We start from the raw sequence: 68,479 nt of genomic DNA, 5'->3' as shown, positions 1-68,479 counted from the left end.
AAAACGGTTGAAGCTATAGAGATGTTGAGCAAGATTCATGAGAAAGGCGTGGTTACGGATACTATGATGTACAACACTGTGTTCTCTGCGCTTGGGAAGCAAAAGCAAGTATCTCATATACATGATCTCTTTGAGAAAATGAAGAAGGATGGTAGTCCATCTCCAGACATATTCACGTACAATATACTCATCTCGAGTTTCGGTCGTGTAGGAGAAGTTGACGAGGCTATCAAAATCTTCGAGGAGCTAGAGAGTAGTGACTGTAAACCGGACATTGTTTCTTACAACTCTTTGATTAATTGTTTGGGGAAGAACGGTGATGTGGATGAAGCTCACGTGAGGTTCAAGGAGATGCAGGAAAAGGGATTAAACCCTGATGTGGTCACATACAGCACTCTGATGGAATGTTTTGGGAAGACGGAGAGAGTCGAAATGGCGTATAGATTGTTCGAAGAGATGCTTGTTAAAGGGTGTCAACCTAACATTGTGACCTACAATATATTACTTGATTGTCTAGAGAAGAGTGGAAGAACCGCGGAAGCAGTTGATATGTACACAAGGATGAAACAGCAAGGACTCACACCTGATTCCATTACTTACAGTGTTCTTGAACGGTTGCAATCTGGCTCTCATGGAAAGTCACGGATTCGTAGGAAGAATCCCATAACTGGTTGGGTGGTCAGTCCTTTGTAGCCACGTGAAGGGGTCTTGAGGCTTTTTTTTCCAGTGAACTCTGTACAAACACCGTCTTCTCCGTATTGTGATGACCAGGTTAGAGCAAAAACCTGAAGCTCAAAGATTATCGCGTCACATGGTTCTTTAATGTAGTGGCACCTCATTGTTTGTGTCTTGTTGAATTAGTAAAGCTGGAAGTTCAGAATAAGTTTAGGTACCTTGATTGATCAAGAATGTGTTGCATAGTCTTATAATATTATAACCCTTGTAGTATCCAAAACTCGACTACGAATTCTGTATTATTAAGTATCTCAATTTTATTTATCCATTTGCAGTTTTGCATTGTTCTATTAATCTTCAAGATTTACGCAAAAAGGGTACAGTGAAAATATATTTTGTGATTTAAAAACAAATTTTGAAAATTATAACCCTAAATTTGCATCAGGCAACATTTGAAAAGTCATTACTAAATTCTTGAAGAAAAAAAAAAGGTTTTACAGAATCATGTAGCTGGAACAAGAATAGCGTTGTTGCAGCAAACTCTCCCCTCCGCTACCGCGATTCTTGGAAGGTATAGTAACCTCATCTAGCGACAACCGGTTCCTCTCAGAAAGCCGATGAGGTGCGCTATGCGAACGCTGCTTCGCCTTAAACGACTGTGTGTTCTCCATGTAGCCAGGACTAGGGGTGTTCATTTCATAGCCAGACTGAGCATTTCCATAAACACTTTTACCAGGAGACTCCATCACATAGTAGCGATTATTATTAGCCGTGTGGTGGTGAGATGAAGATGTTAATCTCGGTGTCGTCGCAAACTTCGATGAAGATGACAATCTTGGCGTGTTTTGCGCAGTCCCGAACTTCCACTTCGCCTTTGGTAAGTTCAACTCCAAATGACTCCCTCGGTAAACAAAACAGTCTTCATATTCAGACATTGCGACAGCATTGTGCTTTTGCTTAGGTTTAGGTCTCCTCTTAAACATGTCATCAGTCTCCACATTCCTTTGATGTCTCTCTTCATGCTCCACTCCATCGAACTTATCCTATCAATATCAGAATCAGACAAAACACTTTTAAAGTCTTGGTTTTTGGCTTAACGAACAAGAAGGCAGTAGAAAGTGCTGAGTTGGTTCTTTACAAAGGAGTGTCGTGGTTGAAACATGTTGTTAGACTCTTTCTTGAGGCAGCGATTGCGTTTAGAACGCACAGCGGTTTGGACTCTAATCAAAGCTTGTATGCTATGCAGCATCGCAGCCGCGCGTTTCCTTACCAAGTATCCTCTCACTAGAGCTTGTAGCTTTACTATACCCTTCAACGCTCGTAACGCTTTCCTCGCCTAACCATAAAAACAAGAAATCGACAATTATTTACAATCAAATGTTAGAACGTTTATAATCTTTTGAAAAAAAAAAAAAAACGTTATCAAGATGTGAAAATTTACCAATGAGCCCCTGAAAACTTTTTGAATTTTCACAGCGGCCCAACGTTCTTCCCTCGTGATGATATCTCCCGCTCTTCCTTCACCGGTCAGTCTAACCATTTCCGCAGCCGCTGCCTCTGCGGCTAAAGCTGTGGCGGTTGCAACAGCAGTCGCGTTCTTGTTCTGTTCCTTCTCTTTATCCGTCAAGAAAGGTCTCAAACGAACTGTGTCCGTCGGGACATTACAGGAACCGCCTTTGTCGGAACCATCACCGGAAGCCAGTCTCTTCTTAGTGCCAAACAACCCTTTAAACCATCTCACTGCTCCGCCCATCTCGATATGGTGGAGATATGGTAGAACCAAAAACAACTTTATTTCTTGTAACCTGTGATGTGACTTTTCAGAAAGATTTTTAAGAATGAGATAACTTCACGAAAACCCAAAAAGAACGTTTTGTATGGAGAGAAGAAAACAAAATTTCATCGCATCGATTAAAAAAATACTTATAAAGATTTTATTTTAATGAGACTCTATTTTAATCTTGTTGGAATTCTTGTATGCCTCTGATAGTAGTTATTTATTTCCTCACAAATATACAAAGCATCCCACTATAGAACATTGACACGAACTTAGCTAAAAGAAGAGCATTACCACGAATAAGATCTTTATATAAAAATTGATTATAAACTGTAAAGTAATAATTTGGCTCACTCATGTAAACCTGTAATTTGAAATATAATCATATAAATTATAATGAAATTTATATTATAAGACTTTTAAGAGACAAAATATTTCTTTTATGTAAGACACAAATTATTTATGCTCATTTTTCTCAGGCTGTAGAATCTGGAGAATCTGAGTAGTAGATAAGTAAATAACGGATGGCCCAAAACTATTATTGTGTTGCAGAAAAGGAAGGTTAAAGAGAAGGATCTGACACAGCCTCGTGAAAATATAAAAGTGAATTACAAGACAAAAGAAAATGATGTCAAGGAGAGACAAAACAAATTCTTTGTAATCATTTTCATATTCGAGAAACAAGCAAGTTCACTTTTGTCTTGCGTTATGAAAATCAATATACAGATCGAGGAACGCATTATGAAATCAAACGCAATGGAACAATGATATGCAAGCAAAGAATAAATTAGAAAATATTAAATTCTATTAACGATTAAAGTATAAAGTAGAACTTCACCTTCAAAGGACGGAAGTAGTTTCTTTACCTCCAACAAAATTGCTCAAACGATAAGAAATTGTACCTTTATGTAATGGATCAACGTGCTAGAGTCATCACATTTATTCTAATTCCAGTAATTAAGCATTTCCTTCTTTGACTCCATTTTACAAAATGAATTAAAAGTGCTAATTAAGATAATATATTTTCCTTCTTTATGGTTAAACATAGTTAATGCCACTGATTGGTCGGTTTAAACGGTAACGGACCGTTTTAAATTTTTGAATAGCATTCAGTTTTTTTTATTAAAGTAAATTCAATAATTAATTAAATTGATATCAAGAGTGTATATAAATAGTCAACATTTCAGATAAATATATTAAAAATAAAATGTATTGAAACAAATTTATTATTTTTCACCTAAGCACCTAATTATACCCTATCACTGGACCATGTTGCACTAAGAGTAAGCCTTTCACCTCATTTCCTCAGAATTTTGACGTCTTCTTGACGATTGGTCATTGGACATTTGGAGAATTTGAAGTATTTCTTTAGAATAAAACTTATTTCAGATTAAAAAACATGCATGGTGCTAACACTAAAGTCTTCTTTTCTTATCCTTAACATGCAAATGAATGCGTTAACATTGCTTTGATCTAATTAGAACACTAATCTTTTGTTCCTAAAATGTTGAGGATAACAGAATCAGCCATCATATCAATGTAGTAGACTAGACCAGACATTAGAATGAACATATTTTGGGGCAAAAAGAAAAAGTAGGTAGTGAGTCGCATATTGCTGCTTTGAATAGTTTTGCAAGTCTCTCAGCGAAAAAGACTCTTTACTGCATTCAATCTGTCTATTTAAGTTTCTTTATGCAGTTCCATAGCCACCAGATTTTTCTTTTCTTCTTCAAATGAATTGATCATATGTATACATAAAAATTGCCCTTTATTTTGCTTCTCTCCACTCCAAGAAAAGATAGAAATACAAAAGTAATAGTATTTGAGATCAACATGCATGCATGCACGCATGCAATAGACCAATCTTTAAATCTTTATTAGTCTGATCAAAAATTCTTGTTGGCCAAAACAAATATGTTAAAATGTGACAAGAAACTGGTTTAAAGAAATGATTCCTTAGAGCATCTCCAAAGGTTCACTTTATTTTTTACTCTAAAATAGAATCACTCTATAATAGAGATGGAGTTTGCTCCAATAATACTATATATTTAGAGTAAAAAATAGAGTGATGAACAAATAAAAAACAACTTACTCTATATTTAGAGTAAACTTATTTTTCACTCTATTATAGAGTGAAAAATAGAGTACCATTGGAACATTTCTTACTCTAAACTCTATTTTAGAGTAGAAAATAGAATGGGGTTGAAGATGCTCTTAGAGCATCTCCAATGTAAAACTCCATTTTTTCCTCTAAAATGGAGTAAAAGTGAATATGGAGTAAAATTGCTCCAACCCTACTCCATTTTTCACTTCATAATGGAGTCATGAACAAACAAAAAATAGATTACTCCATTTATAGAGTAAACTTCAAAATGGAGTGAGATATGAAGTTGAATTGGAGTATATGTTACTCCATATTCACTTTTACTCCATTTTTGAGTAAAAAATGGAGTTGGGTTAGAGATGCCCTTACAACTCATTTTAGGAAAAGTTGTTATAAATTTAAAAACCTCATTTTAGGAAAAGTTGTTATAAATTTAAAAACCTTTCCCTCACATAGTACATTACAACAGCAGGTAGAGTTAATGAAAGCTAAAGAGCTTTTGCCTTTTGCAGAGAAGAAATATTGTTTTTTTTCTTTACAAAAAAGATGCTATGCAGAAATAGAGAGGTACAATATTTAAATAAAATTGTAGTTTTAAAAGAGTTCATTAATAAGTGTGACTAATTATACGATGCAAAGCTTTAACAGAGGAGACTAAAATGACTAAAAGGATCTGTAATATTACTAAAGAACCTAAATCATCTTTTTCATGTCTGAACTTGATTGAGTTCTAACACAACTCATTTAGTATGAAATTCTCAAAATTCAAAAGATGTACATCAGGCTTGAATTATAGACTTTCCAAAGACCAAAACTCACCAGAGTTGAAAAAGAAAAAGCAAAACATAGTAACGTCTCTACTTTAAGCTGTAAAGGTTGTTTTCTTCAGCTCCTCATCTTCTCTTGCTTACCATTCCCATCTGCAAAATTCAAATAATATTCTTATAATCTCACATAAAGAGTCATAAGCCAAGAAAAATGTTTTCAAGTAGGAATATTACACGTACATATTAACGCTGAAGAGATCTCAGTGGTTTTAATCACACGAAGCCTCTTCACCGAAGATACAAACATACTGACAATAAAAAAGAAAAAGAAAATCAATTTCTGTGATACCAAAAATCACAAAGAAACAAATTTAAAAAGATTCTTACTGCCATGGGACATCTCCAACGAGTATCTTGTCTCCTTCATTGTCCTCATAAGTAAGAGTATATTCTCCATTCCCATCCAATAATCCAGTGATAGGTTTCTCTTCTTCTCCAAACGATGATGATTCTCTTTGAGCTAATAACATTAGAAGAAGACAATAATCACAAAGAGTTTTGATTTGAGCAAAAGCAGAAACCTCTTCTTCTTTTTTTTAGAAAAAAGAACATCTTCTTGTAAGGGGAAACTGTACCTGCAAGAAGACCTCTAAAGAGCTTGTCGACGGTGAATGATAACTGCTCGTAGCTATTATGAGAACTGAGATCGACTTTACGACCAATGGGAACACCATACATGTTGATCTTCACGAACAAACCTCCTTGCCTCTTAGGTTCCATTGTCTTTGCTCTGCCATTATCATCACCACACCTCTGGTTCTTGACGTCAACACCATTTGAAGAGCTTCCATTTGCTAAATTCTTCCTGAATGATCTAACCGGAGGCCAACCAACCACTCGACCAGGAGCAGTTCTTTAAAACAAGACATCAAATAAATAAAAAAGGAAACTTGTTAATAAAATATTGAAAATAATGTAAAAAATGTGAAACAGAGCAACATGAAGGATTTTAGACCTTTTCTGAGATGTGGTTTTGTCTTTTGGTTCTTTCTTGATGTGTTCATCATCTTCACCAGGTGGTCCAAGCTTTAGCTCAAGATTCTTCTCTTCCTTGTTGTAAACAGAAGCTTGGTCATTGTGAAACCAGTTTCTTCTTCTCCCTTGTGGAATCAAATGGAGCAGCTTTGGAGATATTTCACCGTTTCTTGAATAGTCATCCATAAGGTGTTAGAGAAAGTTGCGTTCTTTTGACCGAAAGAAGGATATTTAGACAAGGAAAGACTTGAAAAAAGTACTTGGAAAGGTTTGTTCACGCAAGAGAACTAATTTTTGTCTTTTGTTTTTTTCTCTGACAAGAGCAAACACGAAGTCTCTGCAACTCTGAAAGGGAGAAGAGGGAGAGAGGAGATTAATAAATGGTGTGAGAAGCTACAGAGGTGGAACCAAAAAGCTTCGCTATTAAAAAAAAAATGTAAGCTTTTTTTTTGGTAGGTTCGTCTCCTCTTCTCCCCACCACATAGATATGCACTTCCTTTATTCCAACTTTATTAACTCTCTCGATTCTCCAAAGGTACGAGATTTTTGGGAATACAGCGAATATATATCAAGTCAGACTGATACGGAAGGTGAGACAGTGATTAGACCAGATGAAAACAAAAGGGATCTAACCAGAACGTTAATACATAAAAACAGTAAATAGAAAAATAAATTTATTGGTGTGAAACACACGCCATCTTCTCCTCTCTCTCTCTCTCTCTCTCTCTCTCTCTCTCTCTGAAAAGAACCGTAAGCAAAGCATAAGCCCTTTTTTTCTCACCCTCGTCTTTTCTACATTTTCTATTTATATTATCATATTCAATTTTATAATTACTCTTTACTATAAAACTGAAATAAATTAAAATATCATAAGTTTGCTTAACAGAAGAAAAGGAAGTTAAAATGGAAAATTATTTAATAAATTTACTAGTTAATTAAGTAGACCTATGCGGCTTGCCAATAGATCTATGGGTATTTTTTGTCAGCAGGTTCTATGCTAATAAGTACGAACGAAGTAGTACAAAAATGTAAAGAATTTTTTTTTTCTTTTTTTTTAAACTAATAGGTCTCTGTTCGGAATTAGGAGCACACTGCCATCGATCGACTGTAGTTAAGAATAGTTAAATGAATTTGGACAATAGGTCTCTATCCCCATTTTCTTGTTTTTAATTATTCTCTTTCCTTTGAACATCTCCAATCTACCCATAACACTATTTTGTATCAAAATCATATTATTTTAATATAATTTTAACACTAAAAAAAAGTTTTTCTCCAACCACAACACCAAACTTCACACTAAAAGTTATTTTATAATATTATATGTATTTATCTTTTTATTTCTCATTTATTTATTTATAAGTTTTATTAATAAAATAAATGAATAGTGTTTTAGTGTGGTGAATAGTGTTTTATTGTGGTGAATAGTGTCACACCAAATTTGGTGTGAAATTATAATATTGCACTAAAATAGTGTAATTTTTGCAGTCTCATTGTAAATAATTTTGGTGTAAAAACTACATTAAAATAATGTTTTACAGTTTCATTAGAGATGGTTTTAATGATAAATACTTTTTTATAAAGTTTGTTCCCCATTTTTCTTTTAATATCTACCTAATTTTAGAGATTTACTGATTACAATCATGGTCATTCTGAACTTAAATGATACGGTAAATATTTTTGTCATCTTACCGCTTAGATCGATATAATTTAATATCCTTATGATGTTTATAAAATTCTGAAAATACTAAATTACTAGTAAAATAGATGATTGTATATGGATATTCATTAATAGACGGACTTTTGGAACTGAAAAACTTGGCCGTCTTAATATGTAAAACCGCCAAGTTCAAGTCGTTACTTCCTCCATGATAACTTATCACAGCTAAGATCAGTGATGGGTTTCATACCAAAGAAGATGGTTTTCTTCCAGTTAGTAGAATTGAGTTTAGGTGTGGAGAGTTTTTGTTTCACAGACAAAATAGAGAATAACTCTGTGGGTCTCGTTCAGGGCCGGCTCTGGGCTAAAATCCGTGAAATCAGGGCTTTAGGCATCACAGTCTATATCTATTTTAAGAGCGCCAAAAGTACATAATATTATTTTATCTTAGTGGTTTGGATTCTTTAGCTCTTGTCACCAAGATCAACAGTTCGACCTTCCTTCCTTGTTTTATTTTATTTTTCTTATTTTATTTTCCCTTTTGATAGTAATAATAATATCAAATCAAGATTTGGTCTATTTAAAAGGATCTTGTTACCTTTTTAAAAGACTTAGTTTCTTTTATTATAAATTATATTAAATGATGTTATTAAGTAAACAATTTATTAAGTAAACTCTAATTATATTTAAAGGAAACATTCTTCTTTTTTGGCATCTCACGTTTCCAATATAACACTTTTTCTATTTCTTCTTTTCTTTTCTAAGTTTCTGTAATTTTTTAAAAAGAAAATTATGAATTGTGAACAAAAAAATATATTTTAAATTGGGTTCTAACATTTTACAGACATTTCACAATGTAAAATTGATGTTGATGTTACATGATTCTATTATACGTGTTGCTATCTTATAAATTTTAGATTATTTTTAATTTTTTTAATTTATAAAAAATGCTACCAACAAGATAACTACTAATCAAACAAATGAATTGTCAATAATATCAATACACACAAAGAAATACTTGATTATTCGAAGTTGATTAATAATTTTGATAAATAAAAAAATATATTTTACATAATATTTGTTGAAAACAAAGAAAAAATTAATAATAAATTATATTATTATGTTCAAATACTTAAAACAATATAAACTTAGTTATGATAAAGGACATAATTTTTTATTACGCTTTAGGCGCCACTTAATTCCGGACCGGCACTGGTCTCGTTAATAGTTTAAGATCTTGGATGCCATGGACTATAGTGAAACTGATGGATTTATTTCCCTTTTGTCCTCTACCATAGTGATATGTATTGTTCTTGTTCTGGCACAAAGCAGAAAAAGCACGTGCTTACGGCTGTATTTTACATAAAGATTTAGTTAACCACAAAATTCACGTAAATATTCATGGTTTAGAACTTTCATATTAGAGCTTGATGAATTTTCTTCGATCATTTTCTGTGTTTGGTTTTTAGCCTTAAATAAACAAGAACAGGCTCTGTTTGTCTGAGTGGTTTGCAAACACAAACACTATTTTCATCTTGGGTGAGCTTTTTGAAAAGTTATTATAATTCTAAGAGATGATGAACGAAAGTTTATTGGTAATTTGATGTGGATTCTCATGATTTTCTTTTCCATTATTTTTTAAGGGATTTCGTTGCAATTCTAGTGTTTGCTCCAATAGAAATATAAGAGAGACGGGAAGATAGGTCTAGAAGTTAATATTTTGTCTCTTTTAAGGGCCTTTCCAACAATAACTCCAAATATAATGTAATTTCGATATTAAATTTGGTCTTTTAGTATCAAGTTTTTTTGCTATTTTCAACAATAACACCAAATTTTACAGAAAAAATAATATTATATATTATTTGATGTTTTTAATTTTAATAAATAATTATATTTTTATTATTTGTGATTATTAAATAGTTATTTTATGACATTTAGGTATTATTTTTGTTAACTTTTTGTAGTTTTATGTTTTATAAAATTTATTTGCATTTATATTTTTGGTTTAACAATATTCTGTTTTATGTATTAATTATAAAAAATATTAATTATAATCAAAATTACAAACTATTAAATATCAAAAGCACACAAGAAAATAATATATTTATTTTAATAAAATTTGTATTATTTTGTAATACAAGTTTAACTATATTGTAAAATAAAATAATAATTCTCATTTAGTAATCTAATAACTAAAAAATATTTAAAAATAATAATACAGTATATTCGTGTTTAGTTACATATATGAAATAAGTAATAATAATAATAATTAAACTATATTTTTGAATGAAATAGAATAAAATATATGTTTTTAAAATTTGGTGTAATGTCAATAGTGTTACACAATTTGGTGTAACATGAATAGTGCTACATCAAATTTGGTGGAACACTATATACTACACCAAATCTAATGGAATAATATTAAATTTGATATCTTGTTAGAAATGAAATTACATCAAATTTAGGCAATGAATGTCAACTGCAGGATAGGAGAAACGCACTGCGGAAAGAAAATTGTGTCACCATTCATGTTACTTTATTGCTATTATTTTTGATAATTTAAATAATTATAAATTGTAAATAAAAATAGGTGCGGGAAGGGGCGGGATGAATTTTGTTCTAAACCACACTTCAATTTGGAAAGAAAGAAATACGGTGTGGTTAGTTGCTGTTGCTAACAATTTTATTTTATTAAAAATATATAAAACCCACATATATGTAATCACTACTATTTGTTCTTATATACACATATTGAAGTTTAAATGTGTACTATTTAATTAATAAATTAACTCTTCTCATATTTAACTAGTATAAATTTAAATAAATAATAAATATATAAAATAATAACAAATATAGCTTTGAATAATTGTAAATATAGTCTGGTATTTATAGTTTAGCATGATTACTTTTTATTTGTAAAATATAAATATATTATATGTATCTCATAACTATACGATTTATTATATCTGTTACCTTTCATATATTGCTAAAAAATATTTATAAAATAAGTTATAAATTTTATTTTTGAATTATAATAAATTTTATAATTTATTATTTTAAACGAAAATTAGTGTAACTATAATTTAAAAAGAATAAAATATTCCTATTTATGAAACAAGCTATAAAATATTTTGTAAATAAAATATATATTGTTCAAATTATACTAGTATCACTGATTTTTTTTTTGTTTTGTAAAATATAAATATATTATAAGCTTCCCGCAGTTGCACTATTCATACATGTCATCATTCATATTTTTTTGAACCGTTTATTTAGAAGAACCGCAGTTGTCCCGCAGTACGCGTTTCTCTTATACAAACCGCAGTCAAACCGCACCGCAGTATTCAATCCGCTTATTCCGCACCGCTTAAACCACGGTTACCATTCGGAGCCTTAGTGTTTTGATGTAGTTGTTGGAGATTGCCTTAGCAAAGTTTGACTTCTAATTTAATTTTTCTCATCTCTCATTTTCAATTTCTCCAATAAATAAACTATTTTTAGTGAGTAATACCAGTGATGTTTTAAACATACATATGTAACACACAAAAAAAATCATTTTATACATATAAATGAAATATTTTATATATATAATAATTATTCGCTGCATACTCTGTATATTTCTCGATTTTTAATAATTTTATGCAAGATATCTAAAATACTATATATTTAAAAAAATGTTTTAGAAATTTTCGATGTTTATTACGAATAAAACCAAGAACTATTGTGTTGCCTTATTTAAGAACATATTCAACGTTTGGCATTTGGCATTGAAACATTTGGACATGAAACTCCCACATGGAACAACATAATTACAGAAAAGCCTAAACAAAATTCGCTCATGAAAATTTCGGTCAACCAAGGAAGGATAATTTCGCTCATGAAAATTTCGGTCATTTCCTTGTCTCCTTATTACTCCTCACATTTTTCCTAATCTGCAGACAAAAACCTGGCATACCATCCTAAACAATTTCAGGCCTTGAGTGTGAGCAGCGGGGTGAGCAAACCACGTAGCAGGAAACAAAAGATGTCACCATTCACTAATACAGTACTTTTCTTGCTTTTATTTGCATTTTAAAAATAATAAATTAAAAAAAGACAATGTGCAAAACGGAACAGATTTGCCAAAACCGCACCTACAGCTGGAAAGAATGTAAGATAGTGTGGTTTGTGGTTTGAACAGATTCCCATAAATAATTCTTAATTAATTATAATGTAGAAAAACATAAATTCAGTTACTAATATTTTTTATCTATATGATATACATAAATTAAAGTTCAAGAGTATATTATTAAGTTCATAAATTAATTGTGCTAAAACAATTATATTTTTAAACTATAATAATATCTACTTTATTTTTTTTTAAAACAACAACTGCCACAATTTTGACAGTCTTTAGTCAATGAAAATATGATAGTTTAAAAATCACATAATAAATATCAATAGTAAAATTTTGGATATTGATATAACCATATTTTTATTTTTATTAATAAATTTAAATTATTTTTAAGACAATGAGCACAATTATCAAAAAACAAAAAGTCAATATCAAACCAGAACCAAATGGGATCAAAAATTAAGTGGATTTCGACTTTGCTAACTAATCCGAATTCAGTTTCAAAAAAACAAATCAAAAATTTTAAATACCCGAACGAGAACAATTACAAATTTTAAATAAAATATGACATTGGCCATAAAATCTCAATAATACCACTTATTTTAGTTTTTAAAATATAAATATATTGTATGTGTGCCGAAGTTATAGTATTCATTATATATGTCATCCTTCACATTTTGTTTCGAACCGTTTATTTTAGACAAATCACAGTTTTTCCGCTATGCGTTTTTCTTATACAAACCAGATTTAAATCGTATTAAAGTATGCATTCCACTTGAGTCGCATCGCTCAGCCTGTTGTCACCACTCGGAACCTTAAACTATTCCATTTTAAAACTTGAGATCTAACCGCTATCCATCATATAAATGTTATAGAAACAAATAGAAAAATAATTTCTAGGAAAAATCTCTAGGAATAACGAAGAATATTTTTATTATATTTAGTAAGGAAGAATATTGTTTATATTCCTCTATAATAAAAAGAGTGATAAGAAATGAAAAAAAATTATTACTTATAAATGCTAATTTTTTTGAACATTATAAAATGCATTATTACTTATTATTATTTTATCACCATTCATACCCTAAATTTTTTGGAAGATATACAACTTTTTCAGTTATTGATATAAAATCTATTAATTTTGATTTTATTTTTACTATTGTTTGAAAATATTTTGTGGACTTTTTGTCAAAGATTAAAAAGTTATGTATTTTTAATTTATGTAACTGATTCTAAAACGTAAAATGATAAAATAGAAAATATTTATTTAGTTTGCAACAGTTTATTTCATATTTTTGTTCATTTGGTAATGTTTTGTAAGAAAAGGTTTAACCATCTTTGGGCACTTCATCTATCTTATTAAAACAGGAACATTACAACTTTTTCTAGATGGATTTTTAAAGGTGGATTTCATATATTTAAATTAAATGTCTCATTCTTTATATATAATACGTAACATAGTCTAACTTTGCATTGATGTATTTCCTTAAATACAGTTCTTCTTTTTGTCTATATTCCATATATAATTTTTACATTTGTTACATGTCGATTTAGATAAGATATATACTAAAGATACTAAAAATATTAATCGTACTATAATTACCCTATACAATTCATTTTAAATTGATTAGTATACTTTCATTGGCCATATTAATTTTATTAGTACTAATAACATTAGGTAGATAAGTCATAGACATATACATAAAGATATGACTATTTTTATAATTACGTTGGGCCTAATCTACTTTCTAAAACAAATAACACATAGCTTCATATATTGTATAGAAAATAGTAATATTGTATAGTATTATACTTATATATAATACTAAAAACAAACCAAACTGAAATATAATATATATCGAAAATGCTTTGAACCATTACACACAAAATATATTAGACTTTAGAGATAAAATTCACTTTGAAATTACGTAATAATTATTTTAAAAAATTAAATTTCGTAATGTACAAAAAACATAAGTTTTATATAAAATTTTGTGTTACAATAAAAAAACACAATTTGCGCTTGCAAAGTGTTATTTTTACATACGAAAGACAGTTTTGATATTGTTCTTTAAACACAAAATTGAATTATACAAACTCGATACTACATAAAACTAAACAATATTGAATACATTTTAAAAATAAAACCCGTGTGGATGTGCATATGTTTATATAATATATAAATATATTATGTTACACATATTTTCATATAAATAATACCCCAATGTAAGTTTTGTATGATAAATGTTGAAAATACAAAATATATAGCACTATATATTTTAAATAATATAAAAATTCTACTTTACGTTATCATAAATTTTAAAAATCAGATTTAGTAATTAAACACATTGCTTATTTAAACACATTAGTACACATTGTTATTTATCAAAATTTTATATTAATACACATTGCGATCATATATAACATTTAGTAAAAACAAAGATAAAAAAGAAAATTGACTCCCGCTCGGTCGAGCGGGTCATGATCTAGTTGCTAATCTTAAAAGATAAACAATCAAACGTTATGTAACTAACTAGTTACTAGTTTTAAAAGACAAGCGCGAGCGTGGCATAATGCCAAGCAAGTTCTTTGGGGGTTTTGGATGCTTTAATTTGCGTTTAATATTATTTTTATTGGTAACTTTACGGAATGATAGAATGATCGTGTAAACACATTTTCTTAAATATTTTACTAAGACCATTTTAATATATTTTATTATTTTCACATCTGAAATAATTGAATTCTATTATGGAAATGAGATATACTCCAATGTATTTTTCTAAAATAATAATATCTAAATATATAGTAAAAATAGAGGAATGTTATTTCTTCTTCTATAAGTTGAAAAATAGAGGTGTATTAGAACAATATCACCTCTAAATATTATTACAGAGATATAAATAACAACGGGGTGAAAATACTCTAATTAATAAAATATTGTGAAATGAAAAAATGCAGAACATTTTACTGACAAAAAAATATTAAATGAAAAATTTAATTTTAGTAGATTATGATTGAAAAATTTATAAAATCAACAATTTCTTATTATTAAAATATATTTTGATAATATCTTAAAATTTAAAATATATAGCAATAACCTTTTAGTGATAAATAGTTATGTTGTAAATAAAGTTATATTATAATTTGTATATTGTTAAATGTTAATCTATCATCAAAACATATTGAAAGAAAAGTTAGATATTTATGATAAGAACTAAAATATTTTAATAAATTTTAGCTATTTTCATATTTTATAATAATTAGTTTAATTATTGATATTTGTTTTTATTATAACAAATTGAATATTATATAAAATAGTTTGATCATTTTACTATGTATTCTACCATTCTATAAATTCTAAAATTTTCGTGGCTTAGTTAAATTTTTTCTGCATCTTAGATATTATTTCGTGAGCATTCTATAAATTTTAAAATTTGTGTGGCCTAATTAATTTTTTTCTACTGCGATTTCACGATTAAATAATTGTTATTAATCGGAACGGTGTTTGCCTGTTTGGTAGATCGCCTTTTCATCATCTTTAATTTTCTTTATGGAGGCCGCGTGGGCAACATAGTTGTATAGACCGAGACTAGAGAGATAGTAAGAGAACGAATCTCTGACTTTGACAGTACTATCTTCTCTCTATCTGGACGGTAGACAAAACTTGTACAGTTTAGAGGTTTAAAGATCTCCTGATATGGTTTAACCACAACCGTAGAATTTCAAGCAAAGCCACAAGCAACGGCTACGATTATTAAAAAAAGATAGCCGACTCCAGAGAAAAATAAAAAGGAATAAAACAAATCATGAATTTATGTCAAATCGGAGAAAAAAGCAATGGTAGTGGTCAATGATATGCGTCGTTCGATCAGGCTCCACCCCCAAAAATGATTGATCTGATTTTTCTTCACTTAATGCATTTTATTGAAGTATTGTAATTTGTATTAGTTCGATTTGTCAAAATCATCGAGCTATTTAAACGCACGTACTAATATTTTGTAGGAACTTTCTTTTTCAGTCTTATCTTAAGACCATCTCCAATATATTTTGTTATTTTCACTTCTAAAATAGGGAAATTCTATAATAAAGGTGAGATATGATCCAATGTATTCCCCTAAAATAGCAATCTCTAAAATATAGAATAAAAAATAGAGGAATGCTATTTCTTCCTCTATAAATAGAGAAAAAATAAAGATCTCTATTATAGAGGAAGAAATAGAGGTGGGTTGGAGCAATTTCACCTCTAAATGCTATTATAGAGGTGAAAATAGTAATGGGTTGGAGATGCTCTAAGATGAAAACGATTTTGTGTAAATTGTTTCAATGCATTTTGTAGTGATAAGACTCGGTTTCAAAAAAGGTTGAAAGAGTTCGCCCTAGCTAAACCTTACTGACACAGTTATCGAGGCAGCGCCGTCAGCCATGTTTCTCGACGTCGGTGGTGTCTCTCGCCGCCGGCGTCGGGATCTCCACCTCTCCCTCTTCTCGGTACCTCTTTTCTTAGCCAACAGCTCCAACCTCTCTGTATTTTGTTGTCAATGTTTTGTCTTTGCCTACGCTCTTCTTCATTCTGGCGGCCTTCCACGACCGTTTCTTGTTGGGAGCAGAGGCATCGAGTCTTCTCTTTCCGGACTTGGACTCACTGGATCTGGTTTCTTATGGGGGGTTCCCTAAAAATCAGCTTCCTTCACCACTTACCAAAGCTGGGAGTCATTGTCGCTCAAGATATGTATCGCTGGACCTCAGGACGTTGATTATCCACCTCCATGTGAGGCTGACTCATCTCAACGCTCCAGATCTATAACTCTCCGACAAGTTTCCCGTGTCTCATCAGCGCTTCTAACCTGCTACGCCAACCTCCATACCGGCGAATATCAACCCTTGTTTTGGATAGACACCGCTTATCTTCTCGGATCTGGGCTTCACCAGCCGGATCTGAAGCTCTCTCTGTCGCCTCCTCGATTTGGTTTATCTATGAAGCTTATTACTTTTCATCGGAAAGGAATTAGTTTCAGACAAACTTCTCGGTCGAGCTCTACCGTCACCACCAGAACGGAGAAGCAAACCTACCATCCTCCTTACGCCGGTCTCTCCCCGGGCGCATTTTCGTCGCTGCTCCTTCATCGATGTGCTCTACCGTCGACAACATGTCACAAGTTTCATTGGGCTGGGCAACTACCTCACGTTTGTGAGCCTGGTGAGCTCAAAATTTATCAATTATCTAATTCTCAGCCCATCATTTTCATCAGTTTCAAAGCCTTCATGTATGTTGGGGGAGTTGACCACTTTGGTCAATTTTCAAAAAATTACCGAGGGATTCCTTGGGATTTTTACGGAAACTGGAATGCACACAATGTCTTATCTCTCTTATGGGAAGAGTTCACTTTGTTTTCTATTACCGATGGATTCACCGGGACTACATATTTCGTCATCATCACTTACATCTTTCTCGCAGAAGAAGAGAACCGTATTATCCCCAGCCTCATTCATGAGGATCGTTTCCCCTCCAAACGTTAAATAGAGATGTGTATCTTTATCTATAGCTGTTTTGTCATCTTGTGTAGCGGTTCGTTTGGGGCCTGAAGATGTAACGGGTGTCATTACGATTATATTCCGAGGTGCGGATTGGATATTAACGTCACAATTTAAGGTGACTAAATTTCAAGTTTCTGGCGGTGCCATGAACCTTGCTTTGACGCATTCAAGCTTTGCTGTGAATTCGCTGTCTTTCTATCGTGGAGGTCTCTCTACAATTATCTTGTATGTTTCAGTTGTATTGTCTTTTGTTGGTAGAGTTTGGCTAAACTCCATTTTCATTTGTAATCCGAATGTTTAAGAAGTAACGAAAGTTGTGTTCCAAAAAAAAAAAAGACTCGGTTTCAAATCAAACGTGATAATTGTTTGTGTGCTGAGTGTTTGTGAATAGATGCTCGCTCCCTTTTGTTAAAAATATCAAGTGCTTTGTTGTCTGATGAGTTAGCATTATCCTTTTTTAGATATATCCGGTTACTTATGTTTTGGTCGGTGTCATTGATTACTAGTTTTGTGTGGGTATAATTGTTGTCTCCTTGATCAATATATTTGTGTGGGTATAATTTATAAATTGTTCTTCGTGTTTCATGTCCAAAACATTTAAAGCAGAAGCATCTAATGAGTATTCTACATTTCTTGACCATCATTAAAAGTCTAATAGTGATGATGTCTTTTTTTATTCGCATGAGATATTGTGACATGAATTTCTCAACTATCTAAAAATATAATTAATTATTTGTATATTAATAAAATTTGTAATGTGAAAGTTCCCTAATACGAATTAATGAGATTTGTTTCTAATGATTTTGCTGTTAACGAGAAATTGGAGGTCACTTATCATATAAAAGTGGCTTGCTTAAACTTCATTGTTATTGTGATAAGAATCATAAGTATTAAGCAAATGAAAAGGTGACAGTCGCAAAGTCCTCAACCGCAACTCTTATAAAAGGTGAAAGCTTCTTTTGTTTTATCCAAAATCCATCGAGACGATATGATAAGAATATAGAGACTTCAGAAAACTAATCTTTTTCTTTTCGGTCGAAAAGAAAACGAATCTTGAAGAGCAACTACAAGTTAATAAATAATGTCGTCCAAAGAATAATTAAACTTTAGCTAAAGAGAGAAGAATAAGTAAACTATGTTTCAAAAAAAAGAAAGATGTAAACTACGTTTTGAACCTAAAATTACATTTTCAAGTTTCGGTTCATGCATATACTGATGGTCCATGTACTCATAAAAGAAAAGGTGGCCCAATTAGTAATCAAAGGCATCGAGAATGTAGTATTTTAAGATTTGGACCATTCCATTGAATATACTGGCAAGATTGATACAGAAAATTGACGTTGAACTTAGCCGTGGATTTTTTTTTGGTTGTGATGTTTTGAGCACAAAGAAAATGTATTATTTGATCTTGGTTGGAAAAGTTAAATCGATTTTGGCTTGTTTAATAGAAATTCGGCACATGCTCTAAGCATACGATGATGAGCTATTTGGAAACGCTTATTGAATAGATAAAGAAATGATTACAAGGAAATTTGATCGAGTTTATATGAAAAGATTAATATTTCGTCTAGAACAAAGAGAAGCTTGTAAGCCCTAGTTTTTATGCCAAAAAGTGTATAATTTGTGAATGTCTTGCTTTGATCTTTAACCTCATTTTATATAGTCAGATTCCTTTCAGGAATCGGATACAAACGAGAGACTATTACAACTAGAACCATCGGAGACGGGGGAAACTCTTAGATCTTTCTCTGGATCCAATTGGACGATTTCCATCTCATCAATGTCTATTTAAAAATCTTTGAAAGACCGTGCCCATGTTTTTCGATCTGCCTCGAGATCCGTGACCCCCCTCATGGATATTTCGTCGATCAAACCAGTCTAGAAAACTGCATGGGACATCAACAAGGCGTTCTACTGAAGAACATATGAGTTAACTAGAGCTCACATGATCTTGTTAAAACACGGCTTGTACTTCCCGGCCACCGCTCGACGAACTCACTTCTCCGCCCTCCGGATCTTCTTTACCTTCAACGCATTTAGTCTCTAGAGCTCTTCTTCGTAAGTCTTATGCGCCAACGCAAGCCGATTGCTGAGCTACTCTTTCTCCCAAAATGTATTTGCTAGATTCTTTACGAGGTCGGCCTCATGTTGCTTAACAGTGATCCTAGCCTCTTCCCTTACCGCTTGAATCCTTTGATGCAAGCTTGGATACCAGATTCCAAAGTTTCAAACTCCTTGATCTTTCATATTTGTTCTATTCCAGGACTTCTAACTGCTTGGGTCCGCCCTCCAAAGCAGTGTTAGGTGCGGATACTAGTGTTATTAAAATTTAGTTTTAAATTTTATGATTTATGGTTTATGATTTACCCAAAAATTTAGGATTTACCAGAGGGTTTAAGATTTAAGATTTAGGGATTTAGTGTTTTCTTACTGCATTAACAATATTAAAAATTTATTTTTGGTAATTAATATTATTTTATTTTTTTAAAACATAATATAATTTGGCAACTTATTATTATTTTGTTTAAAAAAAAAATTAAAACCCAAGAATTTCTCATAAGTGGATAACTTCTGATTGGATCCTTAAATCGAGATTACATATTTGAAGTTTTATTTAATTTTATGATAAGTCCGAAATACACAAGAAAATATGAAAATATAAACGTTATCCTAACAGGAAGTTTGATATTAAATTCTAAACACTTTTACATCTAGAAACAAAACCATGTTGTGATATTTCTTTTGATAAGAACAAACGAAAACATAGCGTAAACAATGGAAACTGATGCTCAAATCTTTTTACTGTTCAGCATCGGCACGATCATCATGATACTCGTTTCTTCATGTGGCGGCGGAAGTACTAGCCCCACAGGATTACCTGCCGAGACAATCGACCAAACTCCGCAGCCTCAACAAGACATTGAAACTGGACAGAGGAAAGTCCTAATGTTCAAAGATATCGAACAAGAAGAAGGTGGCGGTAAACAATTTTGTTCAATTTGTTTGGAAGAGTACAAGGATGATCATGAGGTTATGCGCTTAAGCAAGTGTGGACATATTTTTCATCGTTTTTGCATTGACTCTTGGCTTGCAAGTCACCGGAGCTGTCCAAATTGTCGTAGTTCTGTTGATCTGAATTCTTGAATTTTTTGGTCTTCAAATTATAATCGTTTTAGTAGTTTACTAGGTAATATTATAAGTTCTGTTACTCACTCAAGAGTAGAATATCAATATTTTTACACTAATCAAAGTTTTGGTCAAAGGTTTCATAATCGAACTCAAGTTGACTTTGAAACTATGTTTGTTAATTAGGACATAAATACTCTTGTATTATTGTCCTTCTTTCCACTGATTCAAGCTTTTTTTTCCTTATGCTATACATTTATGGATATTGAGACTTGAGAGTGGTGATCGAATGTGAATGGTCATAGTTGATGATCCATAACATCGGCAACACCTTCAAGCTTAGATAGATTGATCAGAACCACCACCATTGATGCTTTGCTTTATTATATGCGTTTTTAAAGACTGTGAGGTGAATGAGAAATCACAGGTCCCTCAAAGGATAACGTATAACGTAGTTCTGTTTCCGAATCAGAGGATATATCATATAATAAACAAAAGGTACATATTACAAACAGAGCCTAATATTTTGATGGCTTATTCACATGTAAATATAAAATATATAGATATATCAAACACATCAAAAGCTATTAGATGAAATCAAACTGAACTTTTACGGATCATTAGTGCATCGACATGGGCAGCAAGCACCTGGTGGAGCCGGTGCACAACACGCACACGCAGGACAGAAGCGAATTGGTGCCGGGGACGGGGATGGTACTTGTGATGCTTGCAGCAGGAGCAGCATACGCCCTTCAACTGTAAGGAAACAAAAGAATCACCTTACAGAAAACCACGAAGGAATATTAGTTTAAAAAATATAAGCTTACCATCTAGATGCGCTTGAGCTGCCTGACATGGAAGGATTGGAGAGAGGACCAAAGCAAGTACAAGAACAGAGAGGAGGATGACTGAGCTTGATCGCTCGGTTGCCATTGCAACTTTCTGCTAAAAATGATTAGAAACACAAATGGTTTCTGATTGCAGTTTTGAAACCATTGTAGGATGATGCTTATATAGGCCAAGAACAAATAATTGCAGCAAAGTTGGTCAAGAAGTCTAGCAATAAAATAATCCAGAGAGTAAACAAGTATGACCATTGACCAAGTAAGCAACCGAAAATTCACCCTATCGATAATGAACGAAATACGGTTCATTGTACGTGATGAGGAGACTTTAGATCTCTAGTTGATACGCATATCTGAAGAAGTTATAAATTTTTTGAGCATTCAATCGGTTTGAGACTGCTGTTAAGTGCGCATTCTTTTGTTCCAAGGACACTTTTTTTTTGTAACACAATTTTGTTCCAAGAACACATGACTATGAAGTTCTTGTAGAAGCCGGAAAACCGAATTAAATAAACGATATAATAAAAGCGAGATGTTAAGGAAAGAAACGATTGAATAGACGAAATGAAACCCGATAAGAAAACGTTCATGGAGTCGAGATATGATATCTCTTTCCTTAACTCTTTATATTCGCTCCGTAGTGAGACGGGACTGTACGAATATAGAGTCCCAGGATAAAACCATGGCGACGATTCACGCTACACTCGTGAACGCCCTATCGAACTATAAAGACTACGAAACACTCTCGAAACTAAAGACTTACGCTAAGGGATTTTTTGCTGTGATATCGATGTGAAAAGTAAGTGAAAAATGAGAGAGGAGGAGACCACTATTTAAAGAGATGGAAGCGAGCCACTTTCCGCAACAGTCTCTGCACGTGGACGGAAATCTTGCGGAGATCGAGGGAAGTTGAGTTTCGAAAACTTATTCCCCAAGACTCGCTCTTCCCAATCTTATCTCGTTTAAATATCTCGAGAGGATAAACTACATGTCGTTTTTATTTTCTAGACAAACTACTTGTCGTTTCAAATAAAATGCATGTTGTTTTTTGAGAATTAAATGGGTCAAACGTTGGGCTTAACTTGGTCCAAAAAGAATAATCTTATCGGGCCGGAGGCCCTCCACCACGACCCGCGACCCGCGACCCGCGACCCGCGACCGCGCCGGACGGACGGCGGCGGCGGCGCGCGCGTGGGGACTCATCTGTTCCTCTGAGTCGTTTATACTCTCATAGCACATAGACATATATATGCTGCTCATTTCTCTTCCTCTTAAGCGATGTGGGACATTTCCCAAACTCATTCATTTAAAGCCAAACAGGCTTTTATCATTTGAGCCGCATGCCCATTAATATTCACTCTTAACCAATTAATTATTGGTCCAACAATCCCCCACATGAATAGAAATGACTCTAAACATATGCAGACTAAATGCAGACTCGATAGACTCTAAAACTTAAAACTTTACTGACTAGACTTAAACTAAAGACTAGACAGACTGACTTATCGAGAGTGTTTGCGAAAAATTCACTGTGTTTGAGTAAGTGGCATTTTTAAGCCTTGAACCACTCATAGTTAATATCTGTCGGGTTTACTTTACCAGAAGGTGAACATGATGTCTTGAACCAACCAGTGTTTTATGTAGACCGAGACAACAGGCACAACGCAGCTTCATTTTCTCGTAGAACTTAGTTCTCTATTGTGTTCATTGTGGCCCTGAACTATTCCTGGTTTTCATGAGTGAACTTAGAGAATATAGCCTTGCATTCATTCTCCTAGAAACGGCCCCATTTCACACTCATTAGGTGATTGACCATGAAAAGTATTGAGTAATACTTCGCTTAGAAGCTATGGAATCATTAAAAGCCTATGCTTATCCTTATCACATTCGTTAGCACTTATCATCTTTAGGAGCTGGGATGAGACTACTTTGTCTCAAAGTGCTTTGGTTAGATTCTGCTTGATTTTGTTTTCCTTTTGAACCTACGTCTTGGGATCTCCAGTCATGATAGGTAGGGTTGCAGTCAAGCATCCTCATTAGTTATAGGCTTTAAACCCATTCCTTTTGATGATTTAGCAACAACATCTCGTGGCAAACCTTTAGTAAATGGATCCGCTAGGTTGTCAGCCGATTTGATGTAGTCTATTGTGATTACACCAGTTGAGATAAGTTGTCTAATGGTTTTATGTCGTCTTCTAATGTGACGAGATTTACCATTGTAGAGATTATTCTGAGCCCGAGCTATAGCTGATTGACTATCGCAATGTATTCTTATAGCTGGTACAGGTTTCTCCCACATAGGAACATCTTCCAAAAAATTTCTAAGCCATTCAGCTTCTTCTGCTGCTTTGTCTAATGCTATGAACTCAGATTCCATAGTTGACCTAGCTAGCACTGTTTGTTTGGTAGATTTCCAAGATATTGCCGCTCCTCCTAGTATAAAAACATATCCACTTGTGGATTTTGAGTTTTTAGAATCTGATATCCAGTTAGCGTCACTGTATCCTTCTAAAACGGCTGGTTCTTTACCATAGTGAAGCCCAAAATCTTTGGTGTAGCGCAAGTAATTGAGTACTCTCGTTATAGCTTTCCAGTGTGTATGGCCTGGATTACTTGTATATCGACTAAGTACGTTTACTGCATGCGCTAGATCTGGTCTTGTACAATTTGTCAAGTACATGAGACTTCCGATCACACGTGCATACTCGTTTTGTGAAACCGCTTCACCTGAATTCTTTGTCAAGTGCATTTGGGGATCTAACGGAGTTTTTGCAGTACTATTAGAGTAGTTTTTAAATCTCTCTAATATTGTTTCAGCATAATGAGATTGAGTTAAAGTAATTCCTTTTGAATTTCTTATGATTTTAACTCCGAGAATAACATCTGCTAATCCCAAATCTTTCATCTCAAATTTTCCTTTGAGCATGTTTTTTGTTTGATTGATAATGTCTTTATTGCTTCCAATAATGAGCATATCATCTACATATAGACATAACAAAACATACGCATTTTTGGTAATTTTGTAGTATATACATTTATCACATTCATTAATTTTGAAACCATTTGACATCATTGTGTTGTCAAATTTTTCGTGCCATTGTTTAGGAGCTTGTTTAAGCCCATAAAGTGACTTTACAAGTCGGCATACTTTGTCTTCCTGTCCAGGAATGACATGACCCTCAGGTTGTTTCATGTAAATTTCTTCTTCTAAATCACCATTTAGAAAAGCTGTTTTTACATCCATTTGATGGATTTCCAAGTCTCTTATGGCTGCGATAGCTATCATCGACCTTATAGATATTATTCTGGTTACTGGAGAATATGTATCAAAATAGTCAAAGCCTTCCCTTTGTCGGAACCCTTGAACTACAAGCCTAGCTTTATATTTTCCACCAGGTTTTCGTGTCATTATCCATCTATTACCTAATGCTTTGCAGCCAGGTGGTAAATCCGTTACGTACCATGTGTAATTTTGCATGATAGAATCGAATTCACTTTTGACAGCTTCATTCCAAAATGGAGCTTCGGGTGAAGCCATAGCTTCTGCCAAAGTTTTTGGAACATTTTCTACTAGAAATGCCATTAGGAAATCATCACCAAAAGATTTCTCTTTTCGAGCTCTTTTGCTTCTCCGAGGTTCATCTTTTTCTTCATTTTCTGAGATATCATTTATAGAAACTTCAACGTTTGTCTCAATTTCTGAGTCCTTGTCGTTGTCTCTTTTTTCTCGAGTTCGTTTTGAACCATGTTTTTCCTTGTATGGAAAAATATTTTCGAAGAAAGATGCATTTCTAGACTCCATGACTGAATTTTTATGGATGTCTGATATTTCAGATTCATGTACAAGAAACCGATACGCAGTACTATTATGTGCATATCCGATGAAAATGCAATCCACTGTTTTAGGTCCAATAGTGACCTTCTTTGGTGGCGGTACTGCAACTTTTGCCAAGCACCCCCACACTTTGAGGTATTTATACGAAGGTAAATTACCTTTCCATAGTTCATATGGAGTTTTGCCAGTTATTTTGTGTGGAATCTTGTTGAGGGTATAATTAGTGGTAAGCAACGCTTCCCCCACATGTTCTGGGGTGACCCAGATTCCTGCAACATTGCATTCATCATCTCTTTAAGAGTTCGATTTTTTCGTTCAGCAACTCCATTAGATTCTGGTGAATAAGGGGCTGTAGTTTGATGTATTATTCCATGTTCCTTACAAAATGAATTGAATGGACCATCATACTCGCCTCCTCTGTCGCTTCTAACTACCTTAATAGTTGTTTTAAGCTGATTTTCGACCTCGAGTTTAAATTCTTTGAATTTATCTAAGGTTTCATCTTTGCTATGTAAAAGATAAACATAACAATATTTTGTGCAGTCATCTATGAAGGTCACAAAGTACTTTTTCCCTCCTCTAGTTGGCATATATTTCAAATCACATAAATCAGTGTGAATTAAATCTAGAGGTTTATTAGTTCTTTCAACACGAGGTGAGGACGTTTTTGTGAGCTTAGCCTGTACGCAAACTTCACATTTTTGTTTACTTGTTTTAAATTTGGGAATTAAATTTAAATTCATTAATCTTTGTATAGATTTATTATTTACATGGCCTAATCTTTCATGCCATATATTAAAAGACTCAACCAAATAAGCAACTGGCTCTTTCTTATTCATTGAAACTTTTGGAGCTACAACTTTCGGAGGGACGGTCATTACATTCAACTTGACCAGTCCATCCTTAACATACCCCTTTCCCAAATACATCCCATTCTTCCTAATCACGAGCTTATCCGCCTCAAAGCTTGTGGCGAATCCATTCTTGCTGAGCAAGGTTCCCGAGACCAGGTTTTTCCTCATGTCAGGCACATGCTTCACATTTGTCAGAGTGACCTCACGTCCAGATGTCATCTTTAAAATCACATTGCTGCGTCCTTCAATCTTGGAGACTGCAGTGTTTCCCATCCTGAGCTTCTCCTGAGTCTTGCTTTTCTGATAGGTGCTGAACATCGCCCTATCAGTGCAAATGTGGGTGGTTGCACCAGTGTCATACCACCATTCCCTGGGGTTGTTGCTTTCAACCATGTTGGCTTCAGTCACCACAGCAACAAGATCCTCCTCAGTGAGATTTGCCTGAGCCTTCTCATCTTTGATCTTCTTGCGACACTCAGCAGTCTTGTGTCCCACTTTGTTGCAGTAGTGACACTTCCCCTTGAATCTCTCCACATTCGCATTGATTTCAATACCTTTGTTCTTGAAGTTTTTTCCAGTAGCCTTCAGTGCTGCAGCAGTTTTCGAAGGCTTTGCTGGAGAATGGGCGTGTGCCTTTCCTTTGCCTTTGTGCTCAGCCATGTTGACACTATGCTCCTTAGCATTGATCTTGTCAGCAATTCGGTTCCTGGATTCCATCTGAAGCCTCATGATAAGCTCCTCAAGGCCCATCTTCTTCTTCTTGTGCTTCAGGTAGTTCTTGAAATCCGCATAGCTTGGAGGAAGCTTTTCAATGAAGCTGAGAGTTGTGAATGTCTCGCAGATGGACATCCCTTCAGCTTTGATTTCATGGCAAATGAGCTGGAACGCTTCCACCTGATCCATGATGGGTTTTGAATCCACCATTTTGAAGTCATGAAATTTTGCAACCACATACTTCTGGCAGCCAGCGTCCTCACCTCTGTACTTCTTGTCAAGTGATCTCCATAGCTCCTTCGCCGTTGGAATGTCACAGTAGACACGGTACAATGGGTCAATGAGGCGACCCAAAATGTAGCCTTTGCAGACGAAGTCAGAATGCACCCAAATGTCAACACTTGCGAGAGTGTGCACATCATCAATCCCGTAAGGGACAAGGGGCTTGTCCTCCTGGATGAACTTGTCCAGCTTCATCGTTGTTAGGAAGAACATCATCTTCTTCTGCCACGTTTTGAAGTTTTTGCCATCAAACTGGTCTGGCATCAGTCCTTGAGTGAACAGGCTGGGCACAGACGGAGGAGTTGGTACTGCAACCGGACCACTTGAGGTTCCTAGACCTGAACTCGTTTGATAAATACCAGCACCGAACAAGCTACGGCGCGTGGTTTCATCAGCACTGTTTCCCGCAGGAAGGGTAGTGGTTGTTGTTGCTGCAGCGGTTGAGGAAGCAGGGATGTTTCCAGCGGTAGTCACACCAGATACATCAGTTGCAGCAACGTTGATTGGAGTTTGCACGATGGTAGTGTCAATGGGGGTGTTGTTTGCATCCGTCATTTTTCTGTTGAGAAAACATGAAAACGGATTAGTACTCCAGTCAACAATAACAAATTATTATTAATATAATAATAAAAATAATAATCTAAATCGATTTTCATTTTTGGTGTTTGAACCAAATCATATCGATTTAAGTCTGAGAAAACGTTTTGCAAACTCGCTTAAAGCGTTCGCAGAAACCGTTTGTGTAGACTTTTAGATCGTTTCACAAACTCGCTTTATGAAGCGTTCGTGGAAACGATTTGAATACATAACGTTTTGAATAACAAAGTATCTTAAACGCTTCGCGGAAGTGCTAGAGAGCAGATCGCAAACACATTTTTGAAACCGTTTACAAAACCTTAAAACCCGTTTCATAAATAGTTTTTCAATCCGATTAAAGCTTTAGACAGAAAGCGATAAAGAGTTAAGATTGTAGAAGCCGGAAAACCGAATCAAATAAACGATATAATAAAAGCGAGATGTTAAGGAAAGAAACGATTGAATAGACGAAATGAAACCCGATAAGAAAACGTTCATGGAGTCGAGATATGATATCTCTTTCCTTAACTCTTTATATTCGCTTCGTAGTGAGACGGGACTGTACGAATATAGAGTCCCAGGATAAAACCATGGCGACGATTCACGCTTCACTCGTGAACGCCCTATCGAACTATAAAGACTACGAAACACTCTCAAAACTAAAGACTTACGCTAAGGGATTTTTTGCTGTGATATCGATATGAAAAGTAAGTGAAAAATGATAGAGGAGGAGACCACTATTTAAAGAGATGGAAGCGAGCCACTTTCCGCAACAGTCTCTGCACGTGGACGGAAATCTTGCGGAGATCGAGGGAAGTTGAGTTTCGAAAACTTATTCCCCAAGACTCGCTCTTCCCAATCTTATCTCGTTTAAATATCTCGAGAGGATAAACTACATGTCGTTTTTATTTTCTAGACAAACTACTTGTCGTTTCAAATAAAATGCATGTTGTTTTTTGAGAATTAAATGGGTCAAACGTTGGGCTTAACTTGGTCCAAAAAAAATAATCTTATCGGACCTGACGACCGCGCCGGCCAGGCGGCGGCGGCGCGCGCGTGGAGACTCATCTGTTCCTCTGAGTCGTTTATACTCTCATAGCACATAGACATATATATGCTGCTCATTTCTCTTCCTCTTAAGCGATGTGGGACATTTTCCAAACTCATTCATTTAAAGCCAAACAGGCTTTTATCATTTGAGCCGCAGGCCCATTAATATTCACTCTTAACCAATTAATTATTGGTCCAACAGTTCTACTGGTACTTCGATTTGATTCTTGAAAGTCTACCAGAATATCTGTTAGCTTAAGTGGTTTAGTCTAGCTGGCTGGCTTCAGTTTAACCAAGTTTTTTAAATGACTCATTTTAAATGTCTCGTTGATTTTATAGTATTCATTTTGGCAGATAACGTATTTAAGATATTGATTAATTGTTTTCGTCAAAAGTTGAAATCAAACTCCATAAAACAGTTGACTTTGTTTATTTTCGACGCCGATAAGTTGAAACTAGATTTTGTAAGGAAACTGAACCAACAGACCCATTATTATGTTTCAAAGTAAACATCGTCGTTAGTATGTCATCGGAAACTAAGATTAAGCGTTTAAACAAGTGCGGACATGTTTTTCATCGTTTCTGTATGGAGTATATTCTTGGGTTTACACAGTTACACTTGATCGGAGCGAGATGTCCAAATTGTCGTGGTTTGGTTGATTTGATGCAGGTTTTGATCTTTCACTGAAAGATTTTGTTTATCTACTAAGCGAATACTTGGGTTGGGCTTATATTTTGTCATTACTAAAGTATAGTTTTTTTTTTTTTTGCTAAAGACTAAAATAAGTTAGTATTAATGCAGAGTTGTGTCTATTATTCCTTGTGAATCTTGAAGGAACTAACCGACTTATCTAAATGCCAGCCCTCGATATTCAGAAAATTATCAACCAACAAAATAAGCTGATATCAGAATTAGAGTGTTATTATTTTATTAGGACATGGAAGCAGAAACATGGACTACAAAGGACTTTCTTTATGATTCTTTATTAGTCGGTTTTTTTTTTTTTGAATAATATGTAAAATTAATTCAGAAAAAAGTATTTGTTACAGCCAGAGCCGTGCTCACCATTATACAGAAGAGGCATGAGCCCCAGGCCCCTCATTTTTCACCAATATTTGGGGCCCCATGCATACAAAATACAGTGGATGTTGATGGAGTATGAAGAGTGTATACATATGTTAGGAGCTTGATTGTTTATGTATTTTGTTCTTTACATTTTAGTTTGGTCTTATGTTAGTGAATTATTTTTGTCACAAACATATCTAGTGTATCTACAACTTTAATTGTTTATAAGAATGCCTTAGGCCCCCAAAATTGTAGGCACGGCACTGGTTACAGCCTTAGCTACTGGAAACAGAGCATGTTTTTAAATAAAAAACAGAGCACTTGGTGAAACAAACTAGTCGGCTTTTTTGTTTATGTCTTTCATGGAGATCGAGAGTGGTGATGAGTCTGAGAGACGATAGGAGATGCACAACATCTGCAGCACCTTCCTCGTGGCGCTGGCTCGCAACACACACAAGCCGGGCAAATCGGTCGCATGGGGCCGATAGGAACTGAAAAATACATTTTTTTTTTTTTGAAACACTTTTTTTCGACGATTTGTGATTGTCTATATAGATAGGTTGACGAGTTCAGTACCTCTGGAGGTCGATGCAATACGAGCAGCGTTGCTTTGTGACAAGGGAAGAAGAAGTAGCAGAGAGAAGACGATTACCTTCACTAAGATAGACTTCTCACTGTGAAACGCCATTGATGCTCTGCTTTTGTTATGGATTATGATATCAGAGGACATACGGTATTGATATGTATTTATATGTGTTTTCCAAGGACGACTTTTCCACAGTCCAATTTAGGATTCAAAGTCTCTTTATGTACTGGATGAGAAGTCAAATGTCCCTAAATTAATAGACCGACCCACATGTAAGGTAAGGCCGAACTGTAACGCAGCTCTGAACTAAAGGATAAACAAATTGTACAAAAAAATAATACTACAATTTTTTGGGTGGTAAACATCAAAAGGTGCAACAGATGTGCAAAAAAATGAGACAGGAGAAATAAGCAAATTCAAATAATTTTTATAGCATTCTGTCTAACTCTCACTTATTTCTTGGATAGCGCAGAGGATGTGCGGAATAGTGGGACGAAAACTTGTTCTAGTGTGGCGGATAAGAGTTATAGTAAGTGCGAAAAGAATGATCATTCTCGGATAACCAAAGTGAAGAGGATATTGGTGACTTCAATGTTGATAGATCCCGAGTATTGGAACAAGGAAGGTCCTTATTTTTTATTGTTCTATCATGTTTCTAAAAAAAATTAATATTTCCTGAATTTATAGTCTTTTCAGAAAAAAATGTATAGCCTGTTAACATAATACTAGATTTCATACATTTTTATGTATTTTATAGGTAAATTATATTTATATTTGTATAAAATAGTTTTTTTAAAAGTGAACTCAATTATATGAGAATCAAAATATGATAATTAATTTCATCTCACATCGAGTGGATTATTTTTAACACGTTTCACATTGATCAAAAGTTTTATTTTATTTTCTTATAAAGTAAGCTAAAATATTTTTTCAATCCATCTTGTATTTTTTATATATATTTCGCACGTTTGATGGATTAATACAAAAATTGCAATCTTAAAACATCAGTTGTAACACGAAGTAACACATAATCAAATAATATAGCCGACTAATATTATTTTGTGTTTATAAATGATCTAGTTAAATATTTAAACTTCAAAAAAAATTTAAGTTTAAAAATATGAATAAAATAAATATTTGTAAGAGACAATTTCATCTTATTTTCTATATTTTTGTTAGGTCACTTATTAGATAATCGTAGCACTAATATAATATGTCAAATTTTTGAGGAGTATCTTCTAATTCATTTTTTTAAATTATGTTATTGGTTTAGTTATTTTCAAAATTTTATTGAAATTCAATATTTGAAAAATATCAAAATATTTGTAGTTATTTTATTTAAATAAATTCGATCTTTAATAAATGATAATAGTATTTCTTAACATGATTCTTTATAGAAATGCCGACTAATTATGCAACTTATAATAAAATAACTAGATTTTGACCCGCCCGACCGGGCGGGTATTTATTTTATATTTTATTTTTTTAATAATAAATGATGTATTTGTAATACTTAAATATAAATTTAGATTGAAAAATAATCTTTGCAGTTATAATAAAAATAAAACTAAAATTTTAATAAAAATGTTATGATATAAATTTTAAATTTCCTAATTAAAATAATATAGAGGAGTCATAAATTTTTTTAATTCAAAAATCTTAGCATCCCATAAAAAAAATTATAAATACATAAAATATATAAACATATTTGGAACTATAATTTCTATTAAAATATTTTTTTAAAGAAAAATAATCTTGCGTTGTTTTTGTTTATTTTTAGAGCTTGACCTGTGACTGTATAAATATTTTCTTTCTCTTTAGTTTTTTTTTGTGTACTAATGGTATACTATATATATATTTGTAAATTAAAATGTATTACATAATTGTTAATATAACATTTTAAAACATAACAATTTTATTTATTACTTTTTAAAACAATTATATTTTGTGATTTAATCGTCTATTATATCACAATGTATCATTTAAACCAATCTTATATTTATAACTAATTAAATTTATATTATGAGAGCATTATGCTAATAATATATAAATAAATTATTTTATATTTTATTTATATATTATATAAATTGATTATGATGTGTGATTTTTTATTTTATTATTTGTTACTAATAAATATTAAAAATATTTAATATGTTAATACAAAATATATTAGGAAATCTATTTTGGTTAAGATTTTATTAAGGAAATATATTATTTAAATTAGGAAAAGACATTAAATGTTTAAATCTATTATTTAAATTAGAAAAAATAATCATACTTAAATATAGCTTCATTTAATATCTTAAGGGCATGGCAATGTAATTCTAGTGGAAAACTAAGGGTTAATCTAATTTTGTACTCCACTTTTAATAGATTAGATTATAGAATCAATATAAAATATGTAATACTTCCAAATATGATAAACTAAAGATTCCTAATACATTTTGAACAATGGTCCAGCTGCACATGACGCTAAACTAATAAACCACTATATTATATGTAATTCTTGTTTAATTATAGGAAACTTAAGATATTCTATGATATTGATATTTATATATTTGAAGAATAGTTTTTCTAAAAATACTTATGAAATCTCAAGTTTGATAAGATGGTTTCAGAATAAGATGAATATTCTGCGTTTGCATCCTATTTAAAAGAAATACAATGGATCAAGAAATGTTTCTTAACTTTTGCGACCGTTCGTATATACTATGGAAATACGGAATAGAACACATCGACAAAAAATATTTGGATGCATTGCTTGGTGTGAACCGTCCTACTTTGTCTTCATGAACACATAGTTTTTTCTCTGATTAACAGTCTTAATCGTATCTGTTTAAGATAATGATAAAAAATATGTTTAAGAAATTTTAATATTTTATGATTTTAACATATATATATATATATATATGAAATGCAAAATTTGTCGTGACCGAATTGTATTTAATGACATTTAACACTGAAAAAAACCAATTGTATTTTTTAAATAACATATAAAATAAATGTTATTTTTGAAAAATAATCTTCTTTTTTATTTAGTAATAAACGACTATTTTATTAATCAAACTTCAGATAATCTAAATAATCAAATCGGAATAGAATTTTTTTTTACGAAAAGACCATGTAATAAGGCTAAAGGATCATCAATTCCGTTCATGCTCTTGGAACGTAAGGTTGGGAAGTAAAAAATTTTGAAGTCCGGAAAGCATCTGATGAGTTTGTATCACTTCCATTTTTTTTCCCGTAAAACTTGGCCAACCTTGAATTTTTTTTATCTTTGCAATCTGTCTTAAATTTTGACAAGGCAAATATTAATGTATACGTTCTATACTCCATCTCAGTGTTTTGAACTCGATTTGTAAAGCAGCCTTTTGCCTTTTTATGTTCCACGTCTCTATAAATTGAATTCTATCCAAAATATCCATCCAAACCTATTTGTATCCACTAAACTAGATATCGTAAAGACGTAACAACATTTTATTTTACTTGGTAAAAGCCTAAAAGGTGTATGTTGAGCCAAAAAGAAAGAAATCGAGATCAATGGGTGCATTGAATCTGAAATTTGAGATGATTTGATTCTTACTGAGTTTCTAGATAATTTCAGAAAATATGAAAATTTGATGTGATTTTTACTAAACAATTATATAGTCTCATTTAAAATTATGGGATTTGGTTTTTGAATTTCTATAACTAAAAAACTCCTTTCAAACACTCTAAAAACAATTAAAGCACTCTAAAATTTTTAACTTAAATTTTGTTCAATAACACTAGATTTTAAAGTATTTTTTAAAATTCATATTTGAATAACAATAGATTTGTCATATATTAACACAAATAACCTCGAATTCATAGTTTAATACACCCCCAACAAATATATTTCTTATGGTCATCAATAACTCTATATGCCCTCAGATAACTAAAATTGACTCAATAACTCTGGCATTTTTATTACTTTTAGTTATTCAAAAGTCAAAACAACAGTGAATAAGGTGAGAAATAAAAATAAGTTAAGAAAATCAAATAAAGAAAAATATGATTTTTTCATACATAAAGTTATGGATATGTTTCTAAATGAAATAAAAATATAGGATTGTTCCCCAAATATTTTGCTCCGTATTCGATCGACAGAGCAAGATTCTGTGCACCTATCTTCCTTTTTTTCTTTCAAGTTTTCATATATTTCTTACAATCAGGTGTTTAATCTAAACGGTCAATATTTGCAAAAAGAAAATAAAAGTAAAACTCATAATGAAATCTCTCAATGGTTTTTTGCTTCCTTTAGTCATAGCTTTTGCCATTCTTCAATCAGTCCAACCTCAAGATCAATCAGGTTCTTACTCGGTTTTCCTTAAAACTTGATGCTTTCAGTTTATATCACCTCTTGAATTTCTGTCTCTTTTGATTATAATATTTTTTCATGAACAGGATTTGTCAGCTTGGATTGTGGATTAATCCCTAAAAGCACAACATATAGGGAGAAGACAACAAATATAACATACACATCAGACACGGACTATATCGACAGTGGATTAGTCGGGAGGATCAACGATTCATACAATACACCGTTACAACAACAGACTTGGACCTTAAGAAGCTTCCCTGAAGGTCAGAGAAACTGTTACAACTTCAACCTTAAGGCCAACCGCAAATATTTGATTAGAGGTACCTTTGTGTATGGGAATTATGACGGTCTAAACCAGATCCCAAAGTTTGATCTTCACGTTGGTCCTAACAAATGGACTTCTGTTATATTGGATGGAGTAGCAAATGCTTCGATCTACGAGATGATCCATGTCTTACCACAAGACCGGCTTCAAGTTTGTCTTGTCAAAACAGGACAAACAACACCGTTTATATCGGCGTTAGAACTTCGTCCGTTAAACAATAGAAGTTACGTGACTCAAAGTGGATCGTTGGCGTCGTTCGCCAGGATTTACTTTCCGCAGAATCCATCTTACCTCAGGTAAAGATAACGAGGCTTCATTTTAAAATATAAAATATTCTTTCACAAGTAATATCATAAAATGCAAATGCAAACGTTTACATACATTTCCTTCCGTTTGCGTTTACTACAACACAAAGATTTTGCCTATTTTGCTTGCTTAAATTGTGCGTTCATTTGAAAAAGGTCATGAATGATACATTTTCATGAAGAATCTTTGTCTCTCTCACTCTCTCTTTTATAGGTTTGATGAAGACTTCCATGACCGAGTTTGGGTTCCATGTAGCGAGAATGAAACCCTGTCGATAAGTACCAATCTTCAAGTCAATACAAGTAGTAACTCCTACGACGTGCCTCAAAAGGTGGCGAATTCTGCAATCGTTCCTGCAAAGCCTACTGATCCTCTTAACATATGGTGGGATCTTGGTCACGCCAAAACAGAATCGTATATATACATGCATTTCGCTGAAATTCAGAATCTTGGCAATAATGAGATCAGAGAATACAACATTACTTACAACGGTGATCAGGTTTGGGAATCTTTCTTTAGACCTGGCAAACTCAACATCACAACAATTATTAGTCCAACGGCGTTGAGTTCTCCAGATGGGATATTCAATTTCACTTTTACAATGACCAAAAACTCTACTCTTCCTCCACTTATCAATGCCCTTGAAGTTTATACAGTTGTTGAAAATTTACTGCTGGCGGCATACCAAGATGAAGGTAAATTTCATTAGTAAATCCATTCCATATATATAATTGTTTTATATCAAATTTTAAATACGTATAGATTTCCAAACCACTACCATATATGTATCTAAATTTTGTATTTTTATTTATTTGAATCCATTACTTGAATTTTTAATCATTAACCGAATAATAACATATTTAAGTTATGATTTAGTAATCATAAATTGAATAAAAGCACATTTTGACAAGAATTTTAATTATGCTATTAACACAAAATTATGTTTAATATAGATATCTTATTCAATTAATATTTTACATCTTGTAGACCTCCTTTTTATTTGTAAACTACATACCTCCTTTTTCTTTCAACCGTTGCATTGATATTTACATCTCCTAATTTGTTTGGTTCGTCTGAGTATCAGTTTCTGCTATGATGAACATCAAGAAAACATATGGATTGAATAAAAAGATAAGTTGGCAAGGAGATCCATGTTCTCCTCAAATTTACCGATGGGAAGGTGTGAATTGCCTTCAGTTGGACTCGGATCAACCTCTCATCATATCCTTGTATGTATTTTATTTCATTTGTATACAGTTCATAATTTTTTTTGTTTTGTTTCGGAGTTTGCGCTAATTTTAATTATTTAACGCACTAGAAACTTGACAACAAGCGGACTGAACGGTACCATAACCCCTGATATAGCTAAGCTTATACAATTGAGAGAACTGTAAGCCTCTAAAACTCTTAAAATACAAATAATTGTATGATATATTAACTTTCAAAAACGTTATTTCCCCCTATAATGGCCAGAGATTTATCAAAGAATGATTTATCAGGAGATATTCCACAGTTTCTTGCTGATATGAAGATGCTGACACTCATGTGAGTTTCTGATATTGAACTATTGTTTGCACTTTTTCAAAAAAAATTTGTTTTTGCTAACGAATTTTTTTTTTTCATTTGCAGAAACTTAAGCGGAAACCCAAAGCTCAGTCTCACAATTCCAGATTCTCTTCAACAAAGGATAAACAACAAATCTATAACACTAATGTAAGATGTTTTCACAACTGTTGTTTCTTCTTCTTGATCATAAAGCATATTTTTTAGTTTGCCTCCTTAGTGTTACTAATCTCCTCTTTGTTTTTTGGTCATTTCCCGTCATTTTTAATGATTGTAGAATAGATCACAAACCGAGTAGAAATTTTACTTTGGTTACTATTGAGATATCGGTGGCTGGCGTGATCACTGCACTAGCTATCCTTGCCATATGTTTTATTATTGCAAGGAAAAAACATAATAAAGGTATAATTATCGGATCAGGTCTTAAACACATGTAAAATATAACATTTTTCAAATGTTTGATTAAATCTTTTTTTTATTACCATTGTATTAGTTTCAAGCAGCGTTAATAGTGAGAAGAGATTATCCAATCAATCAATCGGAACAAAGGAGCGGATATTCACGTATTCCGAGATACTAAAGATGACGAATAACTTTCAGAGAGTTCTTGGTAAAGGAGGCTACGGAAGAGTGTATTATGGAAACTTAAATGATACTCAAGTAGCTGTAAAAATGCTCTTTCATACATCAGCTGCTCAAGATTATAAACATTTTAAAGCAGAGGTAACTTTGAATGAGAAATAGAGCCATCAGTCTCTTTCGATTTAGTTTCTAATCATTCTTATGCTTCTTAGGTTGAACTTCTTGTAAGAGTCCACCACAGACATTTGGTGGGACTTGTGGGTTATTGCGATGATGGTGATAACTTAGCTTTGATTTATGAATACATGGCAAATGGAGACTTGAAGGAGAATATGTCAGGTAAAACTTTCACTAAGAGATTCTGACTTGGTGGAATTTAATTCACTGTAAATACAACTGAAATTTGGTACAGGAAAACGTGGTGAGCATGTTCTAACTTGGGAAAACAGAATACTAATAGCTATGGAGGCAGCACAAGGTGATGAAACAACATTGTTTTTTTTTCTCATATTCTGATTTTGATGTCTACAATGCAAAATTGACATAAAAGCAACCATTAATTGTAATAGGATTGGAGTATCTACACAATGGAAGCATTCCTCCCATGGTCCATAGAGATGTGAAAACTACTAACATACTATTAAATGAGCTGTTTCAAGCGAAACTAGCCGATTTTGGGCTCTCTAGATCTTCCCCGGTTGATGGTGAATCTTATGTATCAACAGTAGTTGCAGGAACACCTGGTTACTTAGACCCTGAGTGAGTACCAATAGCAATCAACTAATAATCTTATTCAGTATAAAATATGATAATGTTATATCATCACTACTCTTTTCAGGTACTATATAACAAACTTGCTAAGCGAGAAGAGCGACGTGTATAGCTTCGGGGTAGTGCTACTAGAGATCATCACAAACCAGCCTGTGATCGATACAACCCGGGAGAAATCTCACATTACACAATGGGTTAGCTTCGTTCTCCTGGAAGGAGACATTAATAATATTATTGACCCAAAACTAATAGGAGATTTTGATACAAATGGTGTATGGAAAGCTGTGGAGTTGGCGCTGGCATGTGTAAACCCTACCTCCAACCGTAGACCAACAATGCCACACGTTGTGATGGAGCTAAAAGAGTGTCTGGATTCAGAGATTGCCAGGAAACAAGGGAGTCAAGTGATGTATTCTAAAGATTCTGTTGATTTTAGCCTATCTCCTGGTTCCGAACTCTCTCCTGGACCCAGGTGAATTGAAAGGATTTAATATTTTTGAACACAATGATATGTTGAAATAAACATTGCAATGTTAAGTTATCTTTGAAATTGAACCTTTTCTTCTCTATGCATAAGCAAGCAGTTTGTTTCAGTAGTAATGTATGTGTAACTTTCTTGGGTTACAAGAAACCATATTTTCCATTCATGTGTTATTTTATTGGGTTTTTTTCTTTATTACGAATTCAGAGTATTTTTTTGTTCAGGACCGATCGATTTTCATTGATTTAAATTAAACCAGAGCCGGTATGGTCTCATGGTTTAAGCAAAAGTCTGTAAGAGTACTTTTCACTACAGAGTCTTCGAAAGTTAAACAATCTCTACGACAGAATCTAAAAGAAATTGAAACAAAACAATTAGGAGGATAGATCACTACTGTGTTAGAATCTGATAAACAATCAAGATTTATTTATGTGTAGTTTCCATTTAGTTATTGATATGAAATAACAAATTTCTCATAACAATATTTGGAATTGGTTTTATGTTTCTAATTTATACGAGTATTGATCCTGTGCTACACATATATATTTTCGCTTACAAATAAGACCAAGTTTCAGTTACATACAACTTAAACTATATACATTAATAAAATAATTTTGATTTATTATAAGAAGATGAGTATATATAAATAATTTCCGCATCTTAGTTTTTAACTTGTTATATAGATTGTGTCCTAAAATTGAGAAAAAGAGAAGTTTATCAAAGAGGTAGTTATAGGTGTTGAGCCAGACAGAAATAAATTGTGTCCTAAAATTACTCTTTGGGTCCATCCTCCCCTCCACCGTGAGAGAAAAGACAGAAACAAAGCTGTAATTTTGAAATTACCCCATGTGTTTTTTTTCAACGGTTGGTGACTAGAAACAAAAAAAGATTCTCTTATTTTGTTAAGAGATAAGATTGACAAAACGTAATAAATTGAGTGAACCTTAATTTTGTCAATGCTTTGAGGTCGTACAATTGCCAACATTGACTAGTTCCTTTCAAAAGCAGCGCGTTATCCAATCATAAATTTTAAAAGCTATGTATTTGAATTTAGAGAAAATTACTAAATTATTATTTTTCTAAAGTTTTTGTCTCCTAAATAGCCTATAAAAGTCAAATTAACCGAATAGATTTCATTAAAACGGTAAATAACAATTTTATCCTTATTAATTTATAATTTTAACTAAATATTTACTAAGTATATAAAATAAATAAATATTAAAAATAAGAATTTTTTTTACAAAAATAAAAATTTTCTAAAAACTTTTTTCCAAAAAGAATTTCACAAAAAGTTTCAAACTTTTGTTGAGAAACTATTTTTCTTTTAAAAAGTTTAAGGATTAACCTTTATGAAAGTGTATGATATCTTCTTGGATTTATTAAAATAAGTTTCATTTCAAAAATGTCTTCATAAATATGTAAATAGATTTATTGAAAATAAATTCTTTAAAATACTTTTGTTGGCTACCATTTTTTAAATATGTTTAATCTAAAATATCTTAACATTTAGGGTTTATGATTTAGTGATTATGGTTTACGATTTAGTATTTTGGAGATGGGGTTGAGTTTAAATTTTTATAAATATTTTATAAGTTATTTTTAAATATTATAAATGATTTAGGAGAGTTAGTTAAATTATTTTATAACAAATTTAAGGTATTTATGAAACTAATCATCATTTGAATGTAAATCTGAAAAAAGATATCAAAGTATTGGTAAAATTGAAAATTTCTCTTCTTGAATATAACGTATACTAAAGCTGAGATTTCTGATATTCGAGTTGGTTCAAGTCTGTTGGGTATAGAAGAATATGACCCAATGAGTACTTGTAAGTGTTTCGATTCAGCGGTAAAGTTAGTGATTTTAACTTTTGAGACCCAATTTCGAGCCTCACTAAGGTCTGTTTTGTATTTTTCTTCTTTTTTTCATTAATGAAGAATAAAGTTATAACTCTTTTTAATTTCTTCTTCGAGTCTTGCCGCAGAAAAACAACAAAATCTTATGTACGTTTTGCGTTGATTTTCTGCATATAATTTTTTTCATCATCTTAGAATTGTCTTAAATCTAGTAGGATTTTAAAAGAGAAATTTCTTTGAATAACTTTTTAAATTTATTTTCACAAAATAGCATTTAAAAAGGAAAATTGATCAAACGAGGTTTTATTAAAAGGTAAAATATGTATTTATACCATTTGAGTTAATTAATCTACACTTAGGGTTTAGAGCTAAGAAGTGGGTTTTGGGTATGAGTACCAAATTTCAAAAAATAAAAATATATTAAAATTTTTAAAATAAAAAAGATTATTTTAGTCATTTTATTTTTAGGACTATTTTTATGACAAAAATTAAAAAAACGATTGGAGAGAATTATCTATTAAAAAGGTTTTTTTTTCCTCTTTTTAACAGTTTTGGTGATATTATTTTGTCTGACGAAAAACTCTCTGCACCTGGAAGTTACATGCTTCACTCATTCTCTACACGCCTGAAACCAGAAAGAACGTCGTAGGCAAGTAAGAGTAGACTTGGCACAAAGTCTACATATCCCACCTGACCCATTTATAATTGACCAATATAATTGAATAATATTCGCCAATCGACAGCAATGAACAATGAATAATATTCTCCTCTGAATCTCATCGCCTATCCAAGAAAAATGAAGTCTGTTCGTTGGTTTCTGCTCCTCTTAATCATCTCTTTTACTGTTCTGGGATCAGTCGATGCTCAAACTCAAGCAGGTTCTTGATAACATACAAGACTGTTTTTCATTACTCTGTTTTGCAGCTGAAAAGAACAATTTGACCTGTAACAAACTCTTTTGAATGTGATTTCTTTGTTTATGTTGAACAGGATTCATCAGCTTGGATTGTGGGTTGGTGCCTACGACCACAACCTATACTGAGAAGACGACGAATATAACATACAAATCAGACGCGGATTACGTAGACAGTGGGGTTGTCGGGAAGATCAATAATGCATACACGTCTCAGTTTCAGCAACAAACTTGGTCTTTGAGAAGCTTTCCTGACGGTCAAAGAAACTGTTACAACCTCGTTAACCTCACAGCGAACACCAAATATCTGATCAAAGCAACCTTCATGTATGGGAACTACGACGGTCTGAATCAATTGCCAAGCTTTGATCTTCACATTGGTGCTAACAATTGGACTTCTATCAAAATAACAGGAGCAACAAATAGTTCGACATATGAGATATTACATGTTGTAACACAAGATAGGCTTCAAGTTTGTCTTGTTAAAACAGGACCGACCACACCGTTCATTTCCGCACTGGAACTTCGTCCAATGAACAATAACAGTTATAACACACAAAGTGGATCGTTGATGATGTTTGCCAGAATATACTTTCCGTCCAATCCATTATCGTTCGTCAGGTAATAATAAAACCAAATCTTCATATACAACTTAATTTTTTTTTTATCAAGAGGAGTTGACCTATTAGTTAAAAAAACTCTTGGAGATTACCTATTCGAAATACATATTCGAGTCCAGTTGGAAATGGTTTGCTTTACAAAATACTGTAGAGTTTTTATATATCTTTTGTCTTTACAAAAATAGAGTTAATTTAACATGTTTGAGGAGGTCTACGTCCTCTTGGCCCGGACCTCCTAGTCTATCCCCTATATATTATTTTAGGAGCACTAAAAGAAAATAACCTCAAGTTGATGTGTTATTTACACAATGTCATTTCCTAGGTGGCATTCTCACATTCACTCTTACCCACTTCTTTTAAAAACCCTTTCATTACTAGAAAAATTACATTGTTTTGCCATTGTCAAATCTGTCCAAATTGTGTTATAACACATGATAAATTGCTACAATCATTAAACATAATAATAGATGATTAGTTTTTCAATCAATCATTTATGTTATGATATTGTTTTCCATATATAACAAAGTCACAAAGTTAAGTAGTTTCCATAATAATTCATTTCGTTTAATGGTCTGAGAATTTGGATTGACCAAATTAACTTGCATAAGTCTCATTGGCTATGACCATAATATATTGTTCAATGTTATGTTTTTTTTGTAAACAATTGATTACTACTTTTGGTTTTGCCCATAACAAAAGTCAAATAGAAAAAATCATACGTAATAACATTATATATTATATTTCATTAAATTATATATGACTTTTATCTGATTAATAACTTATAGTATATATGACGTTAAATACCGTATATTGATCCACTTCTTTATATATATTAAAAAAAGAAGCTATAATATACATTACTAAATTTTTTGTAAGTTTTTTTAATATATTGAGAATCTAAATTAGAAGATATATTTGACGAGATCTCTTGAATCCCTTAACTCAAGCACCATTTTTTTTGACTAAACAATCAACATAAATGATGATAGACCAAATTATGATTCAATAAAAATTTGTCGCTTCTTTAATATTGTCAAATCTCATAGTCAATATTATTTTCTATTTGTTTCTTCCTTAATTGTAAGACTTTCCAATTTTTTTAAATTTTTTAATAAAAGTTAGGGATTGTTAGTATTAAATTTAAGAGAGAATTTTTGTTTTGTTTTGAAATTAAGTGGAACTAACCCTAACTGTAGGGTATACTATATATAAATCAAGTGAACTTTACTCTACAATTTCACAACCTACAAGGATTAAGACTAGAAAAATAAAATGATACGAATTTCATCTCTCACTTGAAGTCAAAGAAATCAATGTTGTAGATTAAAGTGAAAATCATTAAACTTTGAAAGTTATACTCGGCTGCTGGCGGAGAGACCATTGAAATAGATTTCGTAGATGCAAAAATTAGTTGTTGTTAGTCTTTATATTTTTTTCTCAACTACTATTATGTGTTTCAACTAATGCTATAGTTTTTTTTATTTTTTTTTCATGGAGATAAAATACATGTAATTATTAAGAAAGATTTAGTTTCACAATTTGATCATTTACTGAAACATGGGTGTTCTAAGCTTTTGTTTAACTTTTCTTTTACACTCTCTTACGGCACTATTGACAACAGCTTTTTAGCAATTTTTAATCAAATTATGTTTTGTTATATTTTGTTTCTGCATGGTTTTATTTGTCTATTTCATATGTTTCGTTTCATCTTTTATTTACGATTTTTAATGATAACAATTATATATTATATATCTATGTTTTATTTTATTTTAAATCATAATTTATCTTTTATTAATATCCACTTACTCTTATTGATTCACTTCCACTATATATGTTCCAAGTAAACTTTCAAAACGAATACACAAGTTTAAAAATAAAATTCACATACAGTGTAATTTGTTTTTATGATTTTACATGTATAATGTCTATTTGATTCCATTTGATCATCTCTTAAAATCTATTCATTCCGCGCAGGGCGCGGGTTATCACCTAGTATACAATTAAAAAACTTATTGAGTTTAACAAAAAGAGTCTCTTCAGGTATGATGAGGACATACATGACCGAGGCTGGAATGCATATACAGATAACGAAACCACCTCGATAAGCACCGACCTCCCGATCGATACAAGTAATAACTACGATATGCCTCAAGCAGTGATGAAGAATGCTGCTATACCCGTAAATGCTAACAAGACATGGTACTTCTGGTGGACTCTTGACGACATCTCCGCGCAGTCATATGTATATATGCATTTCGCCGAAATCCAAACACTCAAAGCCAGTGACGTCAGAGAGTTCAACATCACTTACAACGGTGGCTTGCGTTGGTACAGTTATATGAGACCTCCTAATCTCAGCATTTCAACCATCTTCAATCCAAGAGCCGTGACTTCTTCAGACGGGGTGTTTAATTTCACTTTCACAATGACGGGAAACTCAACTCTTCCTCCACTTATCAACGCCCTAGAGGTTTACACAGTCTTAGACGTTACACAGCTCGGGACAGATGAGGATGAAGGTTAGCATGTTCTTATAATGCCATTATGCACTCTAAATTGTCTGTTTTAATATTTTTTATTGTTTCTTAGATGAGTTTTGAATATGTGATGATTAGTTTCTGCTATGATGAGTATCAAGAAGACATATGGTTTAACCAAGAAGCTAAGCTGGCAAGGAGATCCATGTGCTCCTCTGTTGTACCTGTGGGAAGGTGTGAACTGCAGTTATCCGGACTCCGAGCCATCGCTGATCACATCCTTGTATGTTCTTATATTATTCATCACAAGGTTCTCTAATTTTTGCTTATAACTATTATGGATACTTTCTTTTTTTTTTTGTTTATTCTCAAATAATAGGAACTTGAAGGCAAGCGGATTAACCGGTACCATAACATCTGACATATCCAAGCTAACACAGTTGACAGAGCTGTAAGCATCCGAATGGAAACACCAAGAAACTTAGTATTACATATGCATGATTGTTGTGGGAAAAAGGAATAACTCTTATTTTTCTCTATTTTATGGACAGAGATTTATCAAGTAATGATTTATCAGGATATATTCCATCTTTTTTTGCTGATATGAAAATGTTGAAACTTATGTGAGCTTCTTTTTCACAACCTTTTCTTGTCTGCTACCAGATTTTTCTGTTCTGTTCTGTTCTGAAAGCTGCAGTGTTTTTTTCTTCTTATTCAAAGAAACTTAAGTGGAAACCCAAAGCTTAATGTCACAGTTCCGGACTCTCTTCAGGAAAGGGTAAACAGCCAATCTTTAACACTAATGTAAGTTTTTCATACTTCACTTAGATCAACTCAATTTTTTCTTGGAAGTATATGTAATGCCACACTAAATCTACAATCACTTTTTTAATGATTTCAGTCTGGGAGATACCCTGAATCCGACCACTATCAGAGGCAAAAGCAAAAAGGTTCCAGTGATTGCTATTGCAGCGTCATTGGCTGGCGTGTTCGCTCTGGTAGTTATCTTGGCCATCTTTTTCATCGTTAGAAAGAAAAAACCAAGAAGCAATGCGGGTATGTTTGAATATCACCAGACCGAGTTCCTGAGATTAAAGAAACAGGATAACATATTTTTTGTACGCATTTGCAGCTCCAAGACCTCCATCAGTCACTTCAGGTTTAGCAAAAAGTGAGACTAGACCATCCAATCCATCAATTATAACAAAGGACCGCAGAATCACGTACTCGGAGGTACTGAGGATGACTAATAACTTCGAGAGGGTTCTTGGCAAAGGAGGATTTGGAACAGTGTATCATGGAAACTTGGATGATGCTCAAGTAGCTGTGAAAATGCTCTCTCATTCATCGGCTCAAGGCTATAAAGAATTCAAGGCAGAGGTATGTTACGAGATATGTCCTTATTGTTAATCCTTGTTTCTTAAATAGTGTTAAGTTTTTTTCTAATAAATCATCAAAATGTAACTTTGTAAATTTTATCAGGTGGAGCTTCTTTTAAGAGTTCATCACAGACATTTGGTGGGACTTGTGGGGTATTGTGATGATGGAGATAACTTGGCTCTGATCTATGAGTACATGGGAAACGGAGACCTGAAGGAGAATATGTCAGGTAAACACATTGGCTAAAGACACTCTAACTTAGTCGCATCAATCTCCTTCCACAGTTTAAAACATTCAAAGCCCATTACAGGAAAACGTGGAGGCAATGTACTAACCTGGGAAAACAGAATGCAAATAGCTGTAGAGGCAGCACAAGGTGAACAAAAATAACCTTTTCTCTTTGTCTGATTCATGACTAGAAAATGTTGCCTATTCTGATTATGATGTTTGAAAGCAAAGACTGGCATAAACAATAACCATCTGTTAACAGGATTGGAGTATCTTCACAATGGATGTAGGCCTCCTATGGTCCATAGAGATGTGAAAACTACCAACATCTTATTGGATGAGCGTTATGGAGCAAAACTAGCTGACTTTGGGCTGTCAAGATCTTTTCCAATCGATGGTGAATGTCATGTCTCGACAGTGGTTGCGGGCACACCTGGTTACCTAGACCCCGAGTGAGTTAGTTGAATGAGTAATTAATCAAGACTGTTGTATATTTTGCTCAAATGAGAAATCAAGAATGTTTGTTAAACCTTTCTATATATTACTATCTCAGGTACTACAGAACAAATTGGCTAAGCGAGAAGAGTGATGTCTACAGCTTCGGAGTAGTGCTATTAGAGATAGTAACAAACAAACCGGTGATTGATAAAACCCGAGAAAGACCTCATATCAATGAATGGGTTGGGTTCATGCTCACCAAAGGAGACATCAGGAGCATTGTTGACCCCAAGCTGATGGGAGACTATGACACAAATGGTGCGTGGAAGATTGTAGAGCTGGCCCTGGGTTGTGTGAACCCGTCTTCCAACCAGAGACCAAAAATGGCACAGGTTGTGATGGAGCTGAACGAGTGTGTGGCCTTGGAAAATGCCAGGAGACAGGGTAGCCAAGAGATGTACTCGATGGGTTCAGTTGACAATAGTCTCACTTCTGCTTCGGAGTTTGCCCCGGGAGCCAGATAACTTGAAAAATGTGCTATTTGATTCTATGGAAAAACTATTTTGTTTGTTTTTGGCAATTATCTTTCCTTGTGAAGTTTCCAATTCAATGTCCTTGTGATAAACTATATTGTTAGAAAATGAAGTATACAATCTTCTGTGTTATGGAAGAAACAAAATCTCATTCTTACAAACCTTCTATTTTTGACTAGTTCATATCTTGCTTGCTTCCAAGTCACCACTGAATAATTCAAGATTGATATATATATATATATATACAAAGAGTTAAAGTGTGTGAATGATTGTTCAGTATGGACCAATTTTTTTAAAAAACTTTTGTAAACATGATGGTTAATTCATATCTTTATCCATAGTTTGATGCAGTTTGTGGGATTCAATAAAATTTAGATGGAACAACGCCATAAGGAGGTACATATTCAGCAGTCATATTCAGCAGAGATGGAACAACGCCATAAGGAGGTACATATTCAGCAGTCAGTTGAGCAGAGGGCTGGTGTGGAAGTGACTTTGGGTGCGGAATCCTCAGGTTCAACAGAGCAGGGGGTTGCAGAATTAGAAAAGAGTAGTGAGTGGATCGATGTTTCTCCAGGGAAATCGAGCCGTTCGCCCGCAAAGGAAATGGAGCTCACGTTTGGTCAGGTTGCTATTCTTACTAACTCAAGGTTCTCTGTGCTTAGCGAAGAGGAAGGTGAGATAGTAGAAGATGCAAGGGAGGAAGCTGTAGATATGGGTGTAGCAGATGCTGCTCGGTCTCAGTCGGAGAAGGAGAAAATTACTCCAAGACCGTCACTACCAAGGGACTCTAAGCAAAAGCACAAGTTCCTTGGAGATAAATCTGTTCAGAAAGCTCAGGACACAGATCCTAGTGACCTGAAGAAAAGGAAACCCCGTCTCCATTAATGTCTGGATTTTTCTGGAATATAAGAGGCTTTAACAAGCACTCAAAACACATGGTGGTTAAGGATTGGGTACAGAAGGGTGGTTTTCAGTTTGGTTGTTTAATTGAAACAAGGGTGAAAGAGGCTAAAGCAAAGGCGATTCTTGATAAAGTTTTTCCGGGCTGGTCTTCTATCACAAACTATGACTCTCATCGTCTTGGCAGAATCTGGGTGATTTGGAATCCGCGAGTTCGAGTTACGCCGTGCTTTCAAAGTGCCCAGTTGATAACAGTTTCAGTTCAGTTGGAAGGTATGGTGGATGAAATGTTTTGCTCCTTTGTCTACGGCTTCAATCAAGTAGGACACAGGAAGGAGCTCTGGGCAGATATAAAATCTCATCAAAACTCTCCGATAATCCAGAAGCGACCGTGGTTGGTTTGTGGTGACTTCAATGAGATTTTGAACGGGATAGAGCACTCTAAGTTTGACACAGATTTCGACTCTTCGGGTATGGAAGATTTCCAGGAGGTAGTCAATTATTGTTCCCTGGTAGACATGTCTTATCAAGGTCCAAGGTTTACTTGGAGCAACAAGAGAGACAACGACATCATTTGTAAGAAGTTGGATCGGTCTCTAATAAATGAAGTTTGGATGCGAAGGTTCCCTCAATCCTATTGCGTGTTTGATGCTGGGGGGTGCTCAGATCACCAACGTTGTAGGATCTCGATCAGGCAAGACAGTTTGAAGCCGAAGAGGCCTTTTAAATTTGTTAACGCTGTGGCAGATATGCCAGAGTTTCTTCCAATGGTGAGTGATTTTTGGAGGTCTACCGAGCCGTTATTTAACTCCACATCTGCTCTCTTCAGATTTGGTAAGAAATTGAAGGCTCTCAAGCCTCTGATTCGTAATCTCAGCAAGGAGAAAATTGGTGATATCATCAAAAGAACCAAGGAAGCCTACATCAAGTTGTGTGAGCTTCAGACCAACACTCTCAATGACCCCTCTCAAGTTAATATGGCGAGGGAATCTGAAGCCCTCACGAGATGGACCTTTCTTTCGAAGTTGGAGGAGAAGGTATTAAGTCAGAGAGCTAAAATTCACTGGCTGGTGATAGGAGATGGTAATAATAAAACTTTCCATCGAGCTGCTCAAGTTAGAGAAATAAGAAACTCTATAAGAGAGATCAAGAGAGAGGATGGTACTTTTGCTGACAACCAAGAGGACATCAAGGAGGAGGCAGTGAATTATTTCAGCAAGTTCCTCAATCATACTCCTCCTGATTTCACTGGTATAAGCACAGAAAAGCTCCAAGATATTCTTCACTATGACTGCTCCGAGGAGAATATGGCTATGCTGGTAGGAGAGGTGACTGCGGATCAGATCAAAAAAGTTCTATTTGGCATGGCAGCAGAGAAATCACCAGGGCCTGATGGGTACTCTTCTGAGTTTTTTCGATCTACGTGGGCCATTACGGGTGGTGACTTCGTTCAGGCAGTTCAATCCTTCTTTGATAAAGGTTTCCTCCCTAAGGGAATTAACTCCACGATTCTGGCTCTTATCCCCAAGAAGACTGATGCTATATACATGAAGGATTATCGCCCCATCTCGTGCTGCAACGTGATTTATAAGGTCATTTCAAAAATATTGGCTAGCCGGTTGAAGAGACTGCTCCCAACGTTTGTCTCCACAAACCAGTCTGCTTTTGTTAAAGACAGGCTTCTCATGGAAAATGTTCTCCTTGCTTCTGAGTTGGTCAAGAGTTATCATAAATCTTCGGTTTCGGCAAGATGTGCTGTCAAAATCGACATTTCCAAAGCGTTCGACTCTGTTCAATGGCCTTTTCTCATCTCTGTCCTCGAAGCTATGAGTCTCCCTGGGAAGTTTATCTTATGGATAAAGAGGTGCATTGAGCTTGCTTCTTTTTCTGTTCAGATAAATGGTGAGTTGGCAGGATACTTTAATAGTAAGAGGGGGTTGCGCCAGGGGTGTTCGTTGTCTCCGTTCCTATTTGTGATCTGTATGCAAGTTCTCACGAAGCTCTTAGATCGTGCAGCTCGGGAAGGGCGTCTTGGCTACCACCCTTACTGTAAGGATCTCTCCTTGACCCACTTATGCTTTGCGGATGATGTAATAGTCTTCTCTGATGGCAAAAAGAAGTCTATTGAAGGGATTCTGGAGGTCTTTCAGGAGTTTGCTAAGATATCGGGGTTGAATATCAGTTTGGAGAAGTCCACACTATTTCTAGCGGGTGTAAAAGAGGATGATAGTGCTAATATTTTAGACAAGTTCCCCTTTGAGGCTGGATCTCTTCCGGTCCGATATCTCGGACTACCACTTCTATCGAAGAAAATGTCTGCTGATGACTATAGCCCCTTGATTTCACGAATCAAGAATAAGATCAGTTCTTGGACGGCTCGTCATCTCTCCTTTGCGGGTCGTTTACAGTTGATTGGATCGGTTCTGTACAGCATTACTCACTTTTGGATGTCAGCGTTTCGTCTCCCGAAGCAATGTATCCAAGAGATCAATAGCCTCTGCTCGGCCTTTCTCTGGTCAGGCCCGGTCTTGTCTACGCAGAAAGCAAAGAAAGCGTGGTCTGATGTTTGCAAACCAAAAGAGGAGGGTGGTTTGGGGCTGCGATCTTTGGAGGAAACCAACAATGTCTATTGTTTGAAGCTGATATGGCGTATTCTTTCTGCTCGTTCTTCGCTATGGGTTCAGTGGATTCACAGATATTTGATCAGGAAAGGTTCTTTTTGGAGTGTTAAGGAATCGAGCTCTCTTGGCTCTTGGATGTGGAAAAAACTTTTAAAGTTCAGAGCCAGAGCCATGGAATTAGCTCAAGTGGAAGTTGCAAATGGATCAGTCGCCTCCTTCTGGTTCGATAGATGGTCCCCTTTGGGTGTCTTGATCAGTCTTACCGGAGAAGGAGGGTGCCTCCGTTTAGGTATTCCCATACATTCAACAGTGGAATATGCTGTGCAAGTGTACCGCAAGCGTCGCCACAGGACTCATGTCTTGCTGCAAATTGAGCAAGAAATAATGAACCTTCAAGCGCAGGGTTTAGGACATCATGATGATACCTATCTCTGGATGCGTGAGAATGGGGAATTTCGACCGGATTTTTTGTCATCTCACACTTGGAATCTCACTCGAAGGCAGGCTCCCCGTGTTCCTTGGTTCAAAGCAATCTGGTTCAAAGAAGCCACGCCTAAGTACTCCTTTCTAAGTTGGTTAGCGGCTCATGATAGGCTTTCGACTGGGGACAGGTTGCTTAGGTGGAATCCTCAAGCTACCGCTACTTGCTGGCTCTGTAGTGGCACCTTGGAAACAAGGGATCACTTATTTTTTGAGTGCTCCTTCTCGGCGGAGATTTGGAGAGGTCTGATCAGGGGTCTGGTGGGAGTGGGTTCCTCTGTTTCTTGGTCTACTCTGTTGCAGCGGTTGGTGTCGGGTTCTTCAGACAGATTATCGACATTTCTTATTCGTTACTGCTTTCAAGCGGCAGTCTACACGATTTGGTATGAGAGAAACAAGCGCAGAGTTGGTGAGGCACCACAATCTGCAGCTCGTCTCCTCCTCTTTCTGGATAAGTTGGTTAGGAACAGAATATCTTCCTTAAGATCGATAGGGGGAAATAAGTATGAGAAGGCCATGGAGTTATGGTTTGGGAGTAGATAACACTTTCTTATCCTCTCTAAAAATTCTTAAAAGCTTTATAGGTTTTTCCTTTTTCTGTACAAAGAAGCATTAGGTTGTACAAAGGTTTTTGAAGTGAATAAATTTAAAATTCTTTCAAAAAAAAAAATAAAATTTAGAAATATTGCTTTTTGAACATTAAACATTAGCTGACAAAAAATGAACATTAAACATTAATTCAACGAAGTAAATATCAGCTAAATGTCTTGCTTAATAGAGCATACATCTGATCTTTGGAGCAAGTAAATATCAGCTAAATGTTCTGCTTGAAACTTTTGGTTGATCTCTCTCTCTCCCTGCTCGGTTTTACACACACATATATATCTTTACACGCAAGCGCGTGCTATGAAAGAACCAATGATTAAGACCATGATGATATATTTTGATTTTCCGTTTTTCTTACTAAATTATACTTGAGTACCTAAAACTATAACATCAAATATTATATTAAATTTGGTGTTTTGGTGTTCAACTCTATTTGTTAAATGTTCTGCTTATTTTTAGTGTCAATAAAAAATTAAAGAGAAATACAGTGTCTAATTTTTTTTAGTGTCAATAACTCAATATTAAGTCTAATGTCAAGAACAGCTCAGTTTGGGATTCTACAAATTAAAAAACTACGGCCAACGAAAATCATTGGAGGTTGTTGCTTTGGCATGCACAAAAGAATATATAAATTAATACATAAACTCAAATTCTTTGTGAGCATTGACTTTTGAAGGTGGAGTTATTAGGGAATGATAACAAGACCAAGAGACAGATCAACCAATCAAGTGCAGCAATATCAAAGTCAAAGTCAATGTGAAAGAAAGTAGGTTATAGTTTGATGCACGTCTCCTTTAATTATTCCTTGTTTTTCCACGTCGACTAAGATTACAGCGTGTTCTTTTGAATATTCTTAGTCAACGGTTTTGTGGCTTTTGCTAAAAAAATCACTCTCGTCATATTTTCTCAATTACTTGGCTCATAAAATCATTTTGAAACGTGAAAAACATATGGTGTTTAAAAAGTAACCGTGAAAACATATTACTCTCTCCATTTCATTTTACTTGTGTTCTAGACTTCGACACACATATTACTAAAACATTTAAGTTTGTATATTTAATAAATAAAAATATTATTACCAATACGGTTAACCAGATTTTAACCAATAAAAAAAATATTAAAATAAAAAATCAATAAATTCTGTATTGAAATAATAAAATGATAATTATTTTGAAACAAAAATTTTGTTCTAAAATGACATCTAATTCGAAACGGAGAGAATATTACTCGACCCAAATCATTAATCTTAGTTGACTTGAGACTTTTAAGAAGTGGCTTATACACAAACTCAAATGCATAGCTTAATATATAAAATAAAAGGATCTCTCCTTTGGACATTAAGGAGAAAAATGGAGAGACGTTGTATGTTCATTTCCAGTTTTGTGCTGATATTTCATCTTATTCAAGCTCAAGATCCTACCGGTACGTACAGAATTATTGTTTAGTACCATGATATATTTGTGTTTTCATCAATGGTTCTCTTAGATTATAAGATACTTCTTATCTATTATCTCATTAGGATTCATCAATGTGGATTGTGGTTTACCCCTTCGTGAGTCTCCTTACAACTCACTCCCAACCGGTTTAGCATATACTTCCGATGCTGATTTAGTTAAGAGTGGAAAAACTAGTAGAATCGCCAAGGAGTTTGAACCGGACTACACTAAGCCGATTTTGACACTAAGATATTTTCCAGACGGAGAACGAAACTGCTACAATCTAAATGTTACCCGGGACACCAAGTATCTGATTAAGGCCACGTTCGTATATGGAAATTATGATGGTCTTAATGTCGATCCGACCTTTGACCTTTACTTGGGTCCGAACTTATGGACAACAATGAGCAGTAACGATACTATAGAGGAGATCATCCATGTGATGCAAACCGACTCTTTCCAGGTATGCCTTGTTAAGACAGGAATTAGTATACCATTTATAAATGTCTTGGAGCTACGACCATTGAAGAAAGATATGTACGTTACTCAAAGCGGCTCACTCAAGTACGAATTCAGGAGGTATCTTAGCAATTCAGATCGTAATATACGGTAAGAACATGTTAAAACTTTCACATTACATAAACATATGCCTTGATTGGTTGTTTGTGATTGCTTATTTACATTTTCAACTTTTTAAAAACTTTTTTGGTATATTTACGTTTATATGTTTTAAATTGTGTATATATATTTTTCGAATAAATCCACAATATTTACTCGTTTAGCTAAAAACTTAGCACACGCGACGAAAGCCATTCTTAAAAAGTAAAAAAAAACATTGTTTGCATTTTGTGTTTTCCATTTATAATCTCAAAATTTAATAATAAAAGATTTTATTTTTGATAAAGAAAAATGTTCCAATTTCACATGTCAATAGTTTTTCACTTGAATGATTGAAAACCTACGGTTAGTTTAATAATATATTGCAATTCAATATTGTGACAGGTACCCGGATGATGTTTATGATCGTAAATGGTACCCGATGTTCGTGGCGAACTCATGGACACAAGTAACTACGAATTTGGATGTAAATTCTAGTAATCTTTATGAACTGCCAAAAGTTGTAATGTCAACGGGAGTAACGCCCCTAAATCCTAACGCGACATTAAACATTACGTGGACTATAGAGCCATCTACTACAAAGTTTTACTCCTACATGCACTTTGCCGAGCTTCAGACTCTAAGGGCCAACGATACCAGAGAATTCAATATAACAATGAATGGAAAAGTTACATACGGACCATATAGTCCTAAGCCGCTAAAGACCCAAACCATATTCGACATAACACCAGAGCAATGCGATGGAGGGGCATGCCTTTTGCAGCTTCTTAAGACGTCCCAATCAACTCTTCCGCCTCTGCTGAATGCTATCGAGGCTTTCACCGTGATTGATTTCCCGCAAATGGAGACAAATGAAGATGACGGTATGTCGATTACATTCCTGATATTATCTCGATAAATATTTGTGTTTTGTTTTGATTCATGAAACTATGAAGCTTTACAATCGTAGTTACTGGTATCAAGAATGTTCAAGATATTTATGGATTAAGTAGAATCAGTTGGCAAGGAGATCCATGTGTCCCCAAACAGTTTTTGTGGGATGGTCTAAACTGCAATAACTCAGATATTTCTACTCCACCAATAATCACTTCCTTGTAAGATAAATCATTTACTTTATCTCAATTTTCTTAATCATGTCAATATCGAATTAGAAATCTCACATTTATTTTTTCCAGAGATTTATCTGCAAGTGGATTAACAGGGATCATCACACAAGCTATTCAAAATCTTACCCACCTTGAAAAATTGTATGTATATCTGCACGGCTGTCCAAACCTAAAAAATCACTTAGCCTTTGGAAATGGATCATATTTGATGAGTTAATCTGTCTCAATTGTTAACTGTAGGGACTTGTCAAATAACAATTTGACTGGAGAAATACCTGAATTTCTAGCTAACATAAAATCACTCTTGGTCATGTAAGTTACTCGTGAGACACTATTGTTTTGACTTTTTGTTTTGGCCAAGATTCCTCCTAAAGATGATTGCTTATGTTTTGACGCATAATCTCTTCCAACAGAGACTTAAGTGGTAATAACTTAACTGGATCGGTCCCTCCCTCACTTCTTCAGAAGAAAGGAGTGAAGTTAAAGTAAGTTATTTGTTTCGGATACTTATCAGCCAGTTAATTTACTATTTTTTGGTATCTTAATTATGGACACTCATATTTGGCAGTGTTGAAGGAAACCCTCATCTTCCTTGCACAGCTGGTTCATGTGTGAACAAAGGAAAGGATGGACATAAGAAAAAGAGTATCGTTGTACCAGTGGTTGCATCAATTGCTTCAGTAGCTGTTATTATAGGTGCAATCGTCATGTTCCTTTTTCTAAGAAAGAAAAAAGCATCAAAATTTAAAGGTACTAATAAATAAACTCAAGACTAATGTTACAACAAACATACATCTCAAGTTTCACCAAGTCTTTGACTAAATTTGTTTTCCTTGCAACCTTAAGGGCCACAAACCTCATATGTTCAAGCGTCAGATGGTAGATCATCAGAACCGGCAATTATGACAGAAAATAAAAGGTTTAGTTATTCAGAAGTTATGACGATGACAAATAACTTCCAGAGAATCCTTGGGAAAGGAGGGTTTGGAATTGTTTATTATGGTTTTTTGAATGGTACAAAACAAGTAGCAGTTAAGATACTTTCCCATTCATCATCTCAAGGGTATAAACAATTCAAAGCTGAGGTAAATTTTCTCAGCCATCAATATCTCGTACGAAAACATTTAATGATTCAATAATATTGAAAACTTGAGCTTGTGAATCATGGCTTGGTGTTTAGGTCGAACTTCTTCTTAGAGTTCATCACAAAAACTTGGTTGGTCTTGTTGGGTATTGCGACGAAGGAGAGAACATGGCTCTTATCTATGAATACATGTCCAATGGAGACTTAAAAGAACATATGTCAGGTAAAATATTAACTAATCAAATGTCTTTTTTTAGTTCTATGTGTGTAACATAAGACTCTGATATCAATCTGTTATTTCAAATACAGGAACACGTAACCGTTTTATTTTGAATTGGGGAACTCGACTTAAAATAGTTGCTGAATCTGCACAAGGTTAGTTTAGACATTTACCCACCTTAAGTTTTTTTCTAATTCATGTTACTTGATATCTTTTTGAGAGCCTAATTAAAAATTGTTGTGGCTTAGGACTCGAGTACTTACATAGTGGATGCAAACCACCAATGGTTCATAGAGATGTCAAAACCACAAATATATTGTTGAATGAACACTTTGAAGCCAAGCTTGCTGATTTTGGGCTTTCAAGATCATTCCCAATCGAAGGTGAAACTCATGTGTCGACAGTTGTTGCTGGAACTCCTGGATATCTTGATCCTGAGTAAGTAATATCGTTTAAGAAATTCTATTCTCTTTCATATGAAATAAATATGAAAAATTTGTTGTATATCTTGTTTGGCAGATATTACAGAACAAATTGGCTGACAGAAAAGAGTGATGTTTATAGTTTTGGGATTGTATTGTTGGAGATCATCACAAACCAACTAGTGATAGACCAAAGCCGTGAAAAGCCACATATAACAGAATGGGTGGGGTTAATGCTTACAAAAGGAGACATCATAAGCATTATGGATCCAACTCTAAATGGAGATTATGATTCTGGTTCTGTGTGGAAAGCTGTTGAACTAGCAATGTCTTGTCTAAATCCTTCTTCAGCGAGAAGACCTACGATGTCGCAAGTTGTTATCGGATTGAATGAATGTATTGCAGCTGAAAATTCAAGGGGAGGTGCTAGTAGGGACATGGACTCGAAGAGTTCTATAGAAGTGAGCTTGACCTTTGGTACTGAAGTGAGCCCAAGGGCTCGGTAGATTATATGCTTTTATTACCGAACTATCTTCATATTTCTGTCTTGGATGTCACCCGATACTTCCTGACTAAAAAGTTTAGAGTCTCTTTATTTTACCTTTATGTGTCAGTTCATAATAAGTTCATGTTTTATCTGTTGTTTGACAAATAGAGTTTTACTCTTGTTCTTGAAAGAAGAAGTTGAGTGTTATCAAAGGAGATCAAGGTCAAAGAGCTATACAAAAATTCATGGCTGTCTCGAATTATTTATAGATCATATTCAAAAATATTAATAATATTTTTAAAGAACTAGTGGAGCAGTTAAAAACATTATAGCCTTATTATTTTTATATATTTGATATCTTTTTTTAAACTATCAGCTTTAAATTAGTATTATGCCTAAAATTTTAAAATTTAGTTATTGTTTAATATATTTAATATTTTGAACAAGATATCTTAGTGACAGAAAGGTAAAATTCTTCTGAACATTTTTGAACAAAATATCACAAATATAATATTAACTTTGAAAAATAAATTTTTTTACTTAAGTTTAAAAATTAAAAATAATTTATATAATAGTTTTTAATTAGCTTCAAAGTTTTAAGTATATTTAATATCTTATAATTATAAATATTTTATTATTTATATTTTAGCAAGATTTAAATTTATTAAAGATATGATAATTAAGTAAAACATGTTAATGTATTTATATAAATCATAAACAATTATCACCAAAGTTTTAAATTGGATAAGATGAAAAATAATATTACTTATATAGTTTCAAATTTGTAATAATATTTCAAAAAATTACGTTTGTGTGTAATATGCCCTTTAAAAAAGGTATCATGACATGGTTTTATTTCGTCAAACGGTTAACTAATTTTTGTTAGAGTTAGAACCAAAAAAGCAAGTGTCCACGTCTTCCGTTACTTTAAGTTCAACTTTCTGTTGTTTCTAACATTTTTTATCTACCTAATTGCCAATTGCTTGAGTTGAGATAAATGCTCAGTGTATTTATGTTTTTCAAGTAGGAGTTTATACAGTTTCAAAAAAAAAGTAGGAGTTTATATTTAATTTTATTATTAGAGTTAATCTGCGCATCCATACTGATATTTATTTTAATAGAATAGACATATGAAAGTTTTTACAACACAAATATGTAACGATTTCACAAACATGCGTTTGTACGGATATTTGTTCGATTTTCAATATATAACATTTATGATAAATATACCGTTTTAAATTGTTTGTAATTTATTAGTTGTTTATACTATGGTTGGAATTAAACCAGTAAAACTATCTATATATAAAAGAAAATGTTTGCTCACTCCTCCATAAGACACATCATTACCACATAGATAAGTCGAGAGCCTTCACGCTGACACGTGTCACTATAATTATATTATATAAGCATATCACAAATACAAAGCTAATACAAATTATCATCATCTCCACTAAAAAAAAATATTCAACACATCGAAAATTTTGAGTTTTACAAATATGTCTTCAATACAAAGTAAAAAATAATGAAAGAAAAAAAGAAAACTAAAAGATACCTTCCCTCTTTTTTTAAAAAGACTAAAATTGATTAAACTGTATTTCTATAACACAAGAAATTAACATATCTAAAATTCTCAAATTTACACATTAATTTTGTCTAAAAACCTTGAAAAGGGTTTAAATTTGTTGCCCTTGGGCTAGAATCTAGTTACATGTAAAATAACATTGTGTTTCTATTGTGTTTCTTCAGTTAGATTCCATAACGGATGTCTTATACCAACACTAGTATATAAGAGATTTGGGACGATTCGATTAATAAATCTAATATATTAATTTAGATTTCTACTTTTTAAATACTTTTAACAAGTCATAGTACACTTAATTAATAATTAATGTGACATATTCGATTATTTATATTAAATCTTAATAATCAATAAATTATTTATAAGAAATCAATTCAACTATAAATTTGAACTTCATTACCCAAATTCCTATTATTATATTCTCAAACACAACATCAACGAAACATCCGATCTTATGTGATTTCAACAACTTCATTCTATATAGTTTAGATAGGTTTTTATGTATTTGAAATTCAAAATCTTTTATTTACAGTATAGAACATTCTTTGAACAAATATTTCCATAAATCTGTGCATTTTTAGTTTTAAATTACCAGCTTCCATTGATACCAAACATTTGATATTAGTAACAATATAAAAGATACTATATAACAATATTTCAAATTTATGCTATAATCACGGGTTGAAATGAATATTCGGTATTCATTAATTTTGATAATATCTTATATTTTCGAAATTTTGTGGTTCCGAACATCAAAACCAAATTAAAAACTACTATTATGTACTTAATGCATAACAGACATCATATACTCTCTAACATAAATTTTTAACTATAAACTAGATTTTGACCCGCCCTTAAAAGGGCGGGTATATTTTTTGTTTTAAATTTATTTTTTGATATTTTTCTTTCTTTCTGTTTATATTTGTATTTTTAATCATATTTGTGTATAAGTTTTAATAAAAATATATTTTATTAAATAATAACAATTTAAAAATTGAACTGGTACGCACGATTAAGGTTGGGTTACGGGTGAAACTTGCCTCGCTGATCCGCCAACCCGCTGGTTTTCAATTTTGTTTTGGTTAAAAAACATGACCGCACAACCCGCAAACAAATAATTTTATACCCGCACCCGCTCCGTTTAATTTTGTGGTTATCTGTGGGTTATATATATATATATATTAAATTTATTATTTAATTTAATTATTATAAAAATATATTTATAATAAAAAATTTACACATGATTTAAATTTTCAATTATTATTTCTAAATTCCTGTATTTTTAAAGAAATATTTACTTTTTAAATACCTTGCGGGTCGCCGGAGTAGCCGCGATCCAAAATCAACCAACCCACATTCACCCGCATAAAATACTCATAACCCGCACCCCCAAATCGATTTTCAAATAATTAGATCAAACTTATGATCCGTCCTTAAAAAGGCGGATATATTTTTTGTTTTATATTTTTAAGAAATATAATTTTTATAGAATCTAGGCCATAATCAACAACAAACAACAAATTGTCGTCCAACGAACAAATTGCCACATATCAGTTTGGACTTTTTTGAAAAAGGTTGTGTAACTATTTTTTGGCCGGTTAGTTGTGTAACTGTTTTATTTCTGGAAAAAAACTATTGTCCACCAAATTGTAAAGAAAAAATAATATTCTAATAGCTAAAACAATTTTAAGAATATAAGCATTTATAAAACTGACAGCCAATATGCAAAACGTTTTGCCACTATGCAAGGTTGACTTTACAAAATCGATAACAAAATTTAACACAAAACAAATTCCTAATAATATATTTGGGCTACGTAAAAATCTTGATACAAAGCCCACTTTAGTAACCGATTTATCCTGAAACATAAAACTTACGTAATGGTTAGGCGAATAATAAGGGATTGCGGTTAGACTTCCTATATAATTAGAAACATTTATGAAATACTCAGTTTCTTTTTAAAGGCATAGAAAGTAAGAATCATATTTCATTTAAAATTGGACACAACTGATATCAGTTGGTCATGTTTCAACTTTAATAGTATTGATAGATATTTGAATAACCTATTTAAATCCGTTAAACTAAAACCCATAAAATATATTTTTATAAATAGTAACTTCCATAATAATATCAAAGGGCGGGTTTATTTTATGTTTTAAGATTTTTTTAGAAATTTAATTTTTATATTTATATTTATTTAATCATATTTATAGTTTTCTTTGTAATTGTATTTTTCCTTTTAATCCTATTTAGCAAAAAAAAAGTAAAATGGGTTTTGGAAATTTTAATTTTTGATGATCACCTTTTTTGTTTATCTAATTTTTAATTTTATATATAATTAGTGTTTACATGAACTATTTTAATTGGTCTATTAGATGGATTAAGATTTTAGGCGAGAGTTTTGACCCGCAAAAAGCATAATATTATTTTAATTTAAATATTTATAGATTTTCCATTTTCAAATAATTGTGTACATATAATATTGCAGTTCTAATAATAATCTGTGAAATTTTTATCCCTCTGTAAAGTATACATAATACGGAATTTCTGAAGTGTCCACAATGTCTGATATAGTTTGTTTTTAACAACGTTGATATTGATATCAAACTTGAATAAATGGTAGAAGTTAACCTATTATAATATTTTGCTCTCACATATCTAATATTTGTTCCTTTAATGTAGGGTTAGTGGGTTAGTTTACAAAAAAAATAATATAGGGTTACGTTAGTGGTTGCAGTTATATTGTTTGCTTACAATTAATTTGTATGTCTATTTATGTATTTGTGGCAGTTATAAAATTTAAAAAGATGGACACAACATTTATCAATTGGACATGTTGAAGAATTAATAGAATAGATAAAGAATAATCTGTGCAAGTGCACGGATTACTATACATAAAGTATAATTGCAAAATTAGATGAACCAAACCAAGACCAAAAAAACTCAGACTAAACTCAAATTCAAAGATAACCGAACTCTAACTATATCTTTTGAACCGAAAATAAAGACCCATAACTGAACCAGAACCAAACCAAAAACTAAAAAATACAATCTAAGCCAAACCAAAATTTATAAGTTATCATCAAATCATAAAAATTTTAATTTAAAAATATAAATTATAAATATAAGTATAAGTAATCCCGTACAACCGTGGATGTCAAAATCTAGTACTAATTAATTTTAAGCTATAAATAAAAAAAAATATGGTAAAAAAACTTTGTTAATCCAAATGGTATTTTAATTTAGAAGTTGACACTTTGTGTCTGAGTTTAGTTTATTCTAAGCAAGAATACTATTTTAGTGTCCACTTGATTATCTGAAAACAGATTAATATTTCAGGAACTTGACAAGATGTTGGTATCAAACTCCTCAAAGACTTTGAGAAAATGGAGAGGCATCTTCACGGAGTTTTGTATGTGTTCATTATCACATTTTCTCTTATACATTTTGTTCAAGCGCAGGATCAAAAAGGTATTAAGAATTGTAAATCTTGTGTTCTGCTTTCAAAGCCTCAGATTGATTAAGACTCTTATATTCCTTCCTCTGTTCTTGTTAGGATTCATAACTTTGGATTGTGGTTTGTTACCTGATGGGTCTCCATACACCGATCCATCTACCGGATTAACATTCACCTCTGATGCTAGTTTCGTCGAGAGTGGAAAGAATGGTCGAGTTGATAAGGATTCTGAGAGAAACTTCGAAAAGGCGTTTGTAACGCTGAGATACTTCCCAGAAGGACAACGGAACTGTTATAACGTGAAGGTCACGCAAGGAACAAAGTATCTGATTAGAGCTTCCTTCTTTTATGGAAATTACGATGGTCGTCAAACACTCCCGAACTTTGATCTGTTTCTTGGCCCTAATAAGTGGACAACGGTGAATTTGAATGCTACCGTATCAGGGGGTCAGTATAGGGAGATTATTCACATGTCCAAGTTAAGCTCTTTGCAGATCTGTCTTGTTAAAACTGGAACAACTACACCGATGATATCAACCTTGGAGCTACGGCCAATGAGAAGTGATATCTACATTAGTGACACCGGAAGCTCTTTGCAGTTCTTATCAAGAACTTATTTTAATGTTTCTGGCCGCATTTTAAGGTAATTAAGATTTAATTTCTGACAAGGAATCTTTGTTTTTGAATCTTCAGACAGCTTTGTCTAAAAGCTATAGAGATGTCATAAACAAGAAAAAGATGAAGATGAAGAAAAATAGAAACAATGTATCTGTCTTGGTACTTATATTTGTGCCACACATGGTTTTTTTAATCTCTAATGCAAGATTTGTGGCAGGTACCCTGATGATGTCTATGACCGTAGGTGGTTACCATTGATAGATAAAGATTGGAATTTAATAACTACAACCCTCAATGTAAACACTTCTAATGGTTTTGATCCGCCTCAAGGTGCGATGGCATCAGCTGCAACCTATGTAAATGATAATGGGACATGGAATATTCCTTGGAACGTGGAGGATTCTACAACACGGTTTCACATTTACCTTCACTTTGCAGAGATTCAAACTCTGTTAGCCAATGAGACCAGAGAATTCAAGGTTTTGCTGAATGGAAATGAATTTTCTGAACCTTTTAGTCCTGAAAAGTTACGCATTCACACTATGATTACTCAACCTGAATCGACATTAAGATGCGACGGAGGGGCTTGCCTTATGCAGCTGGTGAAAACAGCAAAGTCAACTCTTCCTCCTCTCCTCAATGCTATGGAGATTTTTACTGTTGTTGAACTTCCTCAGTCAGAAACAAACCAAGATGAAGGTGTGTACATAAATTTACATTTGTGATACAAATGATTTAGATATCTACAAATATTTTCAATTCTTAATTATCATTAACTATGTAATGCCTCCAGTGGTTGCTATCAAGAAGATCCAAATTGCTTACGGATTGAGTAGAGTTAGTTGGCAAGGAGATCCATGTGTCCCCAAAGAGTACTTGTGGGCTGGTCTAAACTGTAACAACACGGATAGTTCGACTCCACCAACAATCACTTCCTTGTAAGTTTTTTACAATCTTTGTATCATGCATATGGTTAAGGCATTTCATTGTTCTAAATGTATTATATATGTTCATGAATGCATTACTAGAAACTTATCTTCAAGCGGATTGACCGATATAATTCTGCCTGCCATTCAGAATCTAACCAATCTACAAGAACTGTAAGTAGCAAACATAAATGAATAATACTCACAATTTGTTTTGGTTTGTCTACTGTGATGGATATTTTGTTTTCACCAAATGATAGGGATTTATCAAACAACGACTTGACCGGTCCTGTGCCTGAATTTCTAGCTGACATGAAATCTCTTTTTATCATGTAAGTACTTTATAAGACTGGATGAATGAATCATAAAATGGTATTTTAGTTAGCACTGTCTCAAATTTCCTATTTGTATTATATACATCATTTTTCTACCATGACAGAAACTTAAGTGGAAACAATCTAAGTGGTCAACTTCCTCAAAAGCTTGTACAAAAGAAAGGACTGAAGCTGAAGTACGACACTCTCATATTATCTTCATCTGTTGAATACCATACACTTAATACTAAATAGCATTTATAATTCACAGTGTTGAAGGCAACCCTAACGTTAGTTGCCCAGAAAGTTCATGTGTTAATAAACCTATAGAAAGTGGACATCCCAAAAAGAGTATGATTGTACCTGTTGTTGCATCAGTTGCTTCAGTGGTTATTATTGCAAGTGCATTGGTTACATTTTTTGTTCTCAAAAGGAAAAAATCATCAAACAGTAGAGGTATAACAAATTTAATAATCTTCACATATACAGTAATACCACATATCAAACTACAAAATCATATTAATATTTTTGTGTTGCAGAAAACGGTAGAACACCAAGATCGGAGCCACCGAGAATAATGAAAAAGAAAAGATTTACTTACGCAGAGGTTATTGAAATGACAAATAACTTCGAAAGGGTTCTTGGAAAAGGAGGGTTCGGCATGGTTTATCATGGATATGTAAATGGTACAGAACAAGTTGCCGTTAAAGTAGTCTCTCAGGGTTCAGATCAAGGGCTCAAACAATTCAAGGCAGAGGTACTTGTAAACACACACAATATCTTATCACGTTTTGTTGGATATGAACCATTTATTTGTATTCTTTTTTTTTGCCTTCATGTTGGTTTGTTAGGTTGATCTTCTTCTGAGGGTTCATCACAAGAATTTGGTAGGCCTGGTTGGATATTGCGAAAAAGGGAAGGACTTGGTTCTCGTATACGAATACATGTCCAATGGAGACTTGAAAGAGTTTTTGTCAGGTAAGCAAATCACATATGGATCCAATGATAACATGTCTCTCTATTGAACATAAACTAATGCTTTAATGAAAAAAAACATAGGGAAGCATCACTCCTCTGTTTTAACGTGGGGAACTAGACTAAAAATAGCTGTAGACGCTGCACAAGGTTAGTGAAAGCCTAATGATCATTTTCGTATCAATAGCTCTAGTTTTATATGAATCTGTTGCACTAGGATTGGAGTATTTGTATAAAGGATGCAGACCACCAATTGTTCATAGAGATGTGAAAACAGCAAATATATTGTTGGACGAAAACTTCCAAGCCAAAATTGCCGATTTTGGGCTTTCTAAATCATTCCCAAACGATGGAGAAAGCCATGTATCCACAGTTGTTGCAGGAACTCTTGGTTACCTTGATCCAGAGTACTGCAACTATCCCTCTGAAAACATATGTGTTTTGTTCAAATCATTAAAAATCCTGACAATGTCTTTACATTCTGGCTTGCAGATACTACAACACAAATTGGTTGACTGAAAAAAGTGACGTATATAGTTTTGGAGTCGTCTTATTAGAGATTATTACAAATTTGCCAGTGATTGACCAGCAACGTGAAACACCATACATAGCAGAATGGGTGGGATTAATGGTCACCAAAGGAGATATTAAAAACATTATAGATCCAAGACTTAAAGACGATTACCACTCTGATTCTGTTTGGAAATTTGTTGAGCTAGCAATGGCTTGTGTTAATGATTCTTCAGCAAGTAGACCGACCATGTCTCAAGTTGTTATTGAGCTAATTGAATGTTTAACACTTGAGTACTCGAGAGGAGGAACGAGTTATTCAAGAGAAGTGACCATGACATTTGGAACTGACGTGAACCCCACGGCTCGCTAGGTTTGCATAAAGAAAAAAACCTTTCCCTGCATTTTCATTGTGTATCTAAAATAATTCAAAAACGTTTGTCTGAAGTAATAAAACCCGTTTGATTTTGTAAATGCAAAAATAAAAAATGAAGGTAGAACTTTTTTTTTAGAAAAAAACAACATTCGTTGTCAGAAATAATTCACAATTACTTTCTTCATTTAAATAAAAATGGATGACAAGATGACCACATTTTAAAATAAACAATTAAGCGGAACAGAGTATACAACTAAGACTGACTCTGTTCACATCACAAACAGAGCAAAAGAAACGTGTGTACAAAGAAACTTCCAGCCTCAAATAAATTTGTTTACACAGACTTGATTCATCTAGCTCCAGGATTAAGCTCTGTTGTGAGATTCACCGACAGCTCGATAGAAGAATCGTTAGTGGAATCCGTCATACGACTTCCCATGTTTCTCGCCATCTCCATATTCAGACATTCTTTCAGTTCCATAACTACTTGAGTCATCGTTGGTCTCCTCGAAGAAGACGGATTCAGACAAGTCATTGCGGTCTCAACTACTTTCCATATCGTGTTCGGATCAAAGTCTCCTTGAAGCTTAGGATCCACAATGCTATTAATGTCTCCTCTTGATAGCATCAAACCAACCCATTCACCTATATGTGACCTTTCCCTTTTCTGGTCTATCACGGCTCCGTTTGTTACTAGCTCAAGTAGAACAACACCGAAGCTGAACACATCGCTTTTCTCTGTCAACCAGTTAGTTCGATAGTACCTGAAAAAAAAAAAGATTTGTTAAGAGTTAACAAGAGAACAAATATATTCGATCAATGTTGCTGAGAGAAAGAGATAGGAGGTTTACTCAGGATCAAGGTATCCAGGAGTTCCTGCGACTACGGTTGAGACATGAGTCTCAGTTCCAAGTGGGAAAGACCGTGAAAGCCCGAAATCAGCAAGCTTAGCTTGGAACTTCTCGTTTAATAAGATGTTAGTTGTCTTAATGTCACGGTGAACTATTTGTGGTTTGCATCCGTTGTGTAAATACTCCAATCCTTGAGCTGATTCAGCTGCTATACGAAGCCTTCCTTCCCAAGTTAGTATCGACGGTCCACGCTTCCCTAAAAAAAATCATATTTTGAAACAAAAAAATATCAGAATCTTGAGACACCCCAAAACGTTAAGAATTACATTTTGAATGACAAAACCAGACCTGATAAATGCTCTTTTAAGTCTCCATTCGCCATGAACTCATAGATGAGAGACAATTTATCGCCTTCTTCGCAATATCCAACAAGACATGTGAGATCTTTGTGATGAACTCTAAGAAGCAACTCAACCTAACAAGTAAACAAAACAGAAACATATCCAAGAATAAAATCAAAACATTTATTTTTAATATTTCAATAACTATTCAGTATGTTATTATTACCTCTGCTTTAAACTGTTTGTAACCAAGTGCAGTAGACTCGGTGAGCATCTTAACAGCGACTGGTTCGTTATCCAATACTCCGTAATAAACCACACCAAAACCTCCCCTACCAAGAACCCTCTCAAAGTTGTTTGTGATCTTAACAACATCAATGTAAGTCAACTTGCGGTTCTTCGCTATCACTGGGGAATCATAACCGTGGTGAGACCTCGAATGTAACGGTGTTGTACCGGTCCCTGAGTTGGGGTTAAGACCAAGCTTGACTCTCTTCTTCCTCTTGAGGACAATGAAAGTAACGACTCCAGCTGCAATGAGGAAGAGTGAAACAAGTGAGGCTGCAACAGGTGCAATAACCGTGTTTTTCTTCTTCTTCTTGGTGGTGGTGGCGCATGAAATGGACGAACAGAGCCCGGTGTTTCCTTCGAGACTAGAGTTTCATATATGTGAATGTAAGAAAAAATGTGATTAGAAATGTCTAAGGGTTTGATGGTTTGCTTTACTTGGATCATACACAAGGATCATATAATAGTATTACCTTAGTGAAATTGTTCCTCTCCGTGCTTTATCGAGGAGAGTAGCAGGGATTGAACCATTTAGCTCATTATCTGATAGGTTTCTGCAAAAAACAGAATGAACAGAGGTTACAAAATGTTTGGTGTCTTTTTGGTGTTTATAGAATAAATAATTATAGGTTTGAGCCACCTCATCATGGTTGAACTTACATGACTTTTAACGTTTCCATGTTTGCTAGAAACTCTGGAACCGAACCAGTTAAATTATTGTTAGACAAGTCACTGCAAGAAATCAAACCCAGCAAAAAAACATAAGACTTTTAATCACAACTTGGCTGCAGTTACTAAGACACTGGAGTATAACTACTTACAGAACTTCTAAATTAGTAAGCTCTGAT

At 33.5% G+C, this 68,479-nt stretch overlaps 11 protein-coding genes across 13 annotated transcripts in view; 6 read left to right on the top strand and 5 right to left on the bottom strand.

Annotated features, from left to right (window-relative positions):
• The window catches only part of LOC108856404 (pentatricopeptide repeat-containing protein At1g51965, mitochondrial), a 2,649-nt gene extending 1,637 nt beyond the window's left edge, over positions 1–1,012 (top strand). The window contains exon 2 of the mRNA XM_018630190.2: positions 1–1,012. This exon is cut by the window's left edge and continues 513 nt beyond it. Within this exon, the coding sequence (XP_018485692.1) occupies positions 1–693 (693 nt within the window). The 3' untranslated portion in view covers positions 694–1,012.
• A 26-nt stretch (positions 1,013–1,038) lies between these two features.
• Positions 1,039–5,063, bottom strand: LOC108857295 (protein IQ-DOMAIN 27). Its single transcript, XM_018631257.2, has 3 exons — positions 2,117–5,063; positions 1,814–2,011; positions 1,039–1,718 (listed from the first exon to the last, which is right to left on the bottom strand). Exons 1-3 carry the CDS (start codon positions 2,426–2,428, stop codon positions 1,170–1,172), a joined length of 1,059 nt encoding a protein of 352 aa, XP_018486759.1. The 5' UTR covers positions 2,429–5,063; the 3' UTR covers positions 1,039–1,169.
• A 153-nt stretch (positions 5,064–5,216) lies between these two features.
• Positions 5,217–6,897, bottom strand: LOC108857296 (auxin-responsive protein IAA18). Of its 2 annotated transcripts, none has more exons than XM_018631259.2 (5): positions 6,339–6,897; positions 5,959–6,236; positions 5,711–5,843; positions 5,558–5,631; positions 5,217–5,476 (listed from the first exon to the last, which is right to left on the bottom strand). In XM_018631259.2, exons 1-5 carry the CDS (start codon positions 6,542–6,544, stop codon positions 5,442–5,444), a joined length of 726 nt encoding a protein of 241 aa, XP_018486761.1. In that variant the 5' UTR covers positions 6,545–6,897; the 3' UTR covers positions 5,217–5,441. The 2 variants fall into 2 exon arrangements, with proteins under 2 accessions (XP_018486761.1, XP_018486762.1); XM_018631260.2 differs by having other exon boundaries at positions 5,564–5,631; positions 6,339–6,894.
• A 13,447-nt stretch (positions 6,898–20,344) lies between these two features.
• Positions 20,345–20,842, top strand: LOC108858735 (RING-H2 finger protein ATL33). Its single transcript, XM_018632618.2, has one exon. The coding sequence runs from the start codon at positions 20,440–20,442 to the stop codon at positions 20,806–20,808; it is 369 nt and encodes a 122-aa protein (XP_018488120.1). The 5' UTR covers positions 20,345–20,439; the 3' UTR covers positions 20,809–20,842.
• Positions 20,843–21,245: 403 nt separating this feature from the next.
• LOC108860532 (uncharacterized) lies at positions 21,246–21,782 on the bottom strand. Its single transcript, XM_018634397.2, has 2 exons — positions 21,618–21,782; positions 21,246–21,546 (listed from the first exon to the last, which is right to left on the bottom strand). Exons 1-2 carry the CDS (start codon positions 21,721–21,723, stop codon positions 21,401–21,403), a joined length of 252 nt encoding a protein of 83 aa, XP_018489899.1. The 5' UTR covers positions 21,724–21,782; the 3' UTR covers positions 21,246–21,400.
• Positions 21,783–30,249: 8,467 nt separating this feature from the next.
• On the bottom strand, positions 30,250–30,744 carry LOC108860578 (uncharacterized). Its single transcript, XM_018634440.2, has 2 exons — positions 30,589–30,744; positions 30,250–30,503 (listed from the first exon to the last, which is right to left on the bottom strand). The coding sequence occupies exons 1-2, from the start codon at positions 30,740–30,742 to the stop codon at positions 30,373–30,375; spliced, it is 285 nt and encodes a 94-aa protein (XP_018489942.2). The 5' UTR covers positions 30,743–30,744; the 3' UTR covers positions 30,250–30,372.
• Positions 30,745–34,710: 3,966 nt separating this feature from the next.
• Positions 34,711–39,141, top strand: LOC108858734 (probable LRR receptor-like serine/threonine-protein kinase At1g51860). Of its 2 annotated transcripts, XM_057010291.1 has the most exons (14): positions 34,711–34,928; positions 35,024–35,561; positions 35,785–36,266; positions 36,656–36,800; positions 36,890–36,961; positions 37,045–37,116; positions 37,201–37,284; positions 37,412–37,536; positions 37,628–37,857; positions 37,929–38,055; positions 38,129–38,194; positions 38,286–38,475; positions 38,555–38,681; positions 38,770–38,935. In XM_057010291.1, exons 1-14 carry the CDS (start codon positions 34,847–34,849, stop codon positions 38,794–38,796), a joined length of 2,367 nt encoding a protein of 788 aa, XP_056866271.1. In that variant the 5' UTR covers positions 34,711–34,846; the 3' UTR covers positions 38,797–38,935. The 2 variants fall into 2 exon arrangements, with proteins under 2 accessions (XP_056866271.1, XP_018488119.1); XM_018632617.2 differs by having other exon boundaries at positions 34,713–34,928; positions 38,555–39,141.
• A 2,317-nt stretch (positions 39,142–41,458) lies between these two features.
• LOC108860167 (probable LRR receptor-like serine/threonine-protein kinase At1g51860) lies at positions 41,459–47,581 on the top strand. Its single transcript, XM_018634070.2, has 13 exons — positions 41,459–41,702; positions 41,815–42,358; positions 44,398–44,876; positions 44,973–45,117; positions 45,214–45,285; positions 45,386–45,457; positions 45,555–45,638; positions 45,736–45,890; positions 45,967–46,214; positions 46,317–46,443; positions 46,525–46,590; positions 46,705–46,894; positions 46,996–47,581. Exons 1-13 carry the CDS (start codon positions 41,621–41,623, stop codon positions 47,402–47,404), a joined length of 2,673 nt encoding a protein of 890 aa, XP_018489572.1. The 5' UTR covers positions 41,459–41,620; the 3' UTR covers positions 47,405–47,581.
• Positions 47,582–53,316: 5,735 nt separating this feature from the next.
• LOC108856693 (probable LRR receptor-like serine/threonine-protein kinase At1g51820) lies at positions 53,317–57,608 on the top strand. The gene is made up of 13 exons (XM_018630556.2): positions 53,317–53,445; positions 53,543–54,068; positions 54,462–54,940; positions 55,027–55,171; positions 55,253–55,324; positions 55,424–55,495; positions 55,597–55,668; positions 55,752–55,933; positions 56,030–56,268; positions 56,364–56,490; positions 56,577–56,642; positions 56,736–56,925; positions 57,007–57,608. Exons 1-13 carry the CDS (start codon positions 53,373–53,375, stop codon positions 57,413–57,415), a joined length of 2,652 nt encoding a protein of 883 aa, XP_018486058.1. The 5' UTR covers positions 53,317–53,372; the 3' UTR covers positions 57,416–57,608.
• A 4,749-nt stretch (positions 57,609–62,357) lies between these two features.
• Positions 62,358–66,154, top strand: LOC108856445 (receptor-like protein kinase At3g21340). Its single transcript, XM_018630241.2, has 13 exons — positions 62,358–62,446; positions 62,532–63,075; positions 63,268–63,749; positions 63,844–63,988; positions 64,079–64,150; positions 64,237–64,308; positions 64,416–64,487; positions 64,562–64,746; positions 64,830–65,047; positions 65,142–65,268; positions 65,350–65,415; positions 65,483–65,672; positions 65,758–66,154. Exons 1-13 carry the CDS (start codon positions 62,362–62,364, stop codon positions 66,146–66,148), a joined length of 2,649 nt encoding a protein of 882 aa, XP_018485743.1. The 5' UTR covers positions 62,358–62,361; the 3' UTR covers positions 66,149–66,154.
• A 108-nt stretch (positions 66,155–66,262) lies between these two features.
• LOC108856444 (LRR receptor-like serine/threonine-protein kinase IOS1) overlaps positions 66,263–68,479 on the bottom strand; it is a 4,014-nt gene continuing 1,797 nt past the window's right edge. The window contains exons 6-12 of the mRNA XM_018630238.2: positions 68,453–68,479; positions 68,292–68,363; positions 68,105–68,185; positions 67,570–67,996; positions 67,351–67,477; positions 67,003–67,258; positions 66,263–66,915 (exon numbers count right to left, since the gene is read on the bottom strand). The exon at positions 68,453–68,479 is cut by the window's right edge and continues 45 nt beyond it. Of these exons, the coding sequence (XP_018485740.1) occupies positions 66,501–66,915; positions 67,003–67,258; positions 67,351–67,477; positions 67,570–67,996; positions 68,105–68,185; positions 68,292–68,363; positions 68,453–68,479 (1,405 nt within the window). The 3' untranslated portion in view covers positions 66,263–66,500. The remainder of the gene's footprint in view (positions 66,916–67,002; positions 67,259–67,350; positions 67,478–67,569; positions 67,997–68,104; positions 68,186–68,291; positions 68,364–68,452) is intronic.

Source organism: Raphanus sativus, chromosome 5 (assembly GCF_000801105.2).
Source record: "Raphanus sativus cultivar WK10039 chromosome 5, ASM80110v3, whole genome shotgun sequence".
In the NCBI taxonomy this organism is placed as follows: Eukaryota; Viridiplantae; Streptophyta; class Magnoliopsida; order Brassicales; family Brassicaceae; genus Raphanus; species Raphanus sativus.
Note: the sequence above shows the minus strand (reverse complement) of the source record. Positions and strands in the feature narration are given on the sequence as shown.

Excerpts from the sequence above, each read along its gene's own strand:
- LOC108858734 (XM_018632617.2), top strand. The coding sequence starts at position 34,847 with ATGAAATCTCTCAATGGTTTTTTGCTTCCTTTAGTCATAGCTTTTGCC. Across the intron at positions 35,562-35,784 it reads CAGAATCCATCTTACCTCAG|GTTTGATGAAGACTTCCATG; the intron begins GTAAAGATAACG and ends TCTCTTTTATAG. Across the intron at positions 38,056-38,128 it reads CTTGAAGGAGAATATGTCAG|GAAAACGTGGTGAGCATGTT; the intron begins GTAAAACTTTCA and ends AATTTGGTACAG.
- LOC108860578 (XM_018634440.2), bottom strand. The coding sequence starts at position 30,742 with ATGTCCTCTGATATCATAATCCATAACAAAAGCAGAGCATCAATGGCG. Across the intron at positions 30,504-30,588 it reads TATTGCATCGACCTCCAGAG|TTCCTATCGGCCCCATGCGA; the intron begins GTACTGAACTCG and ends TGTATTTTTCAG.
- LOC108856693 (XM_018630556.2), top strand. The coding sequence starts at position 53,373 with ATGGAGAGACGTTGTATGTTCATTTCCAGTTTTGTGCTGATATTTCAT. Across the intron at positions 54,069-54,461 it reads AATTCAGATCGTAATATACG|GTACCCGGATGATGTTTATG; the intron begins GTAAGAACATGT and ends ATATTGTGACAG. Across the intron at positions 55,669-55,751 it reads AAGAAAGGAGTGAAGTTAAA|TGTTGAAGGAAACCCTCATC; the intron begins GTAAGTTATTTG and ends CATATTTGGCAG.
- LOC108856445 (XM_018630241.2), top strand. The coding sequence starts at position 62,362 with ATGGAGAGGCATCTTCACGGAGTTTTGTATGTGTTCATTATCACATTT. Across the intron at positions 63,750-63,843 it reads AGAAACAAACCAAGATGAAG|TGGTTGCTATCAAGAAGATC; the intron begins GTGTGTACATAA and ends TAATGCCTCCAG. Across the intron at positions 65,673-65,757 it reads CTTGGTTACCTTGATCCAGA|ATACTACAACACAAATTGGT; the intron begins GTACTGCAACTA and ends TCTGGCTTGCAG.
- LOC108858735 (XM_018632618.2), top strand. The coding sequence starts at position 20,440 with ATGGAAACTGATGCTCAAATCTTTTTACTGTTCAGCATCGGCACGATC.
- LOC108860532 (XM_018634397.2), bottom strand. The coding sequence starts at position 21,723 with ATGGCAACCGAGCGATCAAGCTCAGTCATCCTCCTCTCTGTTCTTGTA. Across the intron at positions 21,547-21,617 it reads AGCTCAAGCGCATCTAGATG|TTGAAGGGCGTATGCTGCTC; the intron begins GTAAGCTTATAT and ends GTTTCCTTACAG.
- LOC108857295 (XM_018631257.2), bottom strand. The coding sequence starts at position 2,428 with ATGGGCGGAGCAGTGAGATGGTTTAAAGGGTTGTTTGGCACTAAGAAG. Across the intron at positions 2,012-2,116 it reads AAGTTTTCAGGGGCTCATTG|GCGAGGAAAGCGTTACGAGC; the intron begins GTAAATTTTCAC and ends TTTTATGGTTAG. Across the intron at positions 1,719-1,813 it reads TTCAACCACGACACTCCTTT|GATAAGTTCGATGGAGTGGA; the intron begins GTAAAGAACCAA and ends TGATATTGATAG.
- LOC108857296 (XM_018631259.2), bottom strand. The coding sequence starts at position 6,544 with ATGGATGACTATTCAAGAAACGGTGAAATATCTCCAAAGCTGCTCCAT. Across the intron at positions 6,237-6,338 it reads AAAACCACATCTCAGAAAAG|AACTGCTCCTGGTCGAGTGG; the intron begins GTCTAAAATCCT and ends CTTGTTTTAAAG. Across the intron at positions 5,632-5,710 it reads GTTGGAGATGTCCCATGGCA|TATGTTTGTATCTTCGGTGA; the intron begins GTAAGAATCTTT and ends TTTTATTGTCAG.
- LOC108860167 (XM_018634070.2), top strand. The coding sequence starts at position 41,621 with ATGAAGTCTGTTCGTTGGTTTCTGCTCCTCTTAATCATCTCTTTTACT. Across the intron at positions 45,639-45,735 it reads AGCCAATCTTTAACACTAAT|TCTGGGAGATACCCTGAATC; the intron begins GTAAGTTTTTCA and ends TAATGATTTCAG. Across the intron at positions 45,891-45,966 it reads AAAACCAAGAAGCAATGCGG|CTCCAAGACCTCCATCAGTC; the intron begins GTATGTTTGAAT and ends ACGCATTTGCAG.